This window comes from Dromiciops gliroides, chromosome 1, assembly GCF_019393635.1.
Source record: "Dromiciops gliroides isolate mDroGli1 chromosome 1, mDroGli1.pri, whole genome shotgun sequence".
Taxonomy (NCBI): domain Eukaryota; kingdom Metazoa; phylum Chordata; class Mammalia; order Microbiotheria; family Microbiotheriidae; genus Dromiciops; species Dromiciops gliroides.
In genome coordinates this window covers 342,735,598-342,807,686 of record NC_057861.1, presented here as the reverse complement: position 1 = coordinate 342,807,686, position 72,089 = coordinate 342,735,598, and positions in this window count along the sequence as shown.

The window sequence follows — 72,089 nt, the reverse complement described above, 5'->3', positions numbered from 1 at the left end:
ATGCTTCATCATTAGTCCCTCGGGATTGTCTTGGATCATTGTATTTCTGAGAGTAGTTAAGTCATTCACAACTGCTCATTACACAATTCTGCTGTCACTATGCACAATATCCTCCCAGTTCTGCTCACTTCACTATACTACAGTCCATATGAGTCTTTCCAGGTTTTTCTGGAATTATCCTCTTTGTCATTTCTTATAGCACAATACCATTTCACTACAATCATATACCACAGCTTCTTCAGTCATTCCTCAAGTGATGGACATTCCCTTGATTCCCAATTTTTAGCCACCACAAAGAGTTGCTATAAATATTTTTTGTACATTTTTCACCCCTTTTCTCTTTTTTATGATTACTATTGTTGGCTGTTTCCCTCTATCCTATTTCCTTCCCCATGATATTTTCTCTATTATCAATCTTCTTTCACCCTATCCCTCTTCAAAAGGCATTTGCTTCTGGCTGTCCCCTCCCCAAATCTGCCCTCCCTTGTGCTATGCTGACTGGGGCTCCACAGTACTTAAATTCTTTTTCGTAGCTTGCAATATTTTCTTCTTGATCTGAGAGCTCTGGAATTTGACTATAATATTTCTAGAAGTTTTCCTTTTGGGATCTCTTTCAGGAAGTGATCAGTGAATTCTTTCAATTTCTATTTTACCTTCTACTTCTAGAATATCAGGGCAATTTTCCCTGACTATTTTTTGGAAGATGATGTCTAAGCTCTTTCCTTGATCATGGTTTTCAGACCAATATTTTTTCAAATTCTCTCTCCTGGACCTATTTTTCCAGGTCAGCAGTTTTTCCAAAGATATTTAACATTGCCCTCTATTTTTTTATTCATTTGGATTTGCTTTATTGTGTCTTGGTTTCTCATAAAGTCAATAGCTTCCATTTGTTCTTTCCTAATTCTTGGGCAATTATTTTTGTGAGAAAGCTTTTGTAACTCCTGTTCCATTTGGCCAATTTTGCTTTTCAAGCTGTTGACTCTTAAGACTTGATTGACTTCTGGGGCAGAGTCAAGAAGGCAGAGAAGGCAGTGAGCTCTTGAACTCATGACACGATCACTCCCAAAAGCATCCAAATAATGCCATAGGACAGTTCCTTGAGCAGCAAAATCCATAGAATAATGAGCTAAAATAATTTTCCAAACCAAGGACACCTTGGAAGGTCAGAAGGAGGGAGCTGTTGTGCTGAAATAGGAATGGAGCCCAACCCCACAGTCACCCTGACACAGATCCAGTCCCAGGAAGGCCTCTCCAGAGAAAGAGACCCCCCCCCAGAGCCTCTGAATCAGCTGAAGTGCCAGTGTCTTCTGGAACTAAGCTCATAGTCTGGTGAGAGGGCTGAGCCCTTGGCAGGGGGGAGACTGCAGGGGTCTATGCTGGTGCTGAGGCAGAACTTGGGTTTTGCAACCCTGCTGGGAACCAGGAGGCAGGCTTGTGTAGCAGTGGCCCAGGTGGAGGGGGGGGGGCACAGGCTAGTCAGAGCTGACAACCACAACACACAAAGCTGGTTGTTTAGCAAGTTGTTCTAGGGTCATCTACAGACCAGGGAACAGGCCAGAAGAGTGAAGAACCTGAACCTCCTTAAATCATACCACCTGGGATCTTCTGAAGCTTGGGATAGTACAGCCTGGAAACAGTGCCCCACTTTAAGGAGCTAAAAGTCAAGTAAAAGGAGGTAAAGATGAGTAGACAGAGAAAGGTGAGGACCATAGAAACTTTCTGTAGTGACAAGGAAGATCGAGGTCCACCCTTAGAGGAAGATATCAACGACAGGGCCCCTATATCTAAAACTTCCAAGAAAATATGAATTGGTCTTAGGCCATAGAGATGCTCCAAAAGGACTTTGAAGATAAAGTTAGAGAGGTAGAAGAAAAAATGGAAAGAGAAATGAGGGTGATGCAGGAAAGACATAGAACTGAAAATCTTACAAAAATGAATGTTGAAAACTATCTTTACATGTAATTGGGGAAAATAAGATACTATTAAATGAAAATAAAATAAAATAACAAAAGAGTAGATGTAGGCCAGCAAACCCTTAAAAAAGTTTGGTGATCTTCTCTACAACTTTTACTAATCAGTATGTTAAAAGATGAATGTGCTAAGCCTCTCCTTAGAGAAGAGCTTCTTCTTCAGACACAAATCTTATTAATTTAAACAAGGAAGACATCTTCCATTTTTCTGTCTATTTACTATGATCCTGTTTGAAAAAGGAGGTATTGGGAAGGGCTCCAAAGAAGATATGCTACAAAGTATAATTACCCCTAATATTTGTGTAAGGTTTGCACCTTGGGAGAGGCTAGGTGGCACAGTGGATAAAGTAGCGGCCCTGGATTCAGGAGGAACTGAGTTCAAATTTGACCTCAGTCACTTGACACTTACTAGCTGGGTGACCCTGGGCAAATCACTTAACCCCCCATCCCCATTGCCCCACAAAAAAGGGAAGATCTGCACCTTACTGATTTCAAAGAACTTGAACTTACATTATCTCATATATTTTTCACAACAATGTTTTGTCAGCTAGTGAGGAAAAAAAGTGTTAGCATAATTTTTTTTTATATGAGGAAATTAAGGCTCAGGGAATTTAAATTATTTGACCAAGGACACATGTCTAGTAAGCAATATAGCTTAGACTACAACCTAAGCCTATAATGACATTCCCAATTGCTGTCTTAAAATTGGAAATATCTTATAATAAGCCAAAGAAAGTTTTTTGAGTTAATGTAGCAATTTTCACTTATGCACAGGGCCCTGAACACATTAGGCTCTTAAATAGAATTAAGTAATTGAACCACAATTATCCTCCCTCCAGAACTTTATATTTAAATCTTATCAGTTTGCAGAACTGTTGAATAACCATCATTTCACCTTGGCTCTGCACTGTCCCCATAAAGGTACATGTCTACTGGGCAACCAGGCCACATGTGAGTTCTTCCTCTTGTCCACAGGCTTTTCTCTGATGTAGAAATTTTCCTTAAAACCAGTGAACTCCAGCCAACGAGCCCAGGATCTCTAAACCCTTTGAATTCACAAAGTTGGCTCTGAGCTGGTATATGTCCATTTCAAGAAGAATCTTCAGTCATATGCTCAGAAAAAGAAAGACAGCAAAAAAGTATGCAGGTATCCAGGTTCTTTGGCCTAGTTGAATTCTCCTACTCTAACTGCCATTTGGGAACATTAATGGTGGTGTCAGGTCAAGGGGAAGAGTTCCAGTCCCATCCCTACCTCTCCACCAAGAAGTTTGAAGGAAATTTAGCCTAAAACAGAAGGGAAGAACAAACCAAGGGAGGAGTTTCTCCATTTTCAGTAGTCAATTAAGTAATTTAAACCTGCCTAGTGGCCAATGAGGGGGACTGCTTCTGTACCTGAAAGTGCAAGCTTATCAGCACGAAGTCACACAATGTCTGGAAGTAGTCAGAGGCTCATCAGCTCTGAAGTGTTCAAGATCTGTGTACTTTAGCATATGTGATCAACTAGAATCAGAGAATCAGTCCCACATAGTGACCCTAGTAACATATGAATGAATATGGGTAAAATTTCTGTCAGTGGTAAAACAGTAGAAAAGCACAAGAATATATTTCATTTCTACCTTCTTGTGAATTTGATAACATTTAATTTTCTAAAATGCTTTAGATCACTATTGGTCAGAGAAATGCAAATTAAAACAATTCTGAGTTATCACCTCACACCTATCAGAGTAGCAAATATAACAAAAAAGGAAAATATCAGATGTTGGAGGGCATGTAGGAAAACTGGGACACTAATCCACTATTGGTGGAGTTGTGAAAAGATCCAACTATTTTGGAGAGCAATTTGGAACTATGCCCAAAGGGCTATATAACTGTGCATACCCTTTGATCCAGCAATAACACTGCTAGGTTTATATCCCAAAGTCATCAAGAAAAAGACCTATTTGTTAAAAAATATTTATAGCAACTCTTTTTGTAGTGGTTAAAAATTGGAAATCAAATGAATGCCCATCAATTAGGGAATGGCTAAACAAGCTGTGGTATATGATGGTGATGGAATATTATTGTGCTCTAAGAAATGACAAGCAGGCCTGAAAAGACTTGTATGAACTGATGTATAGTGAAATGAGCAGGACCAAGAAAACATTGTACATAGTAACAGCAATATTGTTTAATGAAGATCTGTGAATGACTCAACTATCTTCAGCAATACATTGATCCAGGACAACCTCAAAGGACTAATAATGAAATATACTATCTACCTCCAAAGAACTGATATTGAATGAACACAGACTGAAACATGTTCTTTTTAATTAAATTAAAGTAAATTTTTTACATAAACACATATATGACATATATAATGTAAATTCTCTACATTATTATATTTAGATATACCTAGATATATTCTAATACATAAAACTTAGTATTTTAAATCTTAAAATAACTGTTTTATAAACAATGTATACATATCAATTTATATAAATAACAAATATGACAAATTTGTTAAAAAATTACTCTATAAATAAGACCTAAAAACTCAAATATGTTAAATATATATTTATGTGTGTGTATATAAATACATATCTATATCCTGAACCCTTTCCAGCACGATCCTCCCCTTTTGAAACATGTTTTTTAACTTTCCTTCTTTCTTTCATTGTTTTCTTTTATTCAAGTTTTCTTGTACAAAATTACTAATGCGGTAATGTTTTACATAATTGTACATGTATTATCTTTATCTGATTGCTTACCATCTCAGGGCAGGGTTAGGGGAGGCAGGGAAGGGGGGATAAAATGTTTAACTCATAACTTTAGATAAAAATGTTTATTATTTATAAAAAAGGAATCCCCCCAAATGATTTTCAGACAACTATCAATGACTGGGTTGATAGACTATATAGAATTCACTTTAGCCTGCCTTTCACTGTCCTTTAATATATCTATCAAGGAATGGAAAAGGAAGTGAAGTTTAAATCCATTCATTGAACTACAAGTTTTATATTCTGATGTGATGTTTTGTATGTAGATACTAGGAATTCTTGGGTAAATATTTAATAATCATATGTGGACTTAATTTACCTATGATAGCAACATACACATGTTCATTTCAGTAGTGTGCAGGATTAGCACTACTTTGCTTATAAAAAAATTCTGGTGCAGAGTTTTAATGATTTGACCCAAGTTAAATATTTGATTCCATATCAAACTTATAAGATTAAAAAAATATCACTTTCCTGAAGGTATGTGTACATAACTTCCTTAATCTTCAGAGAAATGGCCTCTAGCTGCCTATATGGCCTTGAGCAAGCCACAGTCAAACAGGTCATACTTTATCTCCTTGAACCTCATTTTCCTTTTATGTAAAATGTTGAGATTTGACTGGAAGGCTTTTATTGTCTCTTCTAGCCTTAACTCTATGATCCTAGGATCCTAGTTGGTCTCTCAGATGCTATCCAGCTCTCAATCTATGATTCCATATCTCATGCCTTGTGAAAATTCCATCACCAAATTGGATGGCATCTCATATCATAAAAACAAAAAGCTACAATAGTTGAATCTAATGCAGTTTTGGGGTGTCATTCAATGAAAAATAATGCAAATTTTACTTGATTTACTATTTCAGTAATATCTGATTTCATTGGTAGGTATCCTCTCAAGTGGAACAGATGAGAGATGTCATTACTCTGTTACTCAGATTAACTATGGCTAAAAAAAATTAATTGCCTTTTCACCAGCCTTCTGCTTATATACTTTCCTTTGTTTATATAGTTTGGACTTTGCACCACCTCTGTTTCTTGTACTGTTGAATTTTCCATCATATGTATGATATGTGTATGTATAACTACCATATATGTACACAAAGCATATAAACATACATATGATGTATTTATCTATTTTTATACACTGAAGTACTCTGATTCTCATTCAAAATGAGAAGTATAAATGAGAGATAACTCATCTCTCTGCTTACATATAGCACTCAAAGGCTATGCCAGCAGGCTAAAAGCTGTGGCAGGTTATCAGGTAGTCATTTAGTATTTATTAAGTGCCTACTATTATATGCCAGGCACAGTGCCAGGCAATGGGATACAAAGAAAGGCAAAACAAGAACAACACCCCAACACCAAAGCAATCTCTGTCCTCTAGAAGCTCACAATCTATTGGGGGAGACAACGTGCAATAGCTATGTACAAATGGGATATAGAGGAGAGATCGGAGGGCATTAACAGAGGGCAGGCGCTGAGATTAAAGGCAGCTGCGAAAAGCTTCTTGTAGAAGGTGGGACTTTGGTTAAGACCTGAAGGAAGCCAGGGAGGCTAGGAGGCACGGATAAGGAGGGAAAGTATTTCAGGCTTGGAAGACAGCCAGTGAAAATGTCTGGGGTCAAGAGGAGTATTGTATACAAGGAAAAGCAAGGAATCCTGTGTCTCTGGAACTCAGAGTTTATGAACGTGAGTGAGCTATAAGAAGACTGAAAAGGTATGAAGGGTTCAGGTAGTGGAGGCCTGTCAAAGCCAAACAGAAGATTTTACATTTGATCCTGCAGTTAATAGTTAGCTGATGTATTTAATTGAATTGGCAATAGGGTGTTAATTTGACATCCAAGTTGAATATGTATTGACATGGGGAGAGGCCAGAGACAGCAAGACTAAAAAGCTGGCTGTAAAAATCACCCAGGTAGGAGGTGGGGAGAGCTTTCACTGGGGTGCTTGCAGTTTCGGAAGACAAAATGGCGGCATGTTGGAGAGAAAGTAGAAATGACAGAATTGGACCACTGATTAGATATGGGGTAAGAGAGAATGAGGAGTCAAGGATGGCATCTAAGTTGTGAGCCTGAGTGATCTTGAAGATGATTGTACCCTTGACAATAAAAGGGGAGTTAGAAAGAAGGGAGGGTGAGGGAGGGCAAAGGGAGATGATCACACTCACACACACACAGACACACACACACACACACATATACACATATATACATATATCTACACATACATAAGTGTTTGTGGGGAGAGAAAGAGAGAGAGGGAGAGAGAGGGAGAGAGAGAGAGGGAGGGAGAGATTGTTTATGGATATAATACAATTTTTTTGAAACTGTGGTTTGTTCTTGTTATTGTTCAGCCATTTCAATTATGTCTGATTATGACCCTATTTGGGATATTCTTGGTAAAAGATACTGGAGGGGTTGTCCATTTCCTCTTACAGCTCATTTTACAAATGAGGAAACTGAGGCAAACAGGTTTAAGTGACTCTTCCAGTGTTGCTCAGGAATTATCTGAGGTGAGATTTGAACTCAGATCTTCCTGCCTCCGGGCCCAGCACTCTATTCCCTTTATCACTTAGCTGGTCATGGTTTAGTCATTATTTGGAATGTTCCATGTAACTCATATCTCTTTAGAGCTGATAATGTTGGATTTATAGCTCCATTTCCTTTGATCAAATTCTAGTTTATCACATTAGAGAAGGGAATACATGGACTAGGTCAAGCTTTAAACCCAGAAACTAGTTCATCAATCATGCACTTAAAACAAATTTCTGAGTGCTCATTTGTAATATTATACAGGAAACAGACTAACTAAATGATGAAAATTCTTTTTTCCATTGAAGGAATAAATCCGTCCTTTTGGAGAAAGCCAACTCGGTTATGGATGCTGAGACTGTCAACTGCTGAAGGACACATCTTCAACAAGGTCACAGACTGAGGCATTAGAAAGGTTTGTCATTCTGGATAGTGGTCCCTAATTTCCCCCTTTAGTCACCAGCCTCAGCTGCATATTAGATGGCTTCCCCCTTTAAACTGTTAAGTGGTGCTGTTGCAGGTTTTATCGGCCAGTCGCCAGTAGGCTCAGGGGAGAAGCGCTATCTCCTATGGCCCTGAAAATTGATATTGAACATGGGAGGAAAAATCTCACAAGCTGATAGCAATTAGCTAAAAAGGATTTGCGACTCCATGATTCATCACACTAGGGGATCAAAGTCATTTACAGTCAGTGTTTCCCTAGTCCCTGCATGCTGCACTAAAGATATACCTCTGTTTATCTCTCACACTGCAGTGTGACATTTCCTTTTTTCAAGAGCCCATTTTCTTAGAAGCAGCTGCCTTGGGCTGCTGTGGGCCAGTGTCACCCAGCCGACTCATTCCCTTCAGACTGTCTGAATAACACCAGTACTCTGTTGGTACTCTGGTGAGTTGAGATTTGAGGTGGCACTTCTCATTTACATAAATGAAAGGACAGGTCACCACTTCATTTAAGAAAATAGTTCTTCTATGGCTAATAAGACAACAAATTTGTGACTGACTGTAGCTGTCTCTGAATTGCATGTAGAACTTCCACTAAAATCAAATGATCTGTGTTATCAGGGAAATAAAGCTGATTATAGAGATGTGACTAAAAATAAAACAGAAATCTACTACTAATAATTGTGAGGCAGTTTGGAAGAGTAGGTAGCAGTCAGCCTTGGAGTCAGGAAGACCTCAGTTCATATTCTGCCTCTATGAATGTTGGCTTTGTAACCAAGGGAAAGTCATAACCTCTCATAACCTTGATAAAATGATAAGATATAGAAGAGCTCCTGATCTGTATAAGTTACTTCCTCTCAAGGAATTCCCTGTGTCATTGGAATCCATAGCTTCAGTTTCCTTCTACCCACTCCCCTCAACAAAACCAAAAATAAAAACTTTACCTTATAGTAATTATGAAAACACCACCTATACCCTTCATGGTGTTACTGATATCCTAAAAGGTAAGTCTAAGTGGAAAAACCACTTTCCGTTTTTTTCACTCACAAGTATAAGACCTGAGAACTTCTTTGCTCTTGCACATTTTCGTTGGGAATGGAATGCTTGTTCCTTAATTTCCAGTTGCATTGTATCACTCCCTACTCCCTTTAAGAGAAGATTTCTGAGCTAAAAGGAGCATATAATGCTTACTGATTGTGGTTGATTTAATCTGGCATCTTGGAAAAAGCACTAGACCAGAAGTCATCAAGTGTTCCAGACTAATATCTGAGACTAATTCAAATTAAATAAACATTTATTAAGCACCTTTATGCAAAGGTCTAGGAAGATAAAAACCAAAAAATAAGTTAACCAACCCCCACCCCCCCTTCAAGAAACTTCTATTGTATTGGACCTCATTAAATGGCTGTGACTGATAGCGAATCCCTTCACCTATCTAGGTTTGTGCTCTTATTTATAAAATGATCTCTAAGATCTCTTCTTGTTCTCTGATTCTATGAAAAGACAATTTCTAAAATATCTATGGTCTATATGCTAGATTCCATATTCTACATTATCAATTATATAATTCTACTCTAGTGTTGTGAAGCCTAGATTCAGCTCTGCTTTAAGAAATGTGTCCTCCACATGTACGAAAATATTTATAGCTGCTCTTTTTGTGATGGCAAAGAATTGGAAATTGAGGGGTTGCCTATCAATTGGGGAAGAGCTTAAAAAGTTGTGGCATATGAATCAAATGGAATATAAGAAATGATGAGAAAGTGGATATTAGAAAAACCTGGAAAGACTTACATGAACTGATTCTGAGTGAGGTGAACAGAACCAAGAGAACATTGTATATAGTAACAGCAACATTGTGTGATGATCAACTCTGATAGACTTAGCTCTTCTCAGAAATACAACAATCCAAGACAATTCCAAAAGATTCACAATGGAAAATGCTATCCCCATCCAGAGAAAAAAACTATGGAGTCTGAATAAAGCTGGAAGCATACTATTTTCACTTTTTTTGTTTTTATTTTTTGTTTGTTTCTTCTTGTGATATTTTTCCCCTTTTGTTCTTATTCTTCTCCCACAACATGACTAATGTAGAAATGTGTTTAACATGAGTGTAATGTATAACCCTTATCAGATTGCTTGCTGGCTTAGAGAGAGGGTAGAGAAGGGAGGGAGAGAGAAAAATTTGGAACTCAAAATCTTATTAAAAATGGATGTTGAAGGGCAGCTAGATGGCGCAGTGGATAGATACTCCGGCCCTGGAGTTAGGAGTACCTGAGTTCAAATCCGGCCTCAGACACTTAATACTTAACTAGCTGTGTGACCTGGGGCAAGTCACTTAACCCCAATTGCCTCACTAAAAACAAACAAACAAACAAACAAACAAACAAAATAATGAATGTTGAGGGGGCAGCTAAGTGGCACAGTGGATAGAGCACTGGCCCTGGAGTCAGGAGTACTTGAGTTCAAATCTGGCCTCAGACACTTAACACTTACTAGTTGTGTGACCCTGGGCAAGTCACTTAACCCCAATTGCCTCACTTTAAAAAAAAAGAATGTTGAAAACCATCTTTACATGTAATTGAAAAAAATAAAAGACTATTAAAAATAAAAGTGAAAAACAAACAGAAAAACTACATGTCCCATCTAGTTTAACCTCAAAATCACTATGTCTAGATAAGACATCAGTATCTTTCCTTCCATACCCATCTGTGTTTCTTATTTTCCTATATTTATCAAGGGCACCATCAGCCTGGAAAAGTCACTCAATTTTATAACTTTGGTGCTATCATTGATTCATTATTCTCCTTTACCATATATCTCCAATCAATTGACAAATCTTGTCATGCCTAACTCCACAACATCTGATATCTCCTCTTCATTCATGTAGCCACTACTCTAATTCAGGCCTTTACACCTTTAGGCTGGTTTTAGAGTATTCCCATAATTGCTTTCTCTGCCTCATTCTCTTCCCATTCCTATACACCCTCCACCCAGCTGCCAAAACAAAGAAAAGAAAAATTTTTAAAAGAAAAAGGAAAAGAAAATGTGTGTTTGGCATAGCACAGGAAAAATCAGACTCAACAGTGTCTTAGATTTATATACCCTCTTTCTTTCAAAGTGCTCCAAGACCTTTCAGACACATTGAATTACATTCTCCAAACTATTTGGAAGCTAAAGAAAAGAGTCAGGAAATCTTGAAAGCCACTTAACTCTTTGGGGTCAATAGAAGAGAACATGGAGGTGAATACCACAAAGGAAATACACATTGTAGTTCTTTGAATTCTGCAGTCCTCAGTTTACCTCTGGAGTCCATTCTGGACTTAATTCTTTCTTACTCTGAAGACAATTAGATCACTTTTATTCCATGGACATTATGGAAATTTGATATTGCTTTAGGAAATATCCCTGATTGTGTTAGACCAAAATCTATAGAACTGTTCAGGAAAATCCTTGAATTAAAATGTGCAGATTGGTTCCCAAAACCAGAAAGTTCTCCTGAATCCTCTGGACCAAGGATAACTCAGAACCAAATGAAATTTGTTAGAACTCATTAAACTAGAAAAGACCTCTGAATCATGAATCAGAATCGACTGTCTATAGGAATATAAGAATGACATACCTGTTATGATGTGTTTTCCCTCTTCTTACCTCCCTTTTCCCAAATTAGATGTTTTTAAATAGGCAAAAAATGGAGCTAAAACAAAATATTATCCAGATCGAGGCAAACACTTCATCACTTAGATGAAATAGCTTCTTGTTTTAACTTCCCTGAAGCCCATCTTTAAGTATTTTGCACAATTAAATTATATCTTAGTACTGCCATGAGAACCTCAAGCCATGATGAAATATCTGCCATGGGGAAGTGAGAAAAGTATGCATGCAAGAAGACCTTGTTATTGTAGGAATCTAAAAGCTATCTTTTAAAGAGTGGATGGGGAAAAGAAATTATCAGGATAATAATAGGTTGTTTCCCTCAGGCCTTTAAATTGATTCTTTTACAAAGAGGTGAGAATTAGAAACTGCCAAAGGACCATAGCTGTTGTACTGTTAACTATTAAGACAAATTCTGATTTTTTTCAGCTACTGGGACAAAATCCAAGGAAATAGAAGAAATACCATTTATTGGTTTTGGAATCAGAGACCTAGCTTTTGGTATCATCATGGCCATTTACTGGGTGGCCTTGGTTAATATGTCTAAACCACAGGTTTCTCATCTGTAAAATAGAAATAATATAATTTGCATTACCTATTTTGTAGGTTTTTTTTGTGAGGATTAAATAAAATAATATAGGTAAGCCTTATTTAGCTCATAGCACCATATTCCCTTAGCATAATGGAATAAAAACATTCTATCTGACACTGCACTTGATGAGAGAAAAGATAGGTACTTCATTATAGATAGACTATATATAGTATTATTTTCTTTACTGATTATTCTAATTTGTAATCTTAGCACTATTTCTTTGTAAGTTCCATTTAGAACTTATATCTCATATTCCTTCAGTTATATTCTAAAACAGGTAAAAGTATCCATTACTGGGTATTAGAGCATGTGACCTTGTATCATCAAAAGGTTAAAAAGTAGAAGAAAAAAGACATATTTAAATAGAGAAGCACCTACTCAATATATTATAGTAGCACATGAAAGTGACTTACAACTCTTGAACACTCAGGCAGGAAATGTGACCTAAGGGATAGAATGACAGCCAGGGATGCTGGAGACTAGGCTTTGCTCCCAACTTCATGGTATGACCTTGATACAGCCAATTATATATAGCTCTGTCCCTTGATTTTTCAGGCTATGAAATGGCAACTGTAATGATACCCACTAACAAATGTTAGTAAAGTAGTTTAGCAACCGACAACATGTTGTATTGATTGGGCACTTAAAAGGGAGTTTAGTATGCCTGAGGTTTCATCCCCTGTCTTTAAGGAGCATGGCAAGAAGAACAACTACTTTCCCTCACAAAATGATACCTTTTTAACAAAACTAATACATTGATATTTTGATAGATCTGTGATTGCCAGGGGGTGGGAATGACATGAGGTAGGGTGGGCATGACCTCCATTGGTATAGGCCACAGTCCTTCCACATCTTCTCATGCTATATTATTCTTGTTCATATCTTTCCATAACCCTACCAGAAAGGATCCATTCAATATGGTGTCAGGCTTCCTTTGGATTTTTTTTTTTTTTAGTGAGGCAATTGGGGTTAAGTGACTTGCCCAGGGTCACACAGCTAGTAAGTGTTAAGTGTCTGAGGCCGGGTTTTAACTCAGGTACTCCTGACTCCAGGGACAGTGCTCTATCCACTGCACCACCTAGGTGCCCCTGGATCTTTTAATATTTCACTTGGGTTAGCCATTTGTTATCTAATAATTTTGGTATATGAATGGCTTGCTTATATTTTTGTCAAACATGATAGAGAGTGTCTTTTACAGTACTTTTTGCATGTAAGTCATCTCTGGTAATATGTTAATATTCTGTGTTGCACTTATACCTATCAAATATGTTTCCATTGATATTTGAATCACTTGTAGTTTTGATCACTGTATTCCATAATTTTCATAGTCATAATTATAGAATTATTGGGAAAATACTAGTGTCAAAATGAGCCTTTGATATGGCATGTAACTTGGAAACATTAGAAATCTTGCATTAGTTTGAAATGTAATCTAGCCCAATCACCTCCTCCTATGCAATTATGATCCCTGATCACTGTCCTCTTTGTGTAAGTTTCTTCCTCTCCTTCCCTTCTTAAATTCAATCAGTTGTCTAGCCACATGGAATCTCCTTACATAGTTTCTTACTTCTATACCTTTCTAATGACTAACATTGACATATTGCTCACTATCCTACTCCAGATAATATTCCACCTACAAAAGTTAGTGCCCAGCTGCAGGGCCATTGGGAAAGCCAGTGGAAGGAGTGCAGTGGCAGGGAAGATTACAATGCCTAGGTTTCTGGAGAAGGCAACATTAGAATAAATGTGTGCACATCAGAGTAATCCTGACTTTCTGCTCCTTTTCTCTCACAAACTCCATCATGGACCAATATTTTCCTCCTGTGATTCAAAATTTTCTTTTGTTTTTAATTAAATTTCAGTAACAAATTCTTCCTTATTCATCAGACTCAAGTGTAAAAGATTAATTCGTCACTTCCTTCACCTTTTGAAGAATGAAGTCAGTAATGAGTAAAGTACAAAACTATCAGCTACTTTACTTTTTGTTTGTTTGTTTGTTTTTGGTGAGTCAATTGGGGTTAAGTGATTTGCCTAGGGTCACATAACTAGTAAGTGTTAAGTGTCTGAAGCCACATTTGAACTCAGGTCCTCTTGACTCCAGGGCCAGTGTTCTATCCACTGCGCCACCTAACTCCCTCAGCTACTTTACTTTTGATAAATATAGATTTCTAGCAGTTATTTGAATTCTGCCCCCCCCTCCTCCAACACACACACACACACACACACACACACACACACACACACACACACACACACACACACACACACACACTAATTGCTATTATGTCAGGATTCCATACCAGTTTTGTGATCTGTCGCCTATAGCCCTCATCTACTTCTATATTTAATCTAATATAATATTGTTCCTTTCTCTGATCACACGTCTTTATCCAAATGTTCCCCACCATCCTTCTTTCCTCTCATGTATCTCCATGTAGATCTCTCCAAATAGACAATATTCCTCCATTCCCCATAACCTTTATGCATTATGTTCGTTTTGAATAAAGTATATCCATCCAGAGCTGTGTTCCTATCAGAAGCCAACACCTAAGTTTCTAGAATGCCTGTGCATTCAAATCTCTACTTCACCCTATTTATTCCCCATACTTTGTGTTTTTGTATAGAGACTTCTAAGACAGTAAGTTTTTAATATCAACTTTTTTGTTGAATATTTTCTCCCATGTATTACTAGTAATCACTTAAAAATGCTTTTTTACTTCATGACTTGTCTAGTTAGCAAATTGCCAATGTCTTTCTCTACTTTTTTCTGGACACTAGACTCAGTTTGAAGATTCATGTGTGTGTGTGTGTGTGTGTGTGTGTGCGGGGGTGTAATATAAAGTTAAATTCATTTATCAGAAAGAAGCAGACAATACACAAGCACATAAAGAATAAGGATCTAAGACAAAAGAACATAAGATGTAATCCAATTATCTACACACCTCATTTTACCTTGTCACATATCTCTCTTTACCCCTCTGGAAAATAGACTTTCAGTCCCCACTGGGGAGGTAAGCCAAGTTATTTGTGAGACAGGAAAAGATAAGACACAAATACATTAGATATAAGCACACAAGATCCAGGAACATAAGATAAAATCCAATTATCTAGTGAGGTAGCTACAACTTGTTTCATCTTGCCACTAGTGCCCAGATATCTTCCTCTACTTCCATGAAGCCAAAGATATTTTGTTTTTGTTTTCCTTTTCACCCCCAGATATGACTTGTTCTAGAAAGCTTTGGTGATGCTTTGTAACCCTGAGATTCTGTGACTGTGCTTCTTTTCCTGTAAGAAATCTAATTGCATGTGATCCTCACTCTCACTAACCCCACATGTCCAATCCATTGGCAAATCTTTTCGTTTCTACTTTCATATAATCGCTTAAATAAGTTCCCTTCTTTCCACTTACCCAGTCACCACTCAAGTCTAAACCCTCATTACCTCTACCTGGACTACTATTAATAGGCTTGTAATTGTTCTTCCTATTTAAAGTCTTTCCCCATTCCAATGCATCCTCCTCTTAGCAAACAAAATGATCTTCCCAAAGCAATGATTTGATAGGGTGATCCCACTACTGAATTACTTCCAGTGACTTCTTGTTACCTCCAGAATCAAATTAAACTTACCTAGTTAGGATTTAAAACCCTATAAAATATAGCCTCTTCTTAACATTCTGAGTTTACATTTTACTTTCCTACACTCAGTCTATGATCCAACTGCTCTGGTCTACCTGCACTCTCTTTTCCAAATGCTTTGGCTTTGCTCTGGTTATCTCCAATGCCTGGAATACTCTCCCTCCTTACTTTTGCCTCCTAGCTTCCTTGAAAACTTTGCTCAAATCTCAATTTCTGCAAGAGACCTTACTTGATCCCCTTTTCTACTAGTGCCTTTTCTCTGCAATTGCCTTCCACATACACATACTCTGTACATAAATTGTATGTAGAAAGTTATTTGCATATTGTTTCTGTGATTTTTTTTGTCTTTGAATCCCCAATGCTTAACTCAAAACTTGGAACTTAATAATAATAAGTACTTAACAACTACTTATTGACAGATTGCCTTATGCTGATTCCCTATCTCAGAAACAATACTTAGGAATCTGCGTAGTTCAGGAGGAACTGAAGAATGGATTGATACATGGCAAAGTTCTTTTATATAAAACCCAAAACATTTCTTTTTAAGGCTATGAAGATATTTCAATTCAGTTACCATTCCAAAAGAGACATGAGAAACTGAGGGAAATAATGGAAAGTCTATGTAGGATGGACTAGAGAAGCTGAAAAAATAATTAGAGAATAGTGGAGAATTTTAGAAGATAGAAGCCAAAGAGAATATTAGTTATCCTACATTATCCACATTTGATAGCTTCCACCAAGGACCCTGGGTAAAATCCTACAATTGCCAGGGCAGGAATCATCTGCTTATTTTCTCGTTCTTTAGGATCATAGCATCACTGGGAGGTATGGAGTCTTCAGGGAAGACTAGCACCTCTGGTGTGAGATGCCAAGCCCTTTTCAGAGCTTCTTATCCACTTTTGGTGTCCACCTTCATCCAATACTCACCTGATACTCCAAGAAGCTGTAGCAGGTGCAGTGGCTACATCCTTGTAAACTGTGTTGGCAGACAGGCTAAACAAGTTTGAGAGTAACAGACTAGCCACAAAAGTGTTGCTAAGTTAGGGGAATGTCTGCTCCAAGTATGTGAAAACTTCCATTTGTGGAATGGGCAAATAAAAACAATTTGTTCGAATGGCTGTCAATGCAGATGAAGCAGGCACTGTGGAGCTCTTAGAGCTTGGCCAGGCATTGAAGATGCCAAGTTCATCCACTGTACATTGGGCCATTGGCAGTCATCCTGACTTTTGTCCTGCCATTGGACTTTAATGAATCAGGAAGAAAGAGTGAGGCTGATGACTTTGTGAAACTTTGACTCACTTATATACAATTCACTTGCAAGTCAACATATCACCCATGATGTCATTGGCCATCTTCAAAAACAAAGGTCAAACAACAGGATCATAAAATTTCAGATTGGAAAAAGCCTTAGGGAATTATCTACTCCAACCTTCTATTATCAAAACATCAAGGTGGGCAATAAATAGAGATGATTCTGGAGGAACAGCCTTACTTGTTTGAAACCAGGAGATATGTAAAGTAATCATGGATATAATTTTCTCTTAACCTCTTTCCATTAATGATCTCTTGAGACATAAAAACTAAGCACTGATAATGATGAAAAATAAATGAAATTATTAATAATGAAAATATGGTATTGGTTTAAAATGATTTATTATACATTGATTAATATCACCATACTTCTTTTTTCTAGATGAAAGGGGTAATTGCATATTATTGCAATGTCATCTCTGAAATCTCTAGCACAGCTTATTTGTACTTGATATACTGTACTTTGGCCAAATGAACATAAAATAAATGCTTCAGTTTTCTTTATCTTCTTGAAAATGATAAATTCCAGCTAAGTAAATACTTAAGAAGATTAGAACATAGTATAAGCTGTATATCTTGCATAGATAAAAAGTTTCCTGAAAAAAAAAAGATTAAAAAAAAAAAGCTAGGTTAGCCATACTAGGGTTGTGGATCAGGTTTGTGTAAAAACTGAGGGAAATTCCTCCAAAAATGTAAGTGGACTGTACAGTGGGAAAAATAACAAATTTGGAATCTAGAGATACCTAAGTTCTCTAACATATTTAGGTTGTATGACCCTAAGCAAATAACTTACAATCTCTCAATCACAGTGTTTACATTTGTAATGTACTTCTATAGTGTTGTGGCGAGGACCCACCAATGTGATGTATATAAAGCACAGTGTAAACCTTAAAATACTATAAATGTCTATATCTATATCAATAATGATGAGGGCAAGATCTAGCAACTACTTTTAGGGCTATGGCTAGGGTTAGAGAGAGTGACCAGAAAAGTATTTGATCTGGTTTTCTCCTGGGATCTATGGCTGGTTCATTTTCACAATTAGTTTTCCTAAGTGTTTTTCAGAATCCCTTGGGAAATGTGATAGGTTTGAATTAAGGAGTTTGAGTGAGTAGAGAGGTGAGGAGGTTCTCTTTCCTCCATGACTTTGACTGATGTACTCTTAGGCTCTGATGATCTACCTGAGGCTAATTCAGCAGAATTTTTTTTAAACAGCTCACCACAATTTATTTGGGTTTTTTTTTTTTTTTTGCACAGAATTCCATTGTTCATTTCCCTAATACCAAGACTCACTTGTATTTGTCAGAAATCATGGTTATAGATAAAAGTTCAATTTGAACTAATTTTTCAGTGCCAGTGCAGCTTATGCTCAGAGCATTTGACTATTTTCAATAGACATTTGTTATATTCTTTTCAAAATGAAAGCAAAGGATTAATATCAAAGGTCTAATATCAATCATGCATCCTTGCTGCAAAATATGTCTCTTTACCCACTTAATTCTTTATTACTTTTATGTCATTCCTTTTACAGAAACAAAGGGAGACCTACAAAATTGGATACTATAATCTTTTTCTTGTTTGGGCTTTGCAAATATAATTAAAATTATGATAGTACCTACCTTACAGATTCAGTGTTCTGCCAATAAAAAATACCAAAATACTAGACAAAATTCTAAAGAAATTAATCTGGTAGAACAAAAGTTTAAGAACAATGTAACAAAGGAAAAGATAAAATATGACAAGAATTTAGTAGTACCAGATCTCAATCTGTACCACATGGCAGTTATCGTCAAAACTATTAGGTAATGATTTAAAAAAAAACACACACACAGAAAAATATTGATCAAAAAATAGATTAAATAAATAAAAAAAGAAATAATTAAATGCAATAGCATCACGTTAGACAAAACCAAGGATATCAAATAGAATATGAAATCCCTTTCAGAAAAAAAACATGCTAGGAAGACTAGAAAACTGGAAAGCAACCTGGGATAAATTAGGTTTATAATAACATCCCTTTTTTCTTTTTCTTTTTCTTTTTTGTTTTTTTGTGAGGCAATAGGGGTTAAGTGACTTGCCCAGGGGCACACAGCTAGTAAGTGTCAAGTGTCTGAGGCCAGATTTTGAACTCAGGTCCTCCTGATTCCAGGGCCAGTGCTCTATCCACTGCGCCACCTAGCTGCCCCTATAACAACATCGCATACCATATACCACAATAAACTCCAATTGAATATATGGCCACAATAAAGGCCCTGTTAGAGAAACTTTAGAGGAAAGAAGATTAATTTATGGCTGTGGATAAGTGAAGAATTTTTAATAAGGGAAAGGATTATTCATAAAAATATATAAGTAAGGGGTAAAGGCAATCATCAAAAATAAAGTGGACAATTTCATTTTTAAAAAGTTTTAGTGTGTATTTTGTGTTTTTTCCATTGTAAACATTTACATATTACCACCACTTATGAGAGCTCCCTGTAACAAACAAAAACTTTGCATAAAATGACTAATGGTGACCTTATCTGAAAGTTCATCAAATATTCTAGATCTGTAGCACTTTATTTTCTAAATTAACATAAGTATATTTTCTATCCTTTTTACTATTTATCCTATTAAAAAAGAAGAAAAACAAAGAAAAACAAATTCCTTGCAACATTTATGCATGTTAAGCAAAACAAATTCCCTCACTGGTGTTTTGTGATTTGGGAGCTTAGAGAAAGAAATTGATATAGCAATAGAGATAGATAGATATGGATGATACAAATATAGCTATAGATATAAATTTAGATGTGTGTGCATGCATGTATGCTATATTCCATATCTGTACATATAGTATGTCTCATCATTATTCCTCTGGAATCATGAATTGTCATTGTATTGACCACAATTATTACAGTTTTTAAAGTTGTTTTTATAATATTATTTATATAATTTTAAAAAATGTTTGACATTCAACATAAATGCAGTTAGAATTCAAATGTATCTAAGGTCTAAGATATGAAGAATTAATAAAAATATAAGATAAGATAAACCATTCTTTAGCATATAAATAATCAAATTATACAAATAGGCAGTTCTTAAGAAAAGAACTACAAAGATTAACAACCAAAAATATTCCAAATCATAAATCAAATCAAAACAACTCTGAAGTTCCTTTTATATCTATCAGATTTTCATAGATATTAAAGAGGAAAACATCAATTAGCAGATGGATTGTGGGAGAATAGACATCCTGTTTGTTTTGTTGGTGAATCTGAATTCATTCAATTATTCTGAAAAACCTATTGTATCTATGCTTCAAAAAGTACTAAGCTATACTTACTCTTTGAGTATTACCATTACCAAGAATTTATCCATGGGAAATCAGAGAGGGAAGGACCTATATATACGAGAATATTTATAGCAACTTTTTTGTAGTGGGAAACTACTGGAAACAAAATAGATGTCCACCAATTAGGCAATGGCTGAATAAATTATGGCATTTAAATGTAATGGAATATTGTCATGCTATAAAAATGATAAATGTGATAGATTTGGATAAACATGGTTGTACTGATTCAAAGTGAAATGAGCAGGATCTGTAGAACAATTTACACAATGCCAACAATAATAATATGAAGAAAAACAATTGTGGAAGGAATCAGTTCCCTGATCAATGCAATGAACAAAAGTGACTTCCAAAGATTGATGATGAAACATGCATCCCACATCTTGACAGAGAAAGGTAATGGGATTGAGGCAAAGAATGAAATGACCCTTTTCAGATATGGACAGTGTATTGATTTGTTTTGCTAGATTATATATATATTTACAATGGAGGGTTTCTACTTAGGGATGGTGCTATGTTTTTAAGGTACACAAAATAATTATTTTTAATTTCAGGAAAAATAATTAGAAAAGTTTTGTCACTGCCTTGTATAAATAAGCTATTTCCTTTTACCAAAACAAAACAAAACAAAGCAAAACAAAAACTACCAAAACCGTACATAAACACACTTTTGTTTTACTCAGACAAATTTTTCTCTTTCTTTCTCTTTCTTTCTTTCTTTCTTTCTTTCTTTCTTTCTTTCTTTCTTTCTTTCTTTCTTTCTTTCTTTCTTTCTTTCTTTCTTTCTTTCTTTCTTTCTTTCTTTCTCTCTCCCCCTCTCTCTTTTAGGGTGGAGGAATGGTGTTTATTGACAATTATTAAATTCAAAATAAAAAGGAAAATTTAAGAGAAAAAACTATACCTATCTGCTAATGGCAACATTGGCAAGTTAACCCATATTCAATGAGCCATTTAGGGTCACACTATGTGGGGTATTCAGAGAGCATGAACACCTCTAGGGAGACGGCTGTGCTAAGCTAAGTGTCAGGGCTACTCCTCTATCTATGGTGCCCACTCGATTCTCATTTGTATCTATAAGAAGCTGTAGTATATACAGAGACCACAATCAGGTAAAACAGTCTCAGCAGATGTGCTAAACATCTAAACCAACAGGTCTCAAATCTGTCAGTGAGTTAGGGGGATGTCTACCCCAAACATGTGAAATCTGTCTCCCGTAGAATGGGCAGATGAGAATGTATAGTTCCACCAGCCATGAAGACAACTGAAACAGATGCTATGGAGTGCTTAGAGATTGGTCAGATATTTAAGATACCAAAATCATCCACTGCATCCTGCGCCATTGCCAGTTTACTTGACTTTTGCCTTCCTACTGGACTTCAATGACTTGGGAAGATAGAGTAAAGCTGATGAATTTGTACAACTCTGCCTCACTTAAATCCAACTCACTCACTAGTCAAGACATCACTTCATGATTTCATTGGTCCTCTTTGAAAACAAAGAATAAGCAACAAATGCAAACATCAGAATACCTTCAAGTTGAATAAAACAGAATAATCTTACTCCTGTATAATTAGGGAATAGCTCTCCTGAAGTTTTAGAGTCTCCTATGTCTTCAAAACAAACAAAAATGGAAATGAAGTGGCTAGATTTCTCCTAAACTATGAGCCTACCCATAAGTCACTAGGTATTTTATAGATCAGAATCATTTCAAAATTATAGCTCACAAGCTCCTCATAAATGTGTTTACTTAACTTTTACTGGCTATCTAAAAGACAAAGTTTGTTTACAACAAAGGCATATAAACATAAAAATTATATTAACAAAACATTCTGCCCATAACACTTAAGATAATTCTTCTACAAATGCATACACACACACTCTTAGTGAGAAAAGTGGATCTACATAGGAATCACTTGAAGTTTTAACATATACCCAGGGAATATATTGGGGTACACATAGAGGCAACAAGTATGACCAGGACCTACAATAGAAACTCATACTTCTAATGCTACAAAATAAACCTGCTGGTGTCTTCTATTCATGTCACACTAGTGATATGAATCATATTAGTATGTTGTATGATACTGTACATTTTCCTTAAAAGGCATTGTTCTCTAATAATCTTTACCAGGTGTTGATTCTCATAAGGTATCTGATGCTCTAGCATTTAACTATACAGCCATATTCAAAATCACTTACTACAAAGATCAGCATCCAATAGGGATGCTGTAGTTACTAAACCTCTTCCCCATATGAAAATCTCCAGTTCATGAACTGACTTTCAGCCACCTCCACCATCTGTTGGAGCATGCTAGTTTGCTTTGTCCTTCACTGAGATGCTATCCTCATCTGAGAACTAAAGCTTTGCCTCATCAGAGGCCACTTTCTGCTCTGTCCTCCCTCACAGAGGGGTTATGATTTGTAAGCCTCTCCTAGGAAGAGTTGCTGCAATTCTTAGCCATATCAGATAATGACTATGAAGTTCTTGTCAGCTCTCTTGAATCAATCCTCTCAATCAATTATAAGAAACACTTTTCACCAGAAAGTAATAGAGGTCATGTTAAGATCAGATTATTCTTCTTAGAACTTTTCTGTTTGAGCCTTCTGTTAAGATGACCTCTCTTCTATTGCCTCCTTGTGATCTCTAAGTTCAACTCTCATAAAACTTATGTTTAGGAACTAAATTCATTTCTTAACTATTTAATTTAGTTGGGTTCAATTTTCCTCTCTTTATAGGCACCACAAGAAAGAGAACCATTCTCCATTCCCTTCCCCTATTCTCAGCTTCATTAAGGGTTACATATGATTAAAGTAGAGATTGTTCCCATAAATAATTATTTATCAGTTCATTCTGGCTGTGTGGAAGTTAAAATAATTTATTAGAATTTAATTCAATTCAAGAAATGTCAATTCAGTGGGTACTATATAAAAATACTGTAGTAGGTATTGAGGCTATGAAAATGAAAAACTACAGTATCTGAATGTAATGCAAGGGATATGACCTGTAAACAAATTTATGATCCAGGAAATTCCTGGAGTTCACATCTTCATCCTGTCTTATCTGCTTAAGTTCCCCTAGATGAAGATTTGTATGAAATGTCTGCATATGTAGGTTAGGGTAAGATTGTGGAAGGCCTTAAATGTCAATTAAAAGATTTTCTAGGGCAGCTAGGTGGCACATTGGATAAAGCACCAGTCCTGGATTCAGGAGGACCTGAGTTCAATTCTGGAGTCAGACACTTGACACTTACCAGCTGTGTGACCCTGGACAAGTCACTTAACCCCAATTGCCTCAAAACAAAAATCTATTTTACGCTATTGGCAATGGAGAACCACTGAAAAATCTTGTTCCCAATGTAGCAGAGTAAGATTAATGTGTTAAAAACATTATTTTGGCAGTTGGATAAAAGAATAGATTAGAGAACAGGGTTACTAGTATCATGGAGGTGAAATAAGAAACTATCATATAGTTCAGCTAACAGGTAATGAGGGATGAACCTAGCATTGTGGCCTTGTGAGTGCCATCTGACATTTTAAAAAGAAGTAGTATAACATAGTAGAGAGCAAGTTGGCTTAAAACAAGTAAGACTTAGGTTCTAGTACTTCCACTGACAGTGTGACCATCCCTGAGTAACTTAACCTGTTAGCATTCCAGGCAAGTCTCAAGGACTCTAAGTAATAGTTCCAACCTATATTTGTAGAGGGAGTTTCTTTACCTAATCTCTTTACCTGATATTCAGTCACTATTCCCTGTCTCTGTTTAGTCAAAATAAATAGAACTTGACAACTGATTAAATATGGGGATTGAAATAGAGGAAAGAGTAAAAGATACCCCAAGTATTGAACATGAATTCCTGGGAGGCAGTACTGACAATGAGAGGAGGGCTATCAGAGACAATAGATACAGATTTAAGGGAGAAGATGGTCAGCTTTTTTTTTCAATATGTTGAATCTGAAAAGTCTAGTAGGCATTTGTAGACAGAGAAGATACAGTGCTAGATGTGGAGTCAGAAAGATCTGGGTTCAAATTCTGCCTCCAATATAGATTATATGAACATAGACATGTCACATCACATCTCTGCGACTCATGTTACTTATCTGTAAAATGGGAAAATTATAATTGTACCTATCTCATGAGGTTATCTTAAGGCTCAAATGAGATAATGGATGTATTCAATAAGACAATAAGCATGTAAAGAAAGACAAAAATAATCTCTTCTCTTAAGGAGATCATAATCTAATGAGGAAGACAATATATAAACAACTATTTACAAACAATATATGTGTGTGTATGTATATATGTATGTATATGTATACATACATATATATTTATACATACATATACATACATACATACATATATATATATATACACACACACACATACACACAAGATGTGATCATTTCAGAAGGAAGAGAGTAGGGAGGAAGAGGGGAATCCATATAAAGTCATAGAAGCCACAGAAAGATGCATCCAGAAGAAAGAGGTTATCCAAAGCCAGATGCTAAGAAAAAGTCATGGAAGATGAGAATGATAAAATATCATTTCAGGGATATATATGTGGGATGGAATTTAGAGGTTACTGGTTAGTGGTGACTGTATTTTGGTGGCATTTGAGACTAGATAGTAAATGGTTGAATAATGAATGAATGGTGAGGAGGTGGAAGTAGCATGCAATCTTTCCAGCAGATTAGCAATGAAGGAGAGAGAGATGACAATGAGAGCTTGAGCAGTAACAAGGTCAAAGAAAAGGGTGTTGTGGTTGTCAGCAGACCTGTGATTTCATTCATGTGGGAAGCTCCCATTAAGGAACTCTTTCTACCAATGAGATCCCATCCTCAGTTGCTTGGCAACTGAAAGTCTTAGAGACTATCCTGAGACTTTAAGGGGTTGGGCAGCCCCAGGTCATATAGTCAGGATGAGTCAGAGGACTGCTGATTATTTTTTTTAAGAACAGAAGACCATATTCATAAGCAGAGGAAGCCAGTAGTGAAAAAGTGTTTGAATGGGAACTGGAAGAGGAAGGCTTCAGTAGAGGCATTTGTTTCTGGCTCACCAACCCTGGAAGAAGGAATGGATGGCATGGTTGTCCCAGAATAGATTATGAATTAAACACTCCAACTCCTATTCCATATTGACTTTATAATGAATTATGATCTTTTTAGTAGCTTAAACTACCTTATCATGTTTTTCCTGCATTGATATTAAAATGAGTACATGAACCTATGGATATCAGGATTGTTGTATTAGATTCAAGATTTTCAGGGAAAAGGGCATAGTCACATTTACTTTCAACTAAGGGGAGGGAATATTGAATACTATAGAAACTCGGTAGCCATACTGTCTCACACAGAAAGGATACAAGAAGACTTAGATATCTATGTCACTGCCTACCTCTGGGCCCCTTTCTTTGTTTGGTCTGGGAAAAGGGGTGGGAGGCCAGATAAGGTAAAAGAATAGAACTTTTACAAATATTGCCTCATTTGATGCTCACAACAACCCTGGAGAGTGCTATTATTATACTCATTTTACATTTGAGGAAACTAAGTCAAACATAGGTTAAGTGACTTGCCAAGGGTTAAGGTAAGTGTCTGAGGTAGAATTTGAACCCAGATCTTCTTGGCTCTAGACCCAAAACTTTCTATGCTCTGCCCCAGCAACTATATATTCAGTTCTTTCCCAGAAATTAGCTTAATCTATGTAATAGGGTGACATTGGCTGGCTTCCCTATGTTTAGTTACACAGGGGGTTGAAACCTATTTCAAATGCACCAATAGAGAATTTATCAGATGATGCAAAATACATGGGTTAGTAGAATTCCTTTGGAGTCAGGGGCAGCACTCATGGCTACTCATCAGTTACTCTAGTTGTCTCTACTCAGACCTGAGTTCAAATTATGACTTAGACACTTCCTAACTGTCACTCTTTGATTCCTATCTTTCCTCTCCTCCTACCTATTATCCATTACTCTTATATTGATTCCCCACACCATTTCTGATTCATTTCCTACCTTTTTTCTTTCTCTTCTACTTAGTGTGAGGCTTGTCGGGAGTACATGACAACATTACGTAGGCCCATTCAAAGTTCTCTTGGTAAAGATGGTTATGAACCATTTCCCCATGAAAGAGACAGGAGACTGTAGTTTTCCAGGATGGAGATGCAGGAGCCAAGGTCTGTCTCTGATCGTTTCAATAGTAAAATCCAAGACCAAGGCAGAGCCCTGCATTAAAGTTTGTACTACATTTTGCTTTGAGATTGGATGATGGATTTAGAGTGATTTCTGATTCAATCAGAAGAGTCAAGAGTGGATATTATATGGCTTTACTAAGAGTACAACAGAGGGTGCCCCTCTCTCTGCAGGGAGCAGCTAGTGATGACAAGTTAAAAAGGAGACATGAATTTTTACACCAGGCTCTTGGCTGAGGGAAATTCTTAAGTCAATAATGATAGTTATAGGAAGCACAGCAACCTGGGGAGGCATTGGCCTTGCATTCAAAGGCAGCACAGAAGTCTAACCAGCAGAACTGCCGGACCTCTGTAGCTTCAGGGCTCAAAGAACTCTGTGACCCTTTTCCATGGTTCTTGTTCAAAGGGCTTTTCCCTCCTTGGCTTTTCATTCTGGAGCATGGATTTGAAGGGATTCAGACACAAAATCATACTAGAATGCAATTTGTCTTCCCTTTGATATGGAAAACTCACCATGCACCCACTTACCCATGATCATTTCAGTTCTAGTCCACAAGCCCTAGGAGGACACATATTCCAAAGTCAGTCATGGATGGGGAGGGTGGGTTTGGCTCTTCCCAAGCATACTTGCTTGCTCTCCCCAGGTGCCATGTTTTTAGCCAGCTGGAGCAGGCATATACTGACGTAAAGCAGTGAGAGAACCAGTTTAGCCCCTCAAAGCCCCTTTCAACTGTTCTTTTGGTGAGGGATGGACTGGTTTCTTTGGGGCTTCTGGAAATACTAATGGTTGAGTGGGTCAAAAGGAGGTTGGCCTGGCCCACAATTTCCCTTGTGGCCTATTCCATATGTATCCTTTACTGACACATATAACTGAATTTACACGAGACTCCCAGGGCCCTTTATCCTATACACACATATAACTCTACAGGGTGGGCTCCTTTACAAACTTCAGGAATATGACAAGCAAGCAAAATGTATTACAATATATTTCACTCTATGGTGAACAGTACAAATGTTTTTCCCTCTTTATTTGAGTCTCATATATATGAATATGTTTTTTCAGTTACACCAAACATATGGCCAAAATTCACAGCTGACTTAACAGTCATACATCTGGGCTATAATCCTTGCACCCATTCCCTTCCCTATCCCCCTTCCCCCTCCCATGCAAAAACTACTTCTATTGAGTTAAAAATTCTGATTTATTAACTCACCTGTTTTAAAAATTCACTTAGAAAAAAACCACCACATAGGTTTTAATGAACTTTATTGCCCTTTAAAACTTTAAAATTCAGTTATATGTGTCAGTAAAGGATGCATATGGAATAGGCCAGCCTCCTTTTGACCCACTCAACCACTAGTATTTCCAGAAGCCCCAAAGAAACAAGTTCATCCCTCACCAAAAGAAGAATTTAAAGGAACTTTGAGGGGGCTAAACTGGTTCTCTCTCTGCTTTAGGTCAGTATATGGCTGCTACAGCTGAAATAAGATTTTTCCCATCTATTCTTGTGCAAGACTTAGAATAACAATTTGCAAGTCCATTTGCAAACAAGGCACTTTTCGCATGTGTTTTCTCTCTCTCTCTCTCTCTCTCTCTCTCTCTCTCTCTCTCTCTCTCTCTCTTTCTCTTTCTTTTTGCAAGGTAATGAGGGGTTAAGTGACTTGCCCAGGGTCACACAGCTAGTAAGTGTCTAGTGTCTGAGGTCAGATTTGAACTCAGGTACTCCTGAATTCAGGGCAGGTGCTTTATCCACTGCACCACCTAGCTGCCCCCAGCAAATGTGTTTTAATGTACATTCAGAGAGAGACACAGAGAGACAGAGAGACAAAGACACGCAGAGAGAAAAGACATAGAGGGAGAGAGCTAAGAATAATTTAAGATTTGCTCTTTTTGGAGGGTACTTTTCACTCCTTGAGTTTACACCCTAAGTTCAGATTTGGAGACCTAGAACTCCAAAATCCTGCTTGTATAGATAATATGCTATCTGCCATGTGAATATGCAACCATTAAAACCTTCACTAAATTTTTTTAAAGTCAAATTTATTAGCTCACTTTTATTAAAACCTCACTTAGAAATCACTACCACACAGGTAGTTTTAATCAACTTTACTGTTCTTAAACCTAAAACTAAATTTTTTCTTGGTACTTGGGCAAGGCGCATTTTGCCAGCTTGTGGGAGGGTCAGAGGATTAAAAATATTCCAGGCATTTTGTTTTGTTAATAATGTAGGTTCAAACATTAGACACGTCACTTATTCAAAATTCAAATGCATTACTTTTCAAGGACATCTGATTATATCTCCATGATGCCAAATAACAAAATGACTGGGTCTGGACTTTTGATTTCATTAGTAGAGAGCTCCTTGATAAGGAAACTCCTTCTTGGTGGGCCCCTAATCTGCAATTTATCTCAAAGAACTGCCTACAGCATTGAGAGGTTGTGACTTTCCCATAGACACAGGGCCAGTATGTGTCATAGGGGAGACTTGAACCCAAGTCTTCTTGCCTTTCAAGTCAATAGTCAATCCAAAATACTATTGCCTCTCTTTTTTGTTTTGTTTTGTTTTTCTTTTTGTTTTATTTAACAGGGTAATGAGGGTTAAGTAACTTGCCCAGAGTCACACAGCTAGTAAGTGTCAAGTGTCTGAGGCTGGATTTGAACTCAAGTCCTCCTGAATCCAGGGCCAGTGCTTTATCCACCGCTCCACCTAGGTGCTCCTATTGCCTCTCTTTTAAAATAAGAATGGGAGAATTTAACCCTTTATGCTCAAATGTTTCCAAAAATATGTAGATGGTTGGCATCCTAGAGACATAATCACATTTTCTACCAAAGTGTAAACAATGAATGCATAATAAATCAAAACTCACAGTTCAATTTATTTCAACAAACACATATTAATCTTATAGTGGGTTTTGTGCCCTGTAGTGGGTGCTACAGTTAATAACATAGAAAACAGCCCCGCTCCTCCTTTCAAAAAGCTTATACTATAATGGGGAAAATAAGACCAGCAAAAATAACAACAATCAAATTTAGAACTGATAAGTACTTAGGAGAGGCTAAGCAGAGAGCAATGAAAAATTGGAAAAAGGGAGGATTACTTATAGATGAGTGGATTAGGGAAGGCTTCAAAGAATTATATTAAAAATAAAACTTAAACTCATATGACAACACTTGCCCGCAATCTCTAAATTGGCCCTATACTCAGTCTGAGTGTCAATGTGAGAAATGCTGTCCCAAATTTAAGCAAATCTCCGATTCTTAGTTGGCTCATCTGTAAAGTGGGGATTAGTACAGTCCAACTATATGGAGCAAAGAAACACTAAAATTGATTCTAAAATAGTATGAATGCCTCCCCAGGTTTGCTTCTAGGAGGAATTATACTAAATTATAGGGCCTGGTTTGATTTGTTTGGTGACTACACATCTGGGTGATACGTAATATGTGATGTTTAAATACTTTATGTATACCCAGAGGGCCTTTTGGAATTATAGTACTTTGGTAAAACCTGAAAGAAATGTACAAAAATGCCTACAGGTCATATGCAACAGGCTCTCCAGCTCATCTTGACAAATACTGATCCCAATAACACAGCCAGTTTCCTAGAATCTTTTCACTACTAAAATTTTTGCAAAGTGCTTTTGAGGAAGAGATGAAGCTTGGAGAGTGACAATCTGATTTATTTATTTTTTTTTTATGTTTTCCAAATTAGGTACATATAAATGCCTAAATCTATGGAAGTTTCCAGATGTGACAAAATTATTTAGGGTCTTCTGCTAACTTTGAAATGAGCTCATCTAGGTTCCACTGCCAGATCGGTCAGTAACTAGTTGTTTTACCTTAGTCGTTATTAAATGTCTCTGAGCCTCATTTTCTTTCTCTGTAAAATATTAATAATTTTCTGACATCTATAGAACATTTTAACATTTTCAGAGTACTTCACATGGAGTATCTCATTTGATTCCCACAACCCTGTAAGGTAGGTGCTATGATTATCTCCATTTAGCAACTGAGGAAACTGAGGCTCAAAGAGATTAAATGACTGATTCAAGGTCATACAGCTAGTAAGAGTCTGGGGAAAGATTTGAATAAGGGTATTAGACTAACCAATCTTAGAATACTATTTTATATAAATACAAGAAAATGCAGAGATTACAAAGGAAACTGATTACGTAGAAATAAAAAACTACATTTTTTCCCATCCAAGCTTATGGCTTCCTTGAAATCTATCCACAGACTCCTTGGGGATCCCTGGATCCCTGGTTAAAAAACCCTGGGCTAGGGGGCACAGTGGATAAAGCACTGGCCTTGGATTTAGGAGGACCTGAGTTCAAAATCCAGCTTCAGAAACTGGACACTTACTAGCTGTGTGACCCTGGGCAAGTCACTTAACCCTTATTGCCCTGCAAAAAAACAAAACAAAAGAAACAAACAAACAAAACCTGGGCTAGATGATCTTAAAGATCTAGTTAAGCTCCAACTATGAAAAAAATATATGGGGCATAGAAAAAAGTGAAAATAAGTACAATCTTCATAGTGCAGACACAATAAAATGTTTAATAATATAAACATGATCAATCAATTTAAGTTTAGATTTGAGGGTTCAGCATTATTGATTCTTCAGAAGCTTCTAAAATATATGGTTTTTAAATCACAATTCCCTTTTCTACGAGTCTCCCAGGAAGGAGGACTCCAAATTGCTTGAGTGTTTCCACTTTCCTAGGACGTCATATTTCTTTTTGTTTGGCTTGTCTGACCTCTTACCTTGATTCACTTATTTTGGAGGTATCTGTGTTGTATATAAGTGATTCTCTGAACTTTTGTAAAAATCTTTGCTTTTCCCCCATGGAAATGTTATGTTAAATAAACTTAACCTCGTCAAGTTGTAGGGAGTGTTTTCTTTTCATATAACAATTGCAAAGCATGGGACAGTCATCTTTAAAGTACCTACTCTATTTTGTCCTCCTTGTTAGCCTTCTCTGGTAACTTGGACAGGTCAGTGTGTGGACAAGTTTGGGTGAGGTATAAAATATTTCCTCAGTTTCTGTAATGGCTTGCTGCCATCACCATGTAACATCAAAATAATGATAATAATAATGATGAAGATGATGATAATGTAATTTGTTTTTCAAAACTATTTCCTGACAACCACTTTGGAAATAAATAATCCTCTCATCAATATTGTCATTATATCTCTATTAGGCATCTTAACAGGTATCCTTGAGTCCAATATTATCCTTTAACATTCCATCCTCTACAATGCTGATAAATGGGTCACCCTGTGCCCAAATATGAGCATGTCATCCTACTGCTCAAAAATCATTGATGGCTCTGCACTGCCTACCAAAACAAGCACATTCTTACTTTGACATTCTCAGTCTCTTGCAATTGGGTTTCAAACCACCTTTCCATTATTTCTGTTTTTTTAAACTTAATAGTATTTCATTTTTCCCAATTATATTTAAAGATAGTTTTCAACATTCATATTTGGAAGATTTTGGATTGCAAAGTTTTCTCTCTTCCTTCCCTCCCCCCCTCACAAGACAGCAACCAATCTGATATAGGTTGTACATGTACAATCATGTTAAACATTTTTCCACATTAGTCATGTTGTGAAACAAAATCAGAACAAAAGGGAACAACAGAAAGAAAGAAAAAGAAAAGAAAAGTGAAAATAGTATGTCTCAATCCGCATTCAGACTCCATAGTTCTTTCTCTGGATGTGGATAGCACCATCATGAGTTTTTTGGAATAGTCTTAGATCATTGTATTGCTGAGAACAACTAAATCTATCATAGTTAATCATCACATAATGTTACTGTTACTGTGTACAGTGTTCTCTGGGTTCTGCTCACTTCACTCAGCATCAATTCATGTAAGCCTTTCCAGTTGTTTTTTTCTGAAATCTGCTTGCTCATCATTTCTTATAGCACAATAGTATTCCATTACATTCATATACCACAACTTGTTCAGCCATTCCCCCAGTTGATGGACATCCCCTCAATTTCTAATTTTTTGCCACCACAAAAAGAGCTACTATAAACATTTCTGTACATGTGGGTCCTTTCCCCTCTCTTATGATCTCTTTGGGATAGCGACCTAGTGGTGGTATGGCTGGGGCAAAGGGTATGCACAGTTTTATAGCCCTTTTGGCATAGTTACAAAGTGCTCTCCATAATGGTTGGCTCAGTTCACAACTCCACCAACAATGCATTAGTGTTCCAATTTTTCCATAGCTTCTCCAATATTTATCATTTTCCTTTTTTTTTGTCATATTAACCAATTTTATAGGTATGAGGTGGTACCTCAGAGTTGTTTTAATTTGCATTTCTCTAATCAATAGTGATTGATAATATTTTTTCATATGGCTATAGATACCTTTAATTTCTTCATCTGAAAACTACCTGTTCATAACCTTTTATCATTTCTCACCTGGGGACAGTATATCTCTTAGGACAATTCCTCTTCAAGTACTTTATACTCCAATCAAATGAGATTATTGACTGCCCCCTGAACACACCCTATACTTTCCCATCTCTGTACCTTGGTTTATTCTGTTTCTGAGTTCTAGAATGCTCTCTTCCTTAACTCTTCCTCTTAACATCTTATCTATCCTTCAAAGTTCCTCTTAAATGCTACCCCTGCATGAAACCTTCTGTGATTCTTCTAGTTATAGGGATTTCAACCTCATCTGAACTCATAGAACTTCAAACACTTTTTTTCTTATGCACTTATATTCTAATTTGTTGTATATTTACTTGTCTATATGCCTTAATTCATTGATATTAAATATTATATTTATAGGCTTTAAATCTGCTTGTTTTTGTATACATAGGTATATTTAAATACACTTTTATGTAAAGCACTGAGGGAAGGAAGAAAACATTAGTGTTTTCTATTTTAATATTATTTCTACTGAGGCAAAACACTCTGTCAGTCCATCAAATATCCAAGTCACTTTGCAGACTTTCCACTAAATCAGACAACTGGGGAAGTGGTTGACACTATGACAAAGGAGGCCTCCAGGGATATTCATTTTCCAAGGATATTGAAAGACCACTTTGGGGACCAAGAGGAAACATGGATAAGGAGATGCAAAGATTACTTGTATACCAGTTTTGGACTTTTCAGGCAGTATTGTCCAGTTGAATGATTTCCCCCAAATCTACTCTGGGTGAGCTCAAAGAAATGTCTACAAGTTACTTATAAATGTTTTTTATTTCAAATCTTGGACATGTGGGAGGTTCTGACAAGTTAGCAAAACCAATTTCCATTTAGGAATCCTAGAAATAGAACGTTACTTTGCTCCTCTGTCCCTTTCACCTCCAATGTTCCCATTTTATTTTGTGTCTTGTATAGTCAATGTATGATAAGGGGTATAGAGAACTAAACCAAACAACATTATAGTGTTGTACATAGTCATATGGCTATATCTTATTTTTTTGAATCCTCTTGGCTTCAAAATCTTCTTTCAGGAGTCTGTGCAGGTAAGGAATCACCCAGAAAGAAAAAGAATTTCTTATGGGACTTTGTAGACAAATCTGTCTTTGCCAAAGCTGGAAAAATTCAATGGCATTTTCCTCAAGTTATTATTTCCCTCCTAAGATGATGTTAAAATATTTTGTCAAGGTCCATTGCAGTGATTCAGTCTTAGACACTAGTAAAAGTCTAGCCTGATTTTTTTTCATCTGAATTATTTGCTGATATTTTGTCATCCATACAGTGCACATTTCCTTACCAATGTATTTAAATGCCCAATCAGGAGAAGTGGCTCTCGACTGTTATTAAAACCATTTCTTGTGGTGGCCAATGTCTCAATAGACAATAATAAATAATATCTGCATGCTACTGAGAAAAAAATCAATTTTTAAAACTTCTATGGTCAGCTTTACATAGGACAGTTAAATTTAGGGGTGACAAAATGCTGATGATGTCATAAAAAATTAATAGTAACGACACTGTTCAGGGAAGCCACACAATTTTCTGGTAGACTATAGAATGCAAGAAGAACCCTTTATGTGGTATATTTTAATTATGAAAAAATAAAGTTAAAAAGGTAGCTTAGATTTGGGGGTCATAATAATGACCTTTTGTAAATATGGATTTTTTAAATCCCTGGAAAGCAAACAAATACAATGAACAATTTAATTTGCAAAATTAAAATATTAAATAAGTTAACATGGGAAGCTGTCTTTAAAGGCCCCATAGAAGCTCATCAAGGCCATACAATTTGTTTGCTCATTTCTTATCTTCTCTAACTTAATATTTCTATAGCTCTATAGCCATCCTATTTATCTTCCTTTAGTCTTAAAGAAAATGGTATATCATCTCCTCTCAAAGGCTAAGCCTTCCACTTGGCTTGTGATCATTTCCTCTTGGATTTCCTTTGAGACTTGATCAAGGGAATCTGTCCACAAACACTGCAGTGATTTTCCTCTCTCTAGAAAGATGATATCTTCAGTCTCTCCATTTCCAGTCATCTCCTTCCTTTACATTCTCAAATATATAAATATCTACCATATATTGAAAGAATCATCACTTGATCCAATTGTCCCTTCTAGCTATCACCCTGTTTCTCTCTTTACTTTTACTGTAAGTTTCTTAAACAAGTGGTCTATACTTACTGCTTCCATTTTTTCACTATAGTTTAATTATTCAACCTTTACAACCTGGCTATTGCCCTTACCATGCTGTTGAAACTATAACTCTTTTTATTTTTTTTATTTATGTAATAAAACAAGCATTTCCATAACAGAGTATAACAAAAAAGATTGCACGTGAAATTGCAAACCTATTATGCATAACTTGCTATTCCTTTTAAATATATAATGAAGTTATCATGTAAATTTCTTTTTTTTTTCTTCCCTCTTCCACTCCTGCTACAAATATGCGTCTATGTCTCTATATATACATATATATGTATATGTCTGTATATATGCAGACACACATACATGTATTTATGTATATACAATCATTATACACATGCTTCTATTTATTTGTTCTTTCTCTTGATGCAGATAGCATTTTCTTTAACTCTTGGAAATCATCAATGACTTCCTCCTCCATTCAATGAACTTTCCCGCATCATCCTACTGGTTGATTATGCTGCAGCATTTGTTGCTTTTCCAATCCACTTTTGTTTCAAACTTTCTTTCCTTGGCTTCTATTGGAAATAGTTTATCCTAATTTCTCTTTTGCTGTCTCACTAATTTTTCCCTCTTATTAAAATTTGAATTTCAAATCTCTAGAATTATTTCTTTAAGTGTTTTCTTTATTAGAACTCAGGTTTGTTAAGGTTCCTTGCATTCCTGTATTCCATTTAATTTCTACTTCCACCAACTTAACAAAAACTCTTATTAGGGTTTGTCATCATTACAGTCATTTTTCAGCTTGTCTCCCTGACTTCTGCCTCTTTTCCCTCCAATCCAACTTGCTCATCAGCAACATATGAGCACTTGAAGCAGTGTGGTGTATTAGAAAGAGAACTGGGGCGGCTAGGTGGCGCAGTGGATAAAGCACCGGCCCTGGATTCAGGAGTTCCTGAGTTCAAATCCGGCCTCAGACACTTGACACTTACTGGCTGTGTGACCCTGGGCAAGTCACTTAACCCCATTGCCCTGTAAAAAAAAAAAAAAAGAAAAGAAAGAAAGAAAGAAAGAAAGAAAGAAAGAAAGAAAGAAAGAAAGAAAGAAAGAAAGAAAGAAAGAAAGAAAGAAAGAAAGAAAGAGAACTGACTTTGGTTCAAATCTTATCTTGGTCAGATTATGACTATGTGACCCTAGAGAAGTCACTTAATATCTTCCTGACTCCAGACAACTCTGATACCATAAATTATAGATGATTCCTCTTAAAAAAAAAATCTGTTAGTGGAAGGACGTCCTAAACCCATTTTCCTACACTAATGAAATCACAGGTCTTATTTCATACACACACACACACACACACACACACACACACACACACACACACACACACACACACACACACACCCCAAAACTGTGGTTTTATTTCATGTATCCCTTAGCTTCCCCACTCCATATCAGTAGGATAAAGGCTAAGCATTTTTGCCTAGTATTCAAGGCCCTTCGTATCATCCTCCCAATTAGATCCATTTACTAGATTTGTCCCAGCTGTGCTACTAATTCACTACTTTGTGGGGCCTGAGTTTCTTCATCTGTAAAATGAGAAGGTAGCACTGGATGATCTCTAAGGTCAGTTCAATCTCTCTTATTTTGCATTTCTATACCATCCTAGTGTGAGCTTCTCCTATTTGCCTAAACATACTTTCTACTTCAACTTATTCAAACCTCTGCTACTTTCATCACATTGTTCCCCCTAGTTTCATCCCACTTCCATGCTCCAATTATTTAAAGTCCTCAACCTTTAATGCCTAACTAATTTAAATTTCAAGTTAGTGAAACCTACCTCAATTACAGAGATTTCTCCCTCCACTGGGATTTTAAAATTTACTCTCTATACAGCCAGTTTAGACTTGTACTGTATTTGTTGTTATTTAACCTTTCATATATATTTGTGTTAGCTCCCCAATAAGATTTTAAGCTTTTCATGGGCAAAGAATGTCTTATGCTTCTTTGTTTCCCCCATAGTGCTTAGCACGGAGCTCTGTCCAATAACCAATCCACACATTTTTTTGAGGCCTTACAGTCCTTAGGCACTGCAGATAATACAACTGCTCTGTGCCCAGGCTGACTTATTCCCTCCAAAGATCTCAACACATCTATACATTCACATTCTCTATGCAGTAAATAAAAAGGCAACTAAGAGGAGATGAAATCTTTCTATAATATATATGTATATATATACATATATATGCAGATCTAAAACTCAATGTTAGCTAGAGAATAGTTTTATTTTTTCTTAGCCTGAATATTCTTTTCTAGGATAGAACATGTGCCTGACTCTTTCAAAATGGAAGTTACTATTGCAATAATTGTGGCTGCAGCAAAGATTTTATTTGGGACTGATAGTGTTTGACAAATTTCCACCAATCTTTCAATAAGGGCTGTATCCCATTTTCCAATAAACTTGATGAAACCTGATGAAAACTTTAAAGGAATCAAAAGGCCCCCAGGCTTAGTGCAGCTATATATACTGAATTTCCACATTCAGGATGGCATATATTGGAAATCTAAAAAAAAATTCATATATAGTGAAATGATAGATACTTATGTCACAATTTTCAAAAGACTCATACCGATTGAAGTGTCCCTAGCTTCCCACTGAAAATGTACTCACTTTCATATATTAAGATGATTCTATTGACCTTCGGTCAGTCAATAAGGCAGTGCTTTGAGTTGTGTTTCCTGTAGTAGTGATGAATTTTCACTGAACCATCCCTACCCCCTCCCTTGGCCAGTCCTTTCAGTAACTATAGAGTCTAGTGCTTCGCGTATATTAAATTTCTGGACTCCTACAGATGGAAAAGACTTTAGAGATAATTCACTCTAATTCTCTTCATTTCACAGGTCATAAAATTGTGACATCAAACTATCATGTCATTTGCTCAAAGGATAAATAGCATAGAACTGGAATCCAAGTCTCCTGGCTTCTAGTTTGGATTTTTTTTCCATGAATTTTTGCTTTGGCCAGAAAATATTTTTTGGTTGGGCAGTCATCGAGCCCATTGCCTCTTATAACTAGTGGCCCACCTTTGAATGATGGTTTCAGGGCAGCTACATGGCACAGTGGATAAAGCACCGGTGCTGGATTCAGGAGGACCTGAGTTCAAAATCCGGCCTCAGACACTTGACACTTACTCGCTGTGTGACCCTGGGCAAGTCACTTAACCCTCATTGCCCTGAAAAAAAAAAAAAGATGGTTTTCTAGGATTAGAGTATTGTTTGTGATAATGAAAGAATGAAAACTGGTCTCTGAGAGACAAAGTCCTTATGAGACTTTATTCATGGATCAGCTAATAACTATTGAGTTGCATTTTCCTCTATGCTTCTGGGAAAATGATAAATAAATACACTTCTAGGAGAAAAAGGATAAGAGCTCTTCAATTATCATTCAGGCATAATCCTGTATGAAGTGGATAATACTGGAGTAGTTGTAATGGCTAGATTTTGTTTCCAACAAGGGATTTTTGCCAATTAGCTTTGGCAGTTTTGCCTTTCTCTCTTCTGACCTTGTAGGCTGGATTGCTCAAGAGTACATGGGACAGAATGTTGCCCTTCTCAACAAAATTTACTTCAGTATTTTTTGTGTATATACTTAGTATATAAATATCCTCTTCTCCTATAGAACATGAGCTCCCTGAGGACAAAAAAAAAGTTTTGTTTTTTCTTTTGTAATCCCAGTACTTAGTGACATGCCTGGCATATATTAAGTGCTTAACACACACTCATAGACTGATTGGTTGACTGATTTGTTATACAGCATGTATACAGTGACTCTCCCATTCTTCTCAATGCCTTGGACAGCTAGGACATAAGTTCCCTTTCCACTTCAACCTTCTTGATGTTTGTGTTGTGATGCTTTTGATAACCTGGCATCTGAGTTCTACTACATTTTGAAATGTATGACCTCTGTCTTAAAATTGTTATATCTGCAAAATTGCCCTCTATGATCAGTCTGCTCTCCTCTTACCTTACTAATGCCTTAACTTGTTCTTCCTTTTAAATGTAATATCTAACCCATTATTCTCTTTCTGTTCTTCTATTCCATCATTCTTGTTCTGACTTCATTTCCTTCACATGACGTTCTTGATCCTATATTTAGCCATTTCAATTAGGTGATGTCCTCTACCCTTGCCTCTTGTCTAGCTCTCAATATTGAATCGCTACCACTATACATCTTTTCCAGACCTTATTACAAAGCTCATGAGGAGTACTGGGGGCAGTGATGAACCTGTTGCCTGGAATAGGTCAAAGTCCATATCATCTGATGTTTCCTAAGCTCTTTCTATATCTCAGCAATGCTTTTCATAATCTCTGATTGATGTTAACAAGCTTCCATTTGCAACTTTTCCAAACCTCATTTTTCAAGCCCCATCTTCACTGCAAACCTCTTTCTTTTTTTTTTTTTTTTTTTTTTTTTTTAGGCAATGGGGGTTAAGTGACTTGCCCAGAGTCACACAGCTAGTAAGTGTCAAGTGTCTGAGGCCGGATTTGAACTCAGGTACTCCTGAATCCAGGGCCGGTGCTTTAACCACTGCGCCATCTAGCTGCCCCCCAAACCTCTTTCTTTATAAGCAGATGTTCTTGTTGCTTATGTTGTTGAAAATATTGAGGCCCAAGGGGCTGAGTCAAGATGGCAGAGGAAAGGCAGCAACTCCTGTGAGCTCTCCCCAAGCCCCCTCCAAATAACTTTAAATAATCCCATAAGACCATTCCTGGAGTAGCAAAACCCAAACAAAGACAGGATGAAATAATTTTCCAGCTAAAGACAACTTAGAAGTATGGCAGGAAAGAAAATGTGGACAATGTGAAATATCTCATTAGAAAAACAACTGACTTGGAAATATATATCCAGGAGAGATAATTTTTAAAGTATTGGCCTATTTGGAAGTCATGATCAAAAAAAGAGCATAGACATCATCTTTCAATAAATGATCAAAGAAAACTGCTCTGATATTCTAGAAGCAGAAGGTAAAATACACATTAAAAGAATCTACAAATCCCATCCTAAAAGAGGTACCAAAATGAAAAGTCCCAGGAATATCATAGCCAAATTTCAGAGCTCCCAGGTCAAGGAGAAAATATTGCAAGCAGCCAAAAAGAAACAATTCAAGTACCATGGAGCCATAGTCAAGATCAGGCAAGGTTTAGCAGCTTCTACATTAAAAGATCAGAGATCTTGTAACATGCTATTCTGGAGGGCAAAAGAACTGAGATTACAACCAAGAATCACCTATCTGGCAAAACTGAATGTAATCCTTGGGGGGGGGGGGAGAATGGGCATTCCATGAAAAAGAAGACTTTCAGGCACTGCTGATGAAAAGATCAGACATAAATAGGAAATTTGACTGTCAAATACAAGACTCTAGAAAAGCATAAAAAGTTAAGGCATTTAAAAAGGCTAAACTGTTTACATTCCTACATGGAAAGATAATACTAGTAACTCATAATAACTTTTTCATTATTACAGCATTAGAAAGAGTGTATAGACAGAGGGTACAGGTATAATTTGAATATGAAGGGATGATATCTAAAAAATAAAATTAAGGGGTGAGAGGAATGCACCGAGAGAAAAAGAAATGGAGAAGTGGAATGGGATAAATTGTCTCATATATAAAAGAAGCAAGAAAAAGCTTATAGAGAAGAGAAGAAGATGGGAGAGGTGAGGGGAAATGAGTGAACCTTACTCTCATCAGAAATGGCTCAAAGAGGGAATAACATACACATGCAATTGGGTATGGAAATCTATCTTACCCTGAAGGAAAATAGGAGGGGAAGGGGATGAAGAGCATGGGTGATAAAAGGGAGGGCCAAATGAGGGCAGGGCTAGTCAGAAGCAAAACACTTTTGAGGAGGGACAGAGTGAGAGGAGAGAGAGAATAGGATGGAGGGAAATACAGTTAGCAATAGTAACTGTGAAAAAATGAAGCAAGTTTATTTTGTAAAGCCCTCATTTCTCAAATATAGAGAGAGCTGAGTCAAATATATTAAAACAAGAGCCATTCCCCATTTTATAAATGATCAAAAGATATGAACAGTTTTCAGATGAAGTAAGAAAGCTATTTATAGTCATATAAAAAAAGCTCTAACTTACTATTAATTGGAGAGATACAAAACAAAACAATTCTGAGGTACTGCCTCATACCTATTAGATTGGCTAATAGAACACAAAGGAAAATAACAAATATTGGATGGGATATGGGAAAATTGAGACATGAATGCATTGTTGGTGGAGTTGTGAACTGATTTGACCATTCTGTACAGCAATGTGGACCTATGCCCAAAGGGCTATAAAACCATGCATACTCTTTAGCCTAGCAATACCACTACTATGTCCATATTCAAAAGAGATAAAAAACCAAAAAGCAAAAGGGCCTGTAGGTACAAAATTATTTATAACAACTCTTTTCTGGCAGCAAAGAATTGGAAATCGAGGACATTCCCATCAATTGGGGAATGACTGAACAAATTGTGGTATGTGGTTATGATGAAATACTATTGTGCTATAAGAAATTATGATTAGGATGCTCTCAGAAAAACCTAGAAATACTTACATGAGCTGATGCAAAGTGAAATGTACTGTGTATAAAGTAACAACAATATTGTAAGATGAATTACAGCTTTTCTCAGCAATACAATGATCCATCACAACTCTGAAGGACTTATGATGAAAAATGCTATTCATCCCCAGAGAAAGAACTGATGGAGTCTGAATACAAATTGAAACACGATATTTTTTAACGTTATTTTTCTTGAGGTTTTTTGCCTGTTTTTCCCAACATGACTAATATGGAAATGTTTTACATTACTATACATGTTTAAACTATATAAAATTGCTTGCCTTCTCAAAGCAGGAGGAAGAAGAGAGATAATTTGAAACTCAAAGTTTTTTAAAATTTGCTTTTATATGTAATTGGGGAAAAATAAGATGATAAATAAAGGGAAAAAGAATATAAAAAAGAAAATATTAAGGCCCTCCATTATCTTCCTCATCTTGATTCTCCAAACTTCAAAAGCTCTTCAGTTTTTCATCCATCTTTTGCTCCTTAACCCCATTATCTACTTACTCACATCCCACTTAATCCTCACTCACTTTCCCCTTTGCAATTCATCCTTTGTATACCTGCAAAAGTAATCTTTTTTTTTTTTTTGCAGGGCAATGAGGGTTAAGTGACTTGCCCAGGGTCACACAGCTAGTAAGTGTCAAGTGTCTGAGGCCGGATTTGAACTCAGGTACTCCTGAATCCAGGGCCAGTGCTTTACCACTGCGCCATCCAGCTGCCCCCCAAAAGTAATCTTAAAATATGTCTGACCACACCACTTCCCTTAGGAAAAAAATAAGCATCCAGTGAAACTTTATGAACTATAGGATGAAATACAAAGGATATATATATATATATATAACATCACTTTCATAGTAGATTTGCAGTTTCATGTCCAATCATCTTTTTATTGTATTACATTATGGAAATGCTTATCTTATTCTACAAATTAAAAATAAAATAAAAAACAATCAAAATCACAAAGTTACCCCTGACTCTTCCCACTCCTTTGACTTCCTATATAATTGCTATGAGTATTCTTTCTCCTCTGCTTTCCTTTCTCCTCCCCTGACCTAGGTGGCCCAGAAACTACCTGGGCTTCATACCTTTTAAACTCTTTAGATGAGATGGGAGTCATTAACTCTATTACTTCCAGTGAGATGATCAACCACTAGCTCTTTCCACCTGCCCTATGACCTTCAGACCTGGTTATTTGACCTGCCAGTTCAACCCTACAAGCCTGGTCCTTAACATCTTCTTTACAGAAGAACTCATAGGACTTTGGATTATCTCATATATCATGCAGGTGAACTTCCTTTTATGAGTTGTCTCCCCCAGTTAGAATATCAGCTCCTTGAGAATAGGGGCTATCTCAATTTTTTTTTCTTTTTTGTTTTGTTTTGTTTTGTAGGGCTTAAGTGACTTGCCCAGGATCACACAGCTAGTAAGCGTCAAGTGTCTGAGGCCGGATTTGAACCTGGGTCCTCCTGAATCCAGGGCCTGTGCTTTATCTACTGCACCACCTAGCTGCCCCCACTATCTCAATTTTGATATTTGTGATCCTAGAGCTAACCATGTATGCTAATGATACTAATGCTAATAATATATGCTTTTCACTCATTCATTCATTCAAGCATTTGCCAAGTCCTAAGTATTTTCAACCTTCGATCTTTGCCATTCATTCCCTCCTCTCTATTTGTACTGGTCCCACTTCAATTTATTTAATATCACCTCTCTTTTACAGTTTAATAGTTTCCCCTTTGCAATTCATCCTTTGTATACCTGAAAAAGTAATCTTTTTTTTTTTTTTTTGCAGGGCAATGAGGGTTAAGTGACTTGCCCAGGGTCACACAGCTAGTAAGTGTCAAGTGTCTGAGGCCGGATTTGAACTCAGGTACTCCTGAATCCAGGGCCAGTGCTTTACCACTGTGCCATCCAGCTGCCCCCCAAAAGTAATCTTAAAATATGTCTGACCACACCACTTCCCTTAGGAAAAAAATAAGCATCCAGTGAAACTTTATGAACTATAGGATGAAATACAAAGTATATATATATATATATATATATATATATATATATATATATATATATATATATATAACATCAAACATATTTCTGCATTAGTCATGTTATAAGAGAAGAATCTGAGCAAAAAAGGAAAAACCTCAAAAAAGAAAAACAACAGCACCAAAAACAAAAGAAATAGTATGGTTCAATCAGCATCCATACTCCACAATTCTTTTTTTTTCTGGATTTGGAGATCCCCTTCCATCATGAGTCCCCTGGAACTCTCCTGTACCATGGCATTGGTGAGAAGAATCTAGTCCATCACAGTTAATAAACACACAATGCTGATGATACTGTGTACAATGTTCTTCTGGTTCTGCTCATCTCACTCATGATCCGTTCATGCAAGTCCTTCCAGGTTTCTCTGAACTCCTGCTCATCGTTTCTTACAGCACAATAGAATTCCATCACATTCATATACCACAACTTGTTCAGCCATTCCCCAACTGATGGGCAGCCCCTCATCTTCCAATTCCTTGCCACCACAAAAAGAGCAGCCATACATATTTTTGTACATGATGATCCTTTTCCCTTTTTATGATCTCTTTGAGAAAAAAAGACACAAAAGTGTTATTGCTGGGTCAAAGGGTGTGCACAGTTTATAGCCCCTTGGGCATAATTCCAAATTGCTCTCCAGAATGGTTGGATCAGTTCACAGCTCTACCAACAATGCATTAATGTTCCAATTTTCCCACAGCTTCTCCAACATTTATTATTTTCCTTTTTTGTCGGATTAGCCAATCTGATAGGTGTCAGGTGGTACCTCAGAGTTGTTTTAATTTGCATCTCTCTAATCAATAGTGATTTAGAGCATTTTTTCATATGGCAATAGGTAGCTTTGATTTCTTCATCTGAAAACTGCCTGTTCATATCTTTTGACCATTTCTCAATCGGGGAATGACTTAGATTCTTATAAATTAGATTTAGTTCCTGATATATTTTAGAAATGAGGCCTTTATCAGAAGTACTGACCAGAAAAATTATTTCCCAGAATAGCAAGTATTTATAACACACTTGAAGATTTGGAAGAAGGCTCCTTACAAACAATAAACCATTTTAGTCTCACAACAAGGCAATGAAGCAAGTGCTATTTTACTCCCATTTTACAAATGCAACAACATAGGATAAGAGAAGTGAAGTGACCTTCTCATAGTCACATAGTTAATATGTGTCAGAGGTAAGATTTGAACCTAAGTTTCTACATTTTCCAAGTCTGGTATTCTTGCTATTATGCCCCAGTATTATTCAGAAGGAATCTCTGCCTCATTAAATTTTCTTGCAATATTTTATCTGCTTTTAGCTTTTGTGTCTATCATAGGATCTGCTGAATTTGCAATATTTTGGTTATTTGCATATGTATTTGATTATTTGTCTTATTCCCCCTATTATAATATAAGTTCCATGAGAAAAGAGATAATGTGATGGAGGGATAGTGGGACAGTGGAGTGAAAGAACACTGGCCTTGATGTCACAAGATTTGTTTTTAGATTCAAGCTGTGTGAGTGCAGTGTTCTTTAATAAATGTTAAATAATGGGCTTTATGCAGAACAACAACAACAAAAAAAAGAATGCACAACATGCTTTTTTTTTTTTTACTTATGGGTATTTTTTGTGTGGGATTTTTTGTTTTTTTTGTTTTGGGTTTTTTTTTTTTTTGCAGAGCAATGAGGGTTAGGTGACTTGCCCAAGGTCACACAGCTAGTAACTGTCAAGTGTCTGAGGTCAGATTTGAACTCAGGTCCTCCTGAATTCAGGGCCGGTGCTTTATCCACTGCACCACCTAGCTGCCCCCCACAACATGCTTTTAAGCTGAATCAGATTTATGAACATTTTCACCAACACTTTCTTCAGTTTGAACCATCATAAAGCAAACCCTGATTTGTAGCATTTGTTGATTTCCAAGGTGTAAATGTTCAGGTCACCCTGAAAAAAGAACCATTGTCTCTCTCAAGCCTGAGTTAACTGGCCCCAGAGCAGCCCTGGTTGTGTGTTCCCTCCAATAATTCTAACAATCTGCAATTCTGTTTCATATTCCTATCAGCAATACCTAGCACAAAGTTTTGTGTTTAATAAATGCTTATAGAATTGAATTGAATGTTCCTTCTTCCCCTGACTGCAAATTTGGCAACAATTAACTGTTCTCTACATGTGGCGGAAGAGTCACACTCATACAATATACTGCTGGTGATTAGAAAGAGCTCTATTTGACTGATGTGTTTAACGAACTTCTTAATAAAAAAGAAGTAATTTTAAATAACAAATTCTTAGAAAGAATTCAGCACCAAGTTTTCTGAAGTATTCAACAATACAACTCTAATTTGAAAGGAATTCATATAGTGGTATAATGGCCTTTATTCATGGCATGGTATAATAATAGGTCTCATGTAAAGTGATATCATAGATTTAGAGTTGGCAGAGAACTTAGAGGTCATATTGTCCAAATCCTCATTTTGTGAATGATTAAACTGAACCCCAGGTTATACAGGCTCTAAGTAGGAGAGCTTAGATTTTAAGCCAGCTCCTCTAACTCCACAATCAATGCTTTTTTTCCCATATACACCACATTGGATTTGGCAGTCATCTATGTTTTGTGATTTGAGGAGTTCATTCCCCCAAATTCGAATATTATAGCAGGTCATTGTGACCTATTAGAAAATTATTCTTCATGTTAAGGCAATGCTTCCTTTGTTAAAGTTGCAAAAACCCTGGGATAGGCAATATATAAAGTAATTACCTTTAACATATAAGGTGAATTAGGTCATCAGCAGGCAGTACTGAAGTAAGGTCAATAGGGAACTGGGGGGAGGATAAATGAATCCTGAAGCCTCCCTTACCTCACTATAAATAGCCTCCATTATGGTCTGATGAACAAGACCCAGTGCTTCTGAGAAATCAGATATTCTGCCTAAAATTAAGTCCAGTTCTTTGAATTTTCAGCAATACCAGGGATTGATTGACTGGAATACTAAATTTAGTCATTGAATGGGACCCAAGGAAGGTCACTTTTTACCCCATATACTGGTAGACACATTACCTAGTGCGGATGCATTCCTCATCTTGCAGCAGTCAAATTCAGCATCAAAGCTCCTTTTGAAAGCCATGACTATTGGGATGCCTTTAACTTGGTCGAGAAAGCTTGAACACACACAAATCTGGGTGCTCAAGCCTTTCTTAGGAGTCCCATTTTAAGATAAGCATATGTATTTATTGACAAAGACATAATTCAGAGCCCTACCAGCTTTCTTAGAAAATAAATAGAGGAAAATACTTATTTTGGCCTCCACCTCCCCACCAGAACACTAATGTTTTCTGTTACAAAGAAAACTAGGAAACAAATTCTATCACAACTGTAGATCTCTCAATGTTATCTTCATCCTGGACCAGTGCACCTACCCTTGATATATACACACACACACACACACACACATATATACATATACACATATACATACATATATATGTATATGTGTGTATGTGTATGTGTGTGTATATATATATAATCCAGTGGATCAGTTCACAAGGTTAGACATTTAGACATCAAGGGTAGACCACTGCATTGATCATGAGTTATGTTATTTGAATTTTGTAACACCACCATAATTTTCTAAAGGTTAACAAATTTGATGTTTAAAGACTTGCTTAACCATAGGGTGATGACTTAATTGTTCATTAAATCCTAGGATCATCCCAAGAATGCCAAGTGGATCCTTCAAAGACTAATTCAGCACCATCTCTTTATCAAATTGAGAAATGCCCATTTCAGTGGAATTTCTGGAAGTACATAATTCGTTTTCTTCGAGTCTGTATGACAATGTGGAAGCCATCTTTTAGCCAGAAAACCCTGCTTTTAATAAAAGGCATATGGTAGTACTTTGATATTTAGGGTACTTCCACCATTTTCTATATGAATTGTCTATTCTAAGGTTTCCCAGTGGGCCTATTAGTTGGAGAATAAAATTAACTATATGAAGAAGTGTTCACCTTAGCTGTTATCTTCATTTCTCCAGATCCAGTGAAATAGCCCATCATGGAAACTGACATATCCTTGTTCATCTCCTTATAACCTATACCACCTTCTTTCAGATTGGTGCCTCATAAACTTCTCCCTTATATGTCAGGTGATATTTAAAGGAACTTTACAATATTTTAGATAATGCTAATCATAATTTGATGATTAGATGTAATTTCTCAAGCATATATGGTACCCCATCACTGTCCATACTGAGTACAAGAAATTAGATTCCCTTTATACTTTTATGAACTAGTGAGTACCCAACAACTCAATAGATTCCAGATTCACTAATAATCATGTAATATATTCTTTTAGAATTTTATTCTGTTCCCATGGTAAATTTAGTGCTAAAAAGATAGAAAAAATATTTTATGTAAAGAAAAAGTTATATCAACTGTCAAAGGATGCAAGATACTGCTATAGTTATAATGAACATTTTGATGCCTTATAAGGAATAGGAAAAGACTTTATTTAATTAAAAACCAAAACTGAGGATTAAGACAGATTTCAGAGGAGATCTGAGTAGTTTTGGTAAGAAAATAAATTAAGTAGCATAATCTTTGTTTTTTTAGATCTGATACAGATACTAACTCTTTCTCTCTATTCCATTCCTCCCTTGTCCCCAATCACCTACTACCAGGGATATGGTTTGGAAAATATAATCATTTCAACCAATAGGCTATGGCCTATTTAGTTAGATATGTAATCTTAGATAATGTTGATATTCTGGGTTCTGTAAAAATTAAAACCATGATTCTCCGCTCTTTCAACTGACAAACAGTACAAAGGCCTTTGCAAGAGGAGTGAAGAACTAGAAAAACTCCTGACTCTTTTTCAGAAATTGCTGGAGAATTGTGGTCTCAGGTCTAAGAAGATACAGCTCCTATTAGAATACAAGCAACTTGAGGGTAAAGATTTTTTTTCTTTCTCTCTCTCATTTCTCTCTGTCTGTCTCTTTCCTCCTTTCTTTTTTTCCCTTTTTTTGTTTTTGTGGGGCAATGAGAGTTAAGTGATTTGCCGAGGGTCACACAGATAGTGTGTCAAGTGTCTGAGGCCGGATGTGAACTCAGTTCCTCCTGAATCCAAGGCCAGTGCTTTATCCACTGTGCCACCTAGCTTCCCCTGTTCCTTTCTTTTTGAATTGTATTTGTCATTCCAAAAACTTTCCTAATTTTTGGTATATAAAGTTTTAATATACTTTGTTTTTATTTAAAGATATTTTATTCTTTAAAATTACATGCACAGAATTCCAAATATGCCTTTTATTTAGTAGATGATAAACACCAGTTACATCAAAGGTTTAATCAAGATAACCAAGACTCCAGAGGCTCATATGGGATTGGGTCTGCATTAATTTAAAAATATACAAAAAGCACCAAATGACAGGAAGTAAAAGAATATAACTTCTACTTTGGAAAGCCTCCTGTCACCATTCGGAAGTTAAGTGTTAAGATAAAGGAAAATGAACATATTTAAAGTCTTGAAATGACCACATAATGAAGATGATGCTATCACTAGAAAAATTCATTATGGTTTCTGAGATAGAAGCTGTAATAATAATGAAGACTAAATAAAAGATTTTGGATTCTTTATGAAATGTGCTGAACTAGTCTGCTATTTCAATGGAACTGAATCTCATAATTGGAACTGAAGAACAGGGAGCAACAGTAGTTGTAGAGATTTTCTTAAATTGTAGGGGAAAATATGTCTTTGATGAGGGTCTATCATGAAGGGCACACCCAAAATTACTAACCTTATATCAAATGACATGCTTTTGGGAGAGAGAATGGGAAAGAATGAGGAGATAGAGCTGTGATTCTTGTAATCTGGTTTCCACTTAAAGGAAATCTGTTCATTGCTTTGGAGATAAAAGTCTTTCCTAAAGGAATTGAGAGGGAAATAAGATGGTAGGTACACCGCATGCTGACTGACCCTTTGTTTCTGCTAATCTAAATGACATTTGGGAATTCCAACAGGTAAAAGAATGCATTGACTATGCTAGGAGGAAACACATAATGCTCATCCACTGTTCTCCCTATATCTCTGTAGCTTTAGAATTCAGAACAAGTCCTTTTGTTAGGAGCTGAATCCTATGTTTTATACATCATGTTAAAAGAGACACTTAGGGAGGTCATAAGGAATGATCCATTGCAGATAAGCAATGTAGGCTAGGCAGACAATTAAATGAAAGAGTATCATTTAATTAAATTATGAGAATTTAATCACCAGCCTTTTAATGGGGGATCAAACAGCATAATTTTCCTAAACTTTTACTTTCTTCACAAACATTAATAGGCATTTGTGTGTGTAGAGGGTTGGGGGAAGAGAGAGAGAAAGTGAGAGAGACAGAGACAGAGACAGAAAGAGAAAGAGAGATGGAAGGACACTGTGTAACCATACCCCAGCTACAGTGGGGTTGGAGTTAATCAGGGGTGTCCTTGATCATTTTAATGGCATGAGTCCTTGGAAGAAACTACATCCCATGTCATGTGGGTGTGTATAAATGAGACTTTGTTGAAAAAAACACAAGGAACTGAACTTGGGGTTGCTGTCAGGGAAACCCTTTGACAATGTAGTAAGTTCCTCTTTTACACAGAAACCAACACAGCTCCCCTAAAGTTCATAAAAGCACCATTTTCCAAAAAGTAGTATGGGCATAGTCAATACAGTGGACTTTCAAAGATTTGTTATGTAGGTAAGGTAAATTCAAAGAAAGGAACAGAATAAGTCTGGGGAGATTAAGAATATGGCTAATGAGATTTTTATGTATTTAAAAGTCCTCCAAAGAAATCATATTATCTACTACAGAGTAGAAGCTGAAATAGTGATAAAATATAGGACTCAATGATGGAAAGATTTCTCTTAAATGTATTTATTGTTGTTTTAAAGACTGATGACAACAAAAAATTCAGTTCAACCTAATTGTCTATTCTGCAAAAGCAAATATGATGGGGATACAGTTAGATCAATCAATCCATCAACCAATCAACAGGAATATATTATGAATTTACTTATGCCAGACATTGTGCTAGACATTGGGGATACAGAAATAAAATAATCCCTAACCTCAAGGGGCTTACATGTTATAAGGGAAGACAAAATGTGCATAAGTAAGTAAATTCAAAATACACATAAAGTAGACCCAAGGTAGCTTTTTTATTTTGTTTTTGTTTTTGTGAGGCAATGAGGGTTAAGTGACTTGCCCAGGGTCACACAGCTAGTGTCAAGTATCTGAGGCTGGATTTGAACTCAGGTTCTCCTGAATCCAAGGCCAGTGCTTTATCCACTGTGCCACCTAGCTGCCCCTCCAAGGTAACTTTTGATGGGGAGGTGCTAGCAGCTAAGGAGATAAGGAAAGGCCTGGGAAGAAGACAGGAGTTGAATCTTGAAGCCTGAGGCAGGTGTTAAGTGGGAGACTATTCCAGAAATTGAGGATAGCTAATGCAAAGGAAACAATAGGAGCCAAAGTAGAAGAGAAAAGTTTGGGATCAGAGCAGGTTTGGGCTTAAATGAAAATAAAAATTCAATTTTAAACATATTGAGTTTGAGGTGCAACCAAGACATCTAGTAGACATAGACAGTACTCTCTTGGAAATTTGAAAATGAAATTCTAGGGAAAGATTGGGTCTGCACATAAAGATTTGGGAGTGATCTACATCAAGGTTATAACTAAAGCCATGTTAAGGGCTAAAATTCTAGCTAGTCTGTCTAAAATATCTAATGAGTGGTCGCCAATAAATTATAAGCTTTAGCAAGAGTTAGACTTTTAAGCATTTATTAAGGAGAATAAGAGTTTGGTAAAGAGAGAGAGAAAGGCCTAGATTCCTATCTATTAAAGGGAGAGCACATTTCTAGCTCCCTTCTCCGCCAGCGTCCTCAGGAAAGAGCGTGAGACCGAGCGCCAGTCTCTTCCTTCCTCCTCCCACTCGTCCGCGTCACTTCCTGATGCCTGGTCTTGCCCTCAAAGACCTTCGCTTCATGGGCAGAACTCCTCTACAGTAAGTATCCAGCAGGTGGCGTTATTCCAATCGTTACAGTCCCCCCTGTTGTTCCTCAAGAAACAAAATGTTTCCTTGACGGAACAGTAAAAACAATATGATAACTATTGCTGAACAACAATATAGAAAAGGAAGAGAGGAAAGTTTTGTCCAGAGGGGCGATTTTTTTTTTGTCCTCATGAACCGACGCTTTGACATTAGTCTTGCAAAGGGAGGGCCTCTGCAGAGAATACATGTTACAGATGGTGTATATTATAACAGAAAGAGAAAAAAAAACAACAAAAACAACAAATCAAAACTGTTCATTTAAAGTCTCTGAAAGTCTTTTCTCAGATGTCCTCTAGGTGTAGTCGTGGAATGGAAGTCTTCAGGGGTTGATGTGTGGATGCTGGTAATCAGCCAGGAAAATTTCCTACAACATTGAGCTTAACACAACTTTAAAATAGCTTTGTCAATAATCAAATCAAACAATGAAAGTTCTCAAAAACATGTTTAAGGGAATTCAGAATCTTAGTTGTTACACATGAAACATATAATAAAACAAAAATTAAAACATTCTTTAAAATTATAATATTACTATAGTCCCCCCCTTATGGAGGGTAATTGAGAAGACAATTGCTGCAATATTAATTATTAAAAGTAATTTTTATCTTTGTTTCATCACTTTTTGCATCATCTGCCTAATTATCCTCATGCCATTATGAGAAATTTTAAAATCTAATATAATTAGTAACAGATGTTAAGGCCAAATTCAACACTGTTATTTATCATGACACCTGAGATAATTATGGGGGTTACCATAAAAGAACAGAGAAATGATGGGATATGAGCATTCCCACACTTGAGCAATATGTACTGCCCATACAGTATGCCAGGCTTAAAATAGGTGGATGGAATATATGTCCATGCCACCGAACATATTGGAGGAAACTGAGTCAGACTTAATCAGATCCATGGGATTAAGATGTCCATGGCATCAGGCATATAGGAGGGAGCATAGAAGCCAGGTGTAGAAGTGAGATGGGTGGGATGAATACTTCCAGCCATCTGTACAATATTGTGGGGAAAAATAAAATAAAATATTAAACCAAGAGAATCCAACCTCAACATTAGTCAAAAGCCGTTCCCTCGGCCATACCTTGACTTCATGCATGTCTCCCCTCATGTGACAATTCAGTGTCTGCTCTTGCATGTATTCCTCTTGTGATTGGATGGCATCTTGGCCAACTGGCATCTGATAACTCAGAATAAAGGCAATTAGTGTCTTAAATGATAAGTTCCCATAATCCAAGTCTCATATGGATTTAAAAATTGAGGATAATAAATGATTGCAAAAAATGTGAATACATCTTGACTCAGAACACAATATATAGTTATGCAACAATTTCAAATAATATCTTTTTTTTACTTAGTATACAATTACTTTTGTGAAAAATCAGAACATATTTAAATACAAGTTAAAGCACAACAGAATCTCAAAGAAAACTTTTTTTTAAAAAAGAAAACTTTTACAAATGTTCCCCTCTTTTTTTTTTTTTTTGGGAATATGCTTATCAAAAATAATACTTCTAGAATCAATTTACACTTGCCATGGCAACCAATTTGCCAGGGAAATGCTTTAAAGAGTTTGATCAAATAATCAGTTGAGAAAAAATAACAAAAACAAACAACTCAGAATATGGGAGCACAATACTCCTAGAATTAACATTGTATAATAAAATCAAAACCATCTTGCAATGTTTCAAAATTAGATAGACAAATGAATAGAAGAAAATACACATGGAACAATAAAAGACAATGAAATTCAAACTAAGGAAGTCTAAATGAATGTAAAACTTAATATTAATAAGAGTATTATAAAATATAAACTTGATCACATGACTATAAAAAGCTTTTACAAATATTCTCCTTGTTTTAGAAACTAAGTATAAAACACAATCTCAAAAGCATGAAAATCTCTATGAAAATAAACCTATACCATTAATTTCAAAATGTACATATAATAGCATAGAAATCCTATGTAACCTCTGAACTGATACTATTACTCTGAGTGAATTCAGAACACTTTTGATTCCGATATCTAAAATCCCCAATACTCATATCAATACCTTGCTGCTTACTTCTACATTTCTGTAAAATATATACCCTTCCATGGCAAAAGAATCGGAGTCTTGAACTATGTTGATGGTTGTCATTCTTATTCAGCTTAAGTTTTTCTTCTTTAACCCCTTTATATTGTTTGTCAGTCTTTTCACCATACAAATGCTTTATAAGATTACTAATTAAAGACAAAAGCAGGTTAGCAAAATTATGAACAAAACAAGCATATCTGGAATTTAAAGAGTTTTCTAAGATTGTCTCAGAAGCACAGCCAGGCTGGGGAAGGGCTGAGCCTAAAGCTGCAAATGCAGGTAGAAAAAGTTGAGCATGCGCATCAGATCTCTGGACTTCCCAGGCAGGGGAAGCTATGGGCTTGGCCATAGGAGGAGTAGAGGGTGGGGTCTGGAGAGGAGGGGAGGGACCAGCACAATTTGAATCACACTTGATTTTGAACTCAGGCCTGGATTCCTCTTCCCCCACCTTGCCTCCAGGTGCTAGGGGATTAAAAGCTTCTAGAGGGTGGGTCATTGCCTCCAGGCATGCAAAATTAAAGCAACAATTAGTGTTAGAACTGGGAAAAGCTGCAGGAATCTCTTCAGGTTTCTCTGAAAAAGCATGGTTGGGAGAGGGAGAGATATTTCCTTGTGTGAGTAAGTTGCTGGCTCTTTTAACAAAAATAAAAAGAAAAATAGAAAATCCACAAAAACAAAGCATTAACATGATCTTATCTCCCATTTGTCTGGTTAAACAGACTAAAATCAAAAATAGGGTAATTAGGGAGTTTAAAAGGTCCATTTGAAAAAATTTAAAGGGAAAACACAGCCAGTGCGCCAGTACTTAGCAGTTTAAAGGGTAGGGGAAATTTCTTACCCAACCGGAAGATCAGAAGTGAGGTTCAGCTTTCCTCTTCGTGGTCAGCCATCTGTTAAGGGCTAAAATTCTAGCTAGTCTGTCTAAAATATCTAATGAGTGGTCGCCAATAAATTATAAGCTTTAGCAAGAGTTAGACTTTTAAGCATTTATTAAGGAGAATAAGAGTTTGGTAAAGAGAGAAAGGCCTAGATTCCTATCTATTAAAGGGAGAGCACATTTCTAGCTCCCTTCTCCGCCAGCGTCCTCAGGAAAGAGCGTGAGACCGAGCGCCAGTCTCTTCCTTCCTCCTCCCACTCGTCCGCGTCACTTCCTGATGCCTGGTCTTGCCCTCAAAGACCTTCGCTTCATGGGCAAAACTCCTCTACAGTAAGTATCCAGCAGGTGGCGTTATTCCAATCGTTACAGCCATGTGAGTAAATGTGATCTCCAAGGGGAAAAGTATAAAAGAAAGTGAAGGAGAACTTGGATAGAACTCTAGAAAATAGCAGAATTGAAGGGATGAGGAAAGGATAAGAAAAGAAAGCCCAGACAGAACAACTAGACAAATGGGAGAAAACCCTGGATAGAGCAATGTCACAATAATTAAGAGAAGAAAAAGTCTACAGAAAGAACAAGTGGTTGATGGTGACTTGAGTAAGTTCTTTGAGTCTCAGGGTAAAGAGAAAAGCCCTATTTCAAGAGGTTTCCGAATAAGCGGCTTCTGAAGAAGAGTGTAGGTTGAAGCTGACAATAGCTTCCAAAGTATTTCCCCCAGTTGAATTAACCCCCCAGATTTCTTGAGGGGAATCTTTCTCCAGTGAAGCTAGGGAAAGAGTTATGGATGGCAACTTCTATTGTCTGGTTTCCTTTAAGGAAAGTTCACCCCCTGATTTCCTGAATGGTTACATAGGGAACAAACCCACAACTAGATAGGTCAAGTGGGCAGCAAACTCTTGTAGAAAAGGAAAATCTGAGACATTTATCGATACAAAGCAAACTGGTTATTATGAATGAAGAGCATTATAGGAGTTCTTTCATTTCTAGGTCTTCTGCTATATTGGAGACTGCATGAAAAAAGAAGCAAGGTTCTATAGTGTGTAGAAATTTATTTCGATTTGGGGACCCTACCTTTAGGCTGAGATTAGAAAGCCTTAGTCCCTCAGGGTCTCTTCCCCTCCCCCTCTGCTTCAGCTGAGTCAAAAAGCCCCTTGGGCTATACAAGACGCCAGGTCAGACAGCTGGGGGGGGGGGGAAGCCCCCAGCTCCCTCGGACCTGAGCGGAGCTATCCTAAAGATACCAGATAGCCTGTGCTGAGGCACGGGATGCTAGCGCACCTCCCCAGCCCCAGCCGCAGCCCTGACTGGCAGATTATCTTGGTGTGTGGGCGCAGGAAGCCCCGAGATTTGAGTGGAGAGAAGAAAAGGTATATATAGACCTGGGAGTTAGACTCAGGGGGATTCTGACTAGAGAAGGGGTGCGGACAAGGACGGAGCAGTTCGGTTCAGACAAGGAGACAGGGGGCTGAGAAGAAGTCAAGTGGTGGCTGATAAGATTAGAAAGGAGAGAGGGCGGGGCGGGGACAAGATGAACAGCAACAAAGGACTAGAAGAAAAGGCAGCAGAAGACAGATTGAAAAGGAGGCAGAAGAGAGGACAGAAGGTCAGCACAGGGTATAGGTGGGAGAAAGTGAAGATTAAGAGGAGTTAGAATAAAGTACCTGAGTGCCCTGAGGCAAGAGGCAGCTAAGGCCCTTATTGTATTCAAGAAGTTCCAAGCCCAGCAGGTGGGAAAGAGACCAGGATAGCAGTCAGGTTGTACATTTTATTTCCCTGTATTCGTAATTTTCAATAGTATCTCATAAATAAACTCTGATTTGATTATTTAGATAAGAACCTTCTTAATATTTTGCTTATCAATTTGAGAGTAGAGCAGTGTGGTGGAACTTTATAAACGGCACACATTAAATTAATGAAGTCAGATAGCCAGTTAGTCAACAGTCCCCAGATTAAGTACCCCAGTCAGTTTAGTCTCCCCAAATTAAGCTAGTCAGTCAAAAATAGTTCATATTTGAATGGCAACCACGAAGGAATTTATGGCCCAATTATAATTTCTCTAAGTTTATAATTTTCATATAATCATAATTTTTCATAAGTCCAATTATATAATTTTTCCAGGTTAGATATAGTTATTATTTTTTGTACAAGTGTCACCCCAGCCCTACCTCCTAGGCATTAGCAAACCCACTTTCCAGAATTCTAACAGTAAGAGCTTATCAAATTACATTGTTTTGGAATCGTTAGGCTATAGGAGCTACTTGAGCAAGCTGAATTTTAAAATTTTATTTGGCAGCTACACAGAACCTTTAGTAAGAAATGGAAGGGAAGGGAAGGGAAACTGAAATGGTTTTACCTCCAGGGTCCTGACCCTGCACCCTCCCATTCCTATTGACTTGCCTGTACACTCTCTTTAAGAAGGGTAAGGAGAAGTAGGTGATGATGCAGGAGGACAGGGTTGGGTTTGGTTCTTTTCAGAGATTTACACTTCCTCAGAAGTGGGGGTAATGGAATTCAGCCCTGGAAAAAAAAATTAAACTGCCATTCCTGCTCAGCCTTCTTTCAACTCTCAACCTCACCCCATCAAAGACATGAGCAATCATTCAGGAAAGGGGGTCCATTGTTCAGGGAGGAACTCACAGAGCCCCTGGCTTCAATCATCTTTTCTATGACACAAACAAGTTATAAAGCAAAAGGTTCTATTATTTCTTTACTTTAAGTGGAAGCTCAAACACTTACTTTCCAGATTCTTTCTGTGAAGGATTAACTCTCAGAGTCATAGGGAGGGGGAGAAAACATTCATTGGAATGTAAGTGATTTTTGCTCTTCCTTGAAACTGTGGCTTTGATCAGTCAGGATGAGCAGCTTTGAAATGCATGTGTAATCTTTATGTCTGACAGTTTGGGCATCATTAATGTCATCAACAGGGTGTCACCAAATTAAAACCAGGTGTTTGAAAAGTGCTTGAGCTATCAAGTATTATATTTTGAAATGACAGAAATGGAGACCTTGAAGACTTGGTCATCTGGTCTACCTTTTGTTAGCATAAGATTGCTAGCACAGTATTTTCTCTAGTCTTAGGCTTAACTCCATTTTAAGTTATCCTTTTCCTAGCTACTACAAGGGGAGCCTGTCCTTCTCCTTCTTCTTTCCCTTCACCCTTTCCCCTGCCCTAAGCTGTTTACAGATTATTCAGGGTGATTTACCATTCATAGGTTTCAGATGAGAGGGGAGTCACCAACTCTATATTTTCCAGTGAGACAGATAGATACCAGGCCTTACCATCTACCCTACCACTGTGGCCTAAAGTTCTTCAGAATTTACCCTATGACTTGCTCTCTAGAAATGCCACCACTCTCATCTGACCTACTGGTTTATTCTAATGACTACTGGTTTCTGAACCCTTATGACTTCCATGCCTTTCCATTTGCCATAAAGCCAAACTATTTTTTTCTTTTTTTAAAGTGGGTCTCCCTTCACTGGATTATGAGATTGTCCGGTCATTGAGAAAATAACTACTTTGCCTTTTCTATGTTTATTTCAAAAGGTTTACAAATGGTAAGGGTTTAATTAATGCTTTTGCTTATTTTTTAGTCATTCATTCATTCATTTGTTCATGCATTCATATCATACTACCACTGAATGGTTCTGAAGCAGATAATGCCTGGAAATGATTCATAGAACATTTAACAATGATTACTTAAATTTATTTGACCAAAACAACTATGAACAAACTGGCCCAGACAATTCTGCAATTTGAATCCTAGGATTATTGAGAAGTCAACCCACCAATCATCTATCTATCCATGGTAGACCAGTGAACTCCCACAATGTAGTAGCAACATGGCTTTTCACACTGGGCTATAGTCAGTCTGTAGATAAACATTGAGATCAATTGCACTCATTAAAGGAAGAAAGCCATGCAGTAACTTCACCAATGGAAGCAAGGAAACATCTTAATTAAGCCCTTGCCCATTGTTTCCATTGAGGAAAAGTAAGAATTTTAAAAGTTGCTATCTTCTATTTAAAATCTTACCTAATACCCCTAACTGCTAAAGTCCTCTCTCCCAGACTTCATTGTATTTAACTACCTTGTATGTATTATATTATCTTTAATTTTATTCTGTATATATTTAAATATAGATTTATTATCACCCTGACTGACCATAAAATTCTAACAAGTAGAGATTATTGTATTAATTATATCTCCAACACCTAAAATAATTCTTCACTCATAGTATCATTGCTTGATAGTGCTATTCTTGAGGTACACATATATGGCTTAGCAGCTGTTAAACCAAATATATACATACATACGTATACACACACACACACATATATGCGTGTGTGTGTTTATATATGTGGGGAAATTTTTTTTATCACATGTTCCCTTCATATGTCTTACTTTCAGAGCAAATTTCTCTACTCCTTGTAATGCAGAGATTAGCAGACCAAAATCATCATCAAGGGAAGAAAATTCTCAGTTTTTGCTTAGACAATTATAGTAGAAAGTGAGACTATAAGATAAATTGTATTGAATTGAATTCAATTGTATGGAAATCTGTGGATTTAATGCAGATTTCTTAGCATAGTGTCATCAGTATTTAAGTAAAAAGCACAGCATTGTCTCAAAGGATCATCCTGATTAGATCATCCGGTGACTTTGGCTTCCCAAGATATGTGGGAAGTTTACCTGCAAGGTAATCTCTATGAGAATGCCTCAACTCTGCCCCAATGGATTACAGTCTTTATTTTTTTTGGCCAACGTTGATAAAGTGAGCGTCATGCAGTTTACAGAGTAGAAGAATAAAGGTTAAGGCCCTGACTCCTCTGTGTAGTTATTAACAATCCCATAGTGCTCTCTGTAAAAATTGGAATTTTGACCTCAGAATCTCAAGGTTGGAATTTTCTTTCGATTTTGTTTCACTATTTCTATAAGTCTCCCTGCTAAGGCCTTTCAGCCACTGATAGCTGCATTTCCTTGGTCAGACCTTTGCTAGAATACAGTAACTTGTTCTGGGTGCCAGGATTTTGAGGGAGAGGCAGAGAATGCCTGGAGAGGATTCATTGCACATTTGCCAAGAATGACTTAAGTGTATTTGACCAAAAGAACTGGATCATGGGCAAGCTGGCCCAGTTAGCCCTGCAGTTTAAGTATCCTATTAGGATCACTGAACAGTCAACCCATCCATTATCTAACCATCAGTCATTAATCTGGTCTAAAAACAATGACTCATGTACAAAATGTTCAAGTTAGTAGTTGCATATGGGTACAGCCTAAAGCAGTTTGTAAATAACCACTTGTCCACTTACCTAAGATGAGTACAAATGCACTCAGGACAAGAAGAATATTGATTGAACTCACTGATTTAGTGTATGTCCTGGGGGGAGGGGGAAAAGTACATTATGAATGTATATATAGATAGAAATGATAGATCAATGATATATAGAGGATAAATAAATGGAGAGATATAGATGTAAAGTAGGTGCATATATTCATGTAAACACATATATGTACACATATTAGGATAGATACATATATTTATATACATACATCCACACTTTTTGGTAAGCTGGTAAATTTTGGTGCTTATAAACTGAGACTTACACATATTCAGAACTGGAAAGATATAAAAACTGATAATCCTTTGGACCCCATGTATTTTAAGAGCAGAGTAAGTATGTGTTCCTCATGTGTGTGTATGCATGTGATTTTGTTATTGTCTCCATTAGAAAGTCATCAAAAGCTTCTACTTTTGGATTCAGCTTCTAATTGTGGACTTCATGTTTGAATTTTGAATCTGAATTTTCTCCCCTGGGTTTTTCTTCTGAGTAATTAGATAGACACACTCATACAAACCACAGACACACACAGAGGAGTGTAGCAGAGCACAACACATACCCACTCAGCTCCTTCAGTGCATGGGGTCCAGAGGATTCGTTATCAGTTTTTATACTTCCACATGCACACATATACATAAACATACATCTACAAACTAATGTATATAATGGAATATGTGATTAATAACGTAAATATAACATTTTAAAGTCTTCAAAGCAATGTATATATATGTGTGTGTGTATGTGTTTACGCATATATACATATATGTGTTAATGTATATACATACACATACATACATTATCTCAAGCCTCAGAAACCCTGTGAGGTTAAGTACACCTGATATCATTCAGTACATTTTACATAATCGAAAACTGAATCTCAGAGGTTAAGTGACTTGTCCATGGCCACATAGTTAGAAAAAAGACTTGAATCCAGATCTTCCTCACCCAAAGTCCAGGACCCAGTTGACTCTCTCCATGAATGTCTACTTTAGTAACTGATTTTATTATTTATACATGAGATAAATTGCTCATTTTAAAATACATACTGAGATGATTTTACTTAGAAATAAATAAAAAAATGAATATTCCACCATAAAGTTTTAACTCAGAAAATATGTCTACAGAGTCTACTAACACAGGATGTTCTTACTGTATGAAGATGAGATATGAGCATGACTATATACAAGAAGGGGGTAGGCTGGTGTCACGGAAAAATGTGTTGAATCTGAAGTTAAGCAAGACTTGGTTTAGATCATGCTGTTGAGGCTTGTTAGCTTAGCGTTCAAGGATTTTAGGTTTCTTTGCCTCAGGTTCCTCATATGGAAAATTAGCACAATCATGCCTACCTCATAAAGTTACATTATAGGTGATAATATGTGTTAAGAGGTTTGCAAACTTTAAAGCACTATGTATATAGAACTTATTTTTATTATAAATGGATTGGGAAATCATCCTCAATACAATTTATTCTCAATGGTCCCTCCAGGGATTTACAGTTCCTGACACTAAAATCATTTCCTGTGTTAAAGTTCTATCTTCAGAAAACACCTGTTCAAATGCAAATCTGATACCTAGAAGGAAACTGATTTCCTCAGTATCACTGATTTTTCCATAAACTTATATTACCTTGAAGACATAATATATAGTTCATGTGTTTGTCACTCAAGATAGATATACACAGATATCTGTGTATGTATATATGGAGCACTGGGGGAAGGCATTGGGTAGATGGGGCATTGCAGTAGAGGTACTTGGTAGCTAAGATATAGCATGAAAGCACCAGGCATTTTTGAATGAAACATGGGAAGGGAAGATAGAACGATAGACAAGACTTCAGCTACATCATAATGTTGTCTATGGCCAGAAACACAAAAATAGTGAGTTTCCATGCAACTGCAAATAAGGTCCAATATTGTAGAACTACATTTGAGCCTAATTTCTCATCTTTTTTATTTTGTTTTATTTTTTAAATTATTTATGATATAATACTGATAACCAAGTTTCAAAGCAGAAATTATGAATTGCATTAATTCATGCTTTCTTCAGGATAAATTATAAATGATTATTTTTGTTTACTGGATACATTAACTTATTCCTATCAGTCAACAACTTTCCTAATTTAGTACCAAGGGTAAATTCAATTAACATGCTGCTAACCATTGCTTCCAAATTACTAATTGAGGAGATAAATCAAGCTAGATTCACATCAATCCCCCCAGTACCCCAAATTGATATGTTGTTGTGCATCATTATCTTTATCCTTTATTTATGGTCTTGTAGCCAGTTAAAAATCTGCGTGACAGTCACAGGGCTGAAGCCAATTTCAATTCATTTTCCTGCTGTGGCCATCCCACCCTGTTCTTGGGTCCACATATCATACTAAACTGGGAGGACTCCAAGGAAGATATACCAAATCCCATTAGAAATTAGTGCTGGTGAATCAGGGGGTAGCACTCCCCCTGAACTATACCCATTCCATGGCATTGGATTCTAATTTTTTCAGATGACATCTAAATCTATCATCCAGGATGCATCTATTCATGGCCAGGCAATCATTGCCAGAGTGTTAACTGTGAAGATCTTGGGTAGTGAGTAAATCACATATTAGGTAGCTATGTTATGCCATCCTGATGATTCACTGGAGCTCCTATATTCTTGCTTCTATTTCTTGTTCAGAATCTGTTCTGTCCCACTCAGGGTATCATTTTAGTTCAGAGTAGAGTTCTAAAGATGTTGATTTCATAGTTACCGCATGGGAGATTGTGTCAAATACTTTTAAAATATATCTTCTTTCCACTGGCTATGAATTGGACATAAAAGTTTCTCATAATTATCTGGATTGGCTATTTTCATCATGTATCCATATATATACATACACACATATATACCTATATATACACACACACACACATATACATATACCTATACACACACACACATATATATATATGGATGTACAGCTATATGGATATATATAATCTACACATATGAAAATATATGTATATGCAGATTGTATAGCCATATATATGTAACTATTCATGTGTATCATAAGTAAAAGTCAGAACATGTATACATACACACACACACACACATATATATATGGTATATATCTATGGTGGTACATAGATAAGAGCCAATGAAAATGAGAGGGCATGAATGTGCTGTTTTATACATTATTTGAAGAAACAACAATAACAATGTAATCACAGATCCATTGAAGAACCAAAATAAACTAGTAGGGACCCAAGTCACCTCATATCAGGAAATTCATCCATTAGATAGAGATTTGGTGTGTGGTTCAAGAAACTTTTGTGGTTCCATCACCTCTATGATGAAATACAAACTCCTCTAGTTGATTTGTAAAGACTTACAACAGGCTCCAATCTATCATTCCAAGTTTATTCTATATTACTTCCCCTTACACACTTTACAGTTTAGTCATACTGGCTTATTTGCTCTTCTTCATACATTCTCTTCTTTCTCTCTTCTCTACCATACCTGAAATATACTTGCTTCTCACCTCCATCTTTGAGAATCTCTAGCTCCTTTCAAGATTTGAGTATTAATAATTGTTTATTTAATGAATTGTGTTCTTGTTTTCTTTCAAGTAATTCCCAATATGGGAATTAATATAAAAGAAATTAATAAAGATTACTTAGGCACAAAAAGTATTTGAGCCTCAAGAACAAACGGAAGGTGTAAGTTGACTGCAAGTAGGCCAAAATGGGTTACAAATCAAGACTGTCTAAGGAGGATTAACAGATGTTATCAGCAAAGTGTATGATTGCAAAAGAGTATGGGGTAGTTCTGTGGTAAGAATAAGGGATAACAAGTAGATAAACTGTGTTCCACTGGTATCCTTTTGGTGACCAGAGAAACTGAGGAAGGTTCACAGCTTATTGGTTGGACCCCATGTGGGAACATAGAAGAGGACATAGACAAGAGTTTTATAGGATGGGCAGATGTGGCTGGCTTAGTCTATTTGTTGTTGAAGGGAACAATTAAAACAATGATATTGCACATCCATTTGATCATTTGAATAATTTATCATAGTAATACTCTGGGTAAGTGATTCTATTTGCTTTAAACCTGTAATTCTGGTCTATTTTAAATTGTCAATTGAGCATTAGATAAGTACAGTGATGGCACAATTCTGTCACTGGATCCTTGCTATATGCTTAAAGAAGAATAACTATGGTATTTAAATACATGTACATACAGACACATATATGTATGTGTGTGTATATATAATATGCATACATACATACATACATACATACATACATACATACATACATACATACATACACACATACATATATAAATTTCTGTGAGGAAATATTTCTTACTCTAGGTAGGAAAATCATGGATCTTCTTTGATTTGTACCAGGGACATTTGCTGAGTTAGGAAGCTGACCATTTTGTCTTCTCTTAGCAAAATAACATTGTGCCTTTTGTCTTCTATGGGCTATTCCCTAGAGGGAATCTATTCCACATGGGCCATCACAGGGGCAAAATGGCATATAATAGTAAATTGTTTATCTTGCCTGAGAATAAAATGGTGTCCTCAGCTTCCAATAAGCAACACTATTTAGTTAATGGACGAGTAACAAGGGACACTGGAGGGAGCATCCTGATGTTAAAGTAATATCCTCCAAAATACAGAGAGAGCAGAAATACATCCTAAATTCCTATAGTTTTATTTCTATAGATCCATAGTTTAGCTACTTAAGACTCCTGGAACATGTCCTGGCAAAACCTTTGTAGTTTTCTACTATAAACTAAGCATAAATTCAGTGGGAGATGACAGATTACTTCATATACCATGCAAGCAAGCCCAGACAATAGCTTTAGCCATGACTGATTGCCTTGCTGTAACCCACTTTATGTTAAATGCATTCTTGCTGTTCAATTCCACAACTGTAATTTTGTTCTTCTGCATTGCTCGGCCCTCTGTGGACTAACCAGGTTCCTTCAGTAATGATTTCTTTTCTATTGTATTGTTTTCTGCATAATCAAGTTGGTAGGTAGGGGTTTAGGTGACACAGCCATCTGTCAAGTTCATTTGCTCTGAAAATGCAAGAAATAATGGCCTCTACAACTTGGGGCTATCTGTTATAAAAGAATATCAGCTTTTACCCTATGCCATCTTCTCATCTCTTCAAATTATTTTCTCCCTTTCCTATATGATGCACATACAGCTCTTTCTACATGACAGATAGGTTTTTGGGGATTTTTTGTGTTTGTTTTGTTTTTTTTTGAAAAAAACAAAACAAAACAATCCCATCACTTGTCCACCATGTATTGCAATTTATGCAAGCAATCCAATTAAGGAGAAGCGGCTAACATCCAGACTAATGTGCCTGTCTCCGAACTAAAGAGAATACAGCAGCTTGGCCCACTCAGGAGTTATCATCAGGGCTTTTCTGACATGCTAACTGCTGCCTCCTGAAAGTTTGCATAATGCAGAAATGTGAAGTAGATGGGATGCCACAAAGCACAGGAAAAAACGTTATTTATTTTCTTTCTCAAAAATAAATAGCTCATAAAAACTCTTATTTTATCAAATTTACTGAAGTCACACACACATACATGGAAGTGGAAGTAGAACATAAAAAGCTGGGTATGAGAGCCCAACCTTTTTCAGCAGAAGGGAACACAAGTAATTCAAACATAGATCTCATTTGGCAAGTCCCTTTTCAAATGGGTTGATACTGAGCTACCCTCAACCAGCCTGAGAAGAGAGAGAGGGGGAAATCCCTTCTCCTAAGATAACTTATCTCAGTGAATTAACTTGGATTTGTCAAAATAAAATCTCAGCTATTTGAACATATCTGATTTTTCTCTCTGTTTAACTTTTCAGGAACACTCTCCCATATGAACCATTTCCAAATTCCTGAACAATGCTGACTTACCTATAAAACCTTCTCTATTTAGATTGTCCTATGAAGAATCATACTCCACTTCATCTCAACTCTTTGTTCCATGTGGGCACAGCTAGAGGAGTCTGGGGGTGAAATATTGGATGAAAATTATTTCTGTCTTGAATATTAGTGATTGGGGGAAGGAGGGAGTTAGGAAAGGAATTTAAGATGTATATACTTTCAGAAAAACATTTGGGAAAAGGATTTTCAGTGACAAAAATTAGAGAATCTCAAGAAAAACTGGAATGCAGTAGTGGCTTTGTTCTCAATGTACTAGCAATATGCTCAAAAAGAGCCCATTATTACAGAAAATAAAATAATGATAACTAACATTTATATCCCACTTTGTAATTACAAAACATGTGTACATCTGTCATCTGTTTTGAATCTTAGAACTCTGAAAGGTAGGTAATCATAGTCTTGTTGTATCTACTTTACAAATTAAGAAATGAAGACACAAGAGAGGTTAAATATTTGCCCAACTATATAACACACAAGTAGCAGAAGCCTGTTAGAAGACTACTTCTTCTTACTCCTAGGTCAGTGGCCTTTCCATTAAACCATAATAACTTCTCCTCACTGTCCATCCCAAGGGTCATTCCATTTAGTTTATTGAAGATACTTCAAAATTCAACAACATACAAATGGGAAACTCCCTTTGGGTATGATGAGATATTGTGCAAGAATTTGATTGAAGAATTTGCTTCCATTCCTAAGGCAGACATTAGCAAAAATAATTGAAAAAAAAAATGTTGCTTGTAGAGAAAAACCATTATATGTGAAGGAGACCATATTGGTAGAAACCAAATTAAGAGCCAGGGAATGAAGCATATATTTATGGACAAGACAGTGCTGGACTATGCATATTTATTATGAGGGTTTTCTCTTTTTTTCTTCTTTTTTCTGTTCAATTAGAGGATACAGTGGGATGAAAAGAAAATTAGTGCTTATAATAAATGAATAAATAAACCAATAAAACAAAAAATAAGTGTTCCTTAACAAACTTAAAAGTCAAGAGCCAGCAGCTATATCCAACTAATCTACTGTTACATGAGAAGACATATCAGAAATGTGCTTGCCTGGGGCAGCTAGCTGGCACAGTGGATAAAGCATCGGCCCTGGATTCAGGAGGACCTGAGTTCAAATCTGGCATCAGATACTTGACACTTACTAGCTGTGTGATCCTGGGCAAGTCACTTAACCCTTATTGCCCTGCAAAAAAAAAAAAAAAAGAAAGAAAAGAAAAGATAAAAGAAATGTGCTTGCTTAATCAAGGAATTGAAAGCCCCCAATAAAGACACAATTTTCAGGATATAAGGGTAAATAACATACAAGACCTAAAGCCATCCCCCACTGTCAAAGAATGTAAACAAATAGTTCTTAAAAATTATAAATTATTTAAAATTATATAATGGAATGCTACAAATTATTAATTATAAAAAAATGCAAATCAAATCAAAGTTTTATCTCATATCTAGCAAATTAATAAAGATGACAAAAGGTGCAAATACTCATCACTGGAAAAGTAATGCAAAGATGAACACTACAATGCATTATTGGTAAAGCTATGAATTGGTTCACTTATTCTAAAAAAAAAAGTGAAAGTGATTAAGTGCCCATACCCTTTGACTCAAATATTTCATTGCAATTGATATACCAGAAAGAGGTAAATGATTTAAAAGTAAAACAAATTCCCATATACACCAATACTTTAATATTAGCACTTTTTATAGTAGCCAAGATGTGGAATCAAGTAGATGCTATCAATTAGTGAATAAAAAACTCATGGTACATAAATGTAATGAAATATAATTGTGCTGTAAGAATTGATGAATATAGAGAAGCATGGTAAAGTTTTTATTAATTGATGAAAAATGAAGCAAATAGAAAGAAAAACAATATAAACAATGACTTCAACAACATAAGTGGAAAGAAAAGCAACAATGAAACAACTGAAACTATATGCAATGAAGTTATAATGATCAACCTTGACCCCAAAGAAGAAATGTGAGATGATACCTCCTTCCCTCTTTTTTGCAGAGCTAGGAAACAATGGGTATGGAATTCTATAAATGATGTTTGGTTATTAATTTTTCCTAAGCCATTTCCATTCTGCCACAAACCTCTTTATTGTTTGATATAAAGGAAGGGATCTCTGAGAAGGGGATGTAGATGATATGAAAACAAAAAATATCAGTAAAATAATTTATGAAACCATCCCTGGGTTTTTGAGTATATGTTTTGTCAAATTACCCACATTTTATTAATATTATATTTCAAAATTTAACATATCAAAATTTAATTAATAAAATATTCATTAATATTATTCAACAAAAAGTTCTTACTGTAAGGGGGGCTTTAAAAGATCCCCCAGGTTCGTTAAGCCCTGTATGGGCCACCAATCTGAAAGGGCCAAATTTAATATGGGAAGAGCTGACCCTCCCCAACTGTTCCTCCCAGATTGATAAGAAACAAGATTAAAAAGCCTCCTTTCAGATAAACAAAAAACAGGGTTTATTGATGAGAACAAATTTAGAAATAAGGACAAAGAAAAGTAGGACATACAACCTGTAAACTCGCCCACCAGACTCAACTGCTTCACGTTTAACTCTCTCTATCCCCCTTGTGCGTCAGTGTTTAACTCTCGCTTGCTGCCATGAACTTCTTTCTTCTTCTTCTTCTTCTTCTTCTTCTTCTTCTTCTTCTTCTTCTTCTTCTTCTTCTTCTTCTTCTTCTTCTTCTTCTTCTTCTTCTTCTTCTTCTTCTTCTTCTTCTTCTTCTTCTTCTTCTTCTTTCTTTCTTTCTTTCTTTCTTTCTTCTTTCGTTCTTCTTTCTTCTTTCTTCTCATCTCCTCCTCCCCCTTTAACCCCTAGAATAAAAAACCCTTATCTCACAGGAAACCCTGGCTGACCACCTACACATCCCAAGCTAATTCATTGGCACCCCTAGGGTCTGCATCCAAGGCTGACTGGGGCTGGTTTCCTTGCGTACACCCGCTTGGCAGAGGGAGTCAGGGCTCAGGTTTTCCATGCTGGGCAGAGGGAGCCAGGGAATGCCTGGGATGGAAGGAGCCATGTGGGGCATGCCTCAGGCTTTCTAATTTTAGCCAAGATGGGGTCCCCAAATTGCAATCCATTCTTACATTACTATTGTTGGATTATTTAAGAAATAAATGTGAAAGTGATTCTCACATTAAAGAAGCACAATGAAGTGTCAATGACATTTTTAAAATGATAAAATTTTGAGATTCTTAGCATGATGCTAATTTAGTAGTAATGAAGTCTTTCTAATTTTTCTTTTCTCTTAAATCTAAACATTACCTAGAAAGGCAGGCTATGTTAACATTAACTAGAATTTATAACATTAAACTGATTTGACAATAACTGAAATTACATAACTGGGGTCTTGAAAGGAAACAATGTCCTCTTAGAGACAGGATCATTTGGGGACCATGATTTTCCTGCTGTACAATGAAATGAAACATTTAAATTGGCCACCTTGATCAGATGACTCTCTTCAGAGATGAAGAGGCTGTGTCAGTTTCATAAAAATGGAGTCAATTTAGAGATAGTGCCAGATTTACAGATTTCCTGCTTCACAAATCTTCAAAGAACACATTCTGAGAAAAATAGGGTGTGAGAGTGAAGATGAAGAGAAATGAGAGACCCATAAAGATGCTCAAAAGAGGCAGATAGATTTGATTTTCCGAATTCTGGTTTGAATGGCACCTTTTTTTTCTGTTGTCATCTTAGGGCATCTAGATAACACTTCAGTGAGTCAAATTAGGTGTGATAGCAATGTTCTGTGAACCCATCATTCTACTGCTGCTATTACTTTTCAGAAATAGTGTTCTGTGATTCTGGGTGAATAGGGCAGTCACACATTCATTTCAACTGGGAAGATCTTTTCATAAGAGTGCAATATTTGGCGGAAATACAAAAGTACAGTGTCAGAATCAATTATTTCCCAACCTGTCTAAACCAAATTCTAACTGAAGAATTCCATAAAGCAATTACAAAGCCAGGAATATAAGGACTTTGCCTATGACTACTGGTAATGACTGGCTTGGATTTCTGACCCTTAAAAGCACCTGATGGATCCACTTAACACTTACTTGTGGGCTTTGTCTCACCTCAGACACTGGCACCATCTTTCCTCTAGACAGGAGTGCTATAAGGATCCATACAATCACACCTTAGCCTAGTTTAGTTTTTCCTATCCTGACTTTACACTTTGGTTCTACAAATGGAGAATTTGTCTTGCCCATTAAGGCTAGATGCTGTACTTTGAATCCTATTTTCAGTAATCAGTTCTCTTTATTGATACTTAAGCCTTCCTTAAACATAGTTTTTGTGTCAAGTCTTGCATGACTGGGGATTTGAATTGTTCTTGCTAGTGCTTCCAGACTACAATCTTGACCAAAGCACAACTGCAATGACTATCCCAACTCCTTTTTTCAGTTCAATTTAATTCTAAAACTGTTTATTAAACATCTACTACATACAGAGTGCTGCACTAGACACTAAGGGAAACACAACGTTCAGAGAAGAAATGGTTCCTACCTTGATGAAGCTTACAGTTAAGTAGCCTAGAAGCCAGTCCTCTACCCTATTGTCCAAATCCTAATGTCTCTCCTGAATACTACCTGAGCATTGCCAATGAATTACTCAACATCTCCATCTAAAAGTCCTATAGATACCTTAAAATCCATGTCAAAATATGGCTTCCAAAAATAGAATTCATTATATAGTCTCCTAAACCCATTCCTCCTTGATATTTTCTGATTTCTTTTGAAGGTACTTTGTAATTACTTAGGTCCTCAATCTCAAAGTCATCTTTTTGCTTCTGTCTCAACAATTTTCTTATCCATGCCCTTCTCTTAACTCACATACACTCTGGTTTGGCTCACATTAATTGTCTGTAAGACTAGAGTAATAGGCTCCTAATTGATCTCCCTATTTCTATTCTAAATCTTCTCTAATCTCCTTCAAAGAGTTACCAAATTAGAACTGGTCATGCCATCCCCTTAACTCAACAATCTTCACTGGCTTCCCATTATCTCTAGTATAAAGTTCAAAATCCTCACCTTGACATTTGAGAAATTCCACAATCTGCTTCCCCCCTACCATCACAATCTCCATTGGATAGAGCACCAGGCCTGGAGTCAAGAAAACCAGAATTCAAATCCTGCATCAGACGCATACTAGCTGTGTGACCCTGGAAAAGTCACTTAACTTCTATTTACTTCAGTTTCCTCAACTGCAAAATGGGTATAATAACAGTACTTACTTGGGTTGTTATATGGATTAAATTAAATAATAACTATAAAGGACTTATCACAGTGCTCTGGCATATAGTAAGTGTTATATACATGTTAGTTGCTCCTACTATTTTATTTTATTTGTAATTTATAAAATAACACAAACATTCTTTCACTAGAATAATAAAAAGATGACTACACATGAAACTGCAAATCCATTATGTAGTTTGCTATTCCTTTTAAATTTTCCTTTCTTTTCCCTTTGGCCCACCACAAATATATATATATATATATATATGTATATATATATATATGTATATATATATATAATGTATGGAATGATTTTACACACACACATATATATATATATAAAGTATGTATGGAATGATTTTATATTATATATATATATATATAATCATTCCATACATACTTTATAATAATAATAATAATAATAATACTTTTAAATTTTCCTTTCTTTTCCCTTTGCCCCACCACAAATATATATGTAATATATAAAATCATTCCATACATACTTCTACTTATCAGTTCTTTCTTTGGATGCAGAAAGTGTCTTCCTTCACATGTCCTTTATAGTTAATTTGGGTATTTATAATAGTCAAAATGACTTAGCTCCTACTATCATCATCATCAACATCACATTCCTATATACTCCCCACTCTTGTCAAAATGGACTGCTCGATGGTTTCCTTTCATTACAGCCCATATCCTGCCTTTGTGCCCCCAATGTACAGAGAGTCTTCCATGTGAAGGATGCCATCTTCCCTCATTTATAACCATAGAGTCTCTTGGTCCTTTCAAAGTACAACTCATATGACAATTCTTATGAGGGACTTTTCCTGATATCCCAAGTTGTTAGCTTTCTCTACCTCTTAAAATT